The 71175-nt window shown below is 45.3% G+C and overlaps 3 protein-coding genes across 4 annotated transcripts in view; all 3 read left to right on the top strand.

The window, feature by feature from the left end:
* The window catches only part of LOC127008079 (glutamate decarboxylase-like), a 136425-nt gene extending 118243 nt beyond the window's left edge, over nt 1-18182 (top strand). Inside the window, exons 7-11 of the mRNA XM_050879633.1 lie at nt 2266-2437; nt 3149-3292; nt 4294-4443; nt 4837-5034; nt 6133-18182. Of these exons, the coding sequence (XP_050735590.1) occupies nt 2266-2437; nt 3149-3292; nt 4294-4443; nt 4837-5034; nt 6133-6306 (838 nt within the window). The 3' untranslated portion in view covers nt 6307-18182. The remainder of the gene's footprint in view (nt 1-2265; nt 2438-3148; nt 3293-4293; nt 4444-4836; nt 5035-6132) is intronic.
* Nucleotides 18183-23055: 4873 nt separating this feature from the next.
* LOC127008078 (bromodomain adjacent to zinc finger domain protein 1A-like) lies at nt 23056-44434 on the top strand. Of its 2 annotated transcripts, XM_050879631.1 has the most exons (23): nt 23056-23235; nt 23414-23693; nt 24637-24925; nt 25049-25363; nt 26005-26124; nt 26291-26532; nt 26745-26961; nt 27469-27646; nt 28091-28189; nt 28306-28498; nt 29611-29726; nt 30748-30913; nt 32366-32639; nt 33523-34182; nt 34873-35166; nt 35268-35412; nt 37268-37482; nt 37939-38103; nt 39314-39435; nt 39619-39749; nt 39938-40234; nt 42202-42347; nt 43231-44434. In XM_050879631.1, the coding sequence occupies exons 2-23, from the start codon at nt 23581-23583 to the stop codon at nt 43510-43512; spliced, it is 4779 nt and encodes a 1592-aa protein (XP_050735588.1). In that variant the 5' UTR covers nt 23056-23235; nt 23414-23580; the 3' UTR covers nt 43513-44434. The 2 variants fall into 2 exon arrangements, with proteins under 2 accessions (XP_050735588.1, XP_050735589.1); XM_050879632.1 differs by lacking the exons at nt 23056-23235; nt 23414-23693 and adding an exon at nt 23814-23832.
* Nucleotides 44435-55293: 10859 nt separating this feature from the next.
* On the top strand, nt 55294-65395 carry LOC127008076 (uncharacterized). Its single transcript, XM_050879628.1, has 5 exons — nt 55294-55449; nt 62878-63118; nt 63845-63949; nt 64229-64498; nt 64712-65395. Exons 2-5 carry the CDS (start codon nt 62882-62884, stop codon nt 64766-64768), a joined length of 669 nt encoding a protein of 222 aa, XP_050735585.1. The 5' UTR covers nt 55294-55449; nt 62878-62881; the 3' UTR covers nt 64769-65395.
* Nucleotides 65396-71175: the final 5780 nt, after the last annotated feature.

Raw genomic sequence — 71175 nt, 5'->3', positions numbered from 1 at the left:
TGGGATGGGGATGGAGGGAGGTAGAGGGAGGAATGAAGGAAAGTATGGAGGGAGGAAGAGTAGGAAGGTGACAGAGAAACAAGAGAGGGGAAGGGGTGGAGAGAAGGAAAGGGAGAAAAAGAGAAAAGAGTGAAGGGAAGCAAAGAGAGGAAAAAGGAGTGGAGGAAAGTAAGGGATGAGGAACGGACGAATACGAAGGAAGGGAAGGGAGGAGACAGGGAAACAAGAGAAGGCAAAGATAAAGGGAAGCAAGGAGGAGAAAGGGCTGGAGGGAAGCAAGGGAAGGATGTGGTGTAAAAAAATGGAGTTAGAGGAGGAAAAAATAAAGGAAGCAGAAAGGAAAAAAGGAAGGAAGGAGACAGGGAGGAAGGGAGGAAGTAAGAGGTAGAGGGAGAGGGACGAGGAGAGGGGGGAAGGGAGAGGTCAAGATTGAGGGAGAGAAGGTGGGTGAAAAGAACAAGGAGAGGCAGGGTGGGAGAAAGCGAGAGGGGACATCTTCATTGGTGTGAAAAAGAGAGAGAGAGAGAGAGAGAGAGATTTGATTTGATTTGATTTTTTATTTTTTTATTTATTGGCCACTTCGCAATACATGGAAAAACAATAAAATAAACACTACTACAAACAGGCGAGGTCCATTGAGCCGAAGCTCTATAACGGACCTGAAATAATAATTAGTATATAAGAACTGTGCTGTGGCCCAGCCGCCACTTATTACCAAGAAATAGAACTATTACTTAATAAATACAGTAAGAAAAAAAATATATCCAATCATATATATACATATACATATACATACACATACATACATACACATACATGTACATACATGTACATACATACACATACATGTACACTTATACACATACATACACATATACACAGTCATAATAGTCATACTTATAATAATCCTAAAAAATCATTATGATTGTAATTATTGATATATACAGGTATAAAGATTCACCACTGGATATTTATATCTATACATGTAGATACATATAATCATGAAAAAGCATACAAGATAATGACAATGATGATGATAATAATAATAGCAATAATAATAACAATAACAATAACAATAACAATAACAATAATAATAATAATAAGTTATAAACAGTAAAGAATAATGTTTAATAATAACTTGAGAGAGAGAGAGAGAGAAATGACAGGGACGGAGGCAAGATTTCCGGAGTGGGAGCAAAAAGAAGGAAAACAAGGAGGATGAAGGAAGGATTTACGCGGAAGAAAGGAGGACTGAGGGAAGGAAAGGAACCGTGAGGCAGAAATGACAGAAGGAAAATGGAAAGAAAAGAGGGAGAAGGTCAGGGAGGGCGGGAGAAGACTGGGAAGGGAGGAGGAGGGGGAGGAGGAAGGGGATGAGGTTAGGAAGGAAGGGAGGAGGGGGGAGGATTTTAAGGAAGGGAGGAGGAGGAAGGGGATGAGGTTAGGGAGAGAGAGAGAGAGAGAGAGAGAGAGAGAGAGAGAGAGAGAGAGAGAGAGAGAGAGAGAGAGAGAGAGAGAGAGAGGTCTGTTTTATCTTTTATTCCTTCGTAATTACTTTTGCTATTGCTCATGTCTAATATTGGCAATTATATCGAATTACTTGTAACTTCCTGTATTATCAGTTCCCAAAGCCATTGTGATTGCTTTCGCTGCTTCTACAGAAAGTCTACGGGGATAACACGCAGTTTCGCAATGTCTGTATTTGTATTTGCCTGTTTGTCTGTCCGCTTATCATTCTGACCGTCTATTTATCTGTATACATGTATGTCTGTTTGCGCTTTCTCTATATATCTTTTTATCAATCTATCTATCTTTCTATCTATCCATCTATATTTTTCTATCTCCTCAAAACTCAAAATCACAACCTCAAGCCACATGAAATGCTAAGTGGCACGTCTTTCAGTCCATCCAAGCAATCCAGGGAGAATAAGCGTCTCAACACATCCATTCTAGCATCAGTAAAACCACTTGAACACTTTCCGTCTCCGCTCACCCTAACACCCTCCGTCTATATGTATCTCTGCCCATATTTACCACCCTCCGTCTGTCTATCCGTCTTTCTGGTCTAACACAACTTTTCCTTCCTTTCCTTTTCCCATACCATCCAGAGGTCACATGATCCCGACTGAGCTGGACCGTCTACATATTAATTTTGTCTCTGCCCTGTTTGTCACTCTCCGTCTGTCTACTTTACCTCTCTCCGTTTGTCTGTCCGTCTTTCTAGTCTAACACTTTGCCTTCCTTTGCCTTTTCCCCGCGCTGCAGAGGTCACATGCTCCCGGCTGAGCTGGACCGACTGATCGACGAGCAGAAGACGAAAGGGAAGGTGCCGTTCTTCGTGTGCGCCACCTCTGGGACCACCGTCATGGGCGCCTTCGACCCCCTCCACGCCGTGGCCGACATCTGCGAGAAGCACAAGCTGTGGTTCCATGTGGATGTGAGTGCTGGGGGTTAAGTGGAAGGGGATGTAGAGGGAGTGAGTGGTGGTTAGAGTGGTGGCGGAGAGGAGTGGAAAGGGTAAAGGGTAAAGTGGTAGCGGTGGTGGTTGTGAGGGGGAGAGATTAATGAAGCGAGGGGGGATGGGGAGGTCATCATAAGTCACCACCTGTCGCTGTCATCCATATGCAACACAGAGCAATTACGTCACAGGATGAGGGATGAAGCTGCTGTCTTTGGGGGTGGTAGTAGCAGTTGTAGTAGTTCTAATTGTAGTATCAGTAGTAGTAGTAGTAGTAGTAATAGTAGTAAAAGTAGTAGTAGTAGTGTATACATCTACCTGGTTCGCACTTACTATTTTCATTTAGTCAAGCTTGTATTTTCTTTTCTTTTATCTAAGTTTATCTACGGAAGTTTTTAATTAAACTTGTATAGGAACCCTGAATTTTTTTTTTTGTGTGTGTGAGTGTATGTGTGCGTACCCGAGCGGTTTGGGTTTCAATGTCTCCAGTTATCTAGTGTTACAAACTGTATTCCAATAACAGTTGCAGAAGCTGGTTGTGATTTTAACTATATTGTTTTCTGTGCTGTTAAGGAACCATTAGTTTTTATGTTTTTATTTTGCTTTTGAGCCCATTACTTTTTTGTTTATCGTAAAGTCTCCTGTACTTTCCATATGGTCAATCAACTAACCAGCTCCCCGTGTGTGCAGGCGGCGTGGGGCGGCGGCGTGCTGCTCTCCAAGAACCAGCGACACAAGATGAACGGCGTGGAGCGTTCCAACTCGATCACGTGGAACCCTCACAAGCTGATGGGCACGCTGCTCCAGTGCTCCACCGTGCACTTCAAGGAGGACGTGAGTGTTCCGCGGCAGTGTATGGGGAGGGGAGAGGGGAGGGGATTGAGAGAGAAAGAGAAAAAGCCTTTATTCCTTCCTTACTTCCCTCACTCCATCGCTCCCACTCTCCCCTCACTCCCTCTCCCACTCATGGCTTAGTTCCTTAACTCCCTCACTTCCTCTCTCTCTCTTACTTACTCCCTTCTTCCGTCTCTTCCATCAATCACTCATACATTTCCTTCGCCCTCTCACTCACTCCTTTCTGTCCATCAACCTTCAAGCCTTTTCCTCCCTACCTTTGTTTCCTCCCTTAGCACCCTCTTACCACCTCTTGCCTTACTCCATTAATATCACGGCCTCCCTCTCCCCCTCTCCTCCCCAACGACTTCCCTCTCTCTCTCTCTCATGGAGCTTGATGGGGGAGGGGGGCGGTAAGGGGTCAGAATTCATTATATATATGTGTTGGTATGGGGTCAGGCGGTGTCCAGTCTTGCCAACACCGCTTATTAATGGAAGAGGAAATGCTCCTTTTTATCCCTTCCTTGACTGTGAAGGAAGAGGAGCCATTCAATTTTCTCCCTAACCCTTTCCACTCTCCCTTATCCCTTTTCATTCATTCCCACTTCCTCCCTCTACCTTTCTCTCTTTCTCTCCCTCTCCCTTCCCTTAAACCTTTTATTTAAGTATGCTTCTCTCCGTTCATGTTCTGAAAGTCGTTCCCATTCTTCATTCTTTCCTTTGTTCATGTTCTTTAGCCCATTCTCATTCTTCATGCTTTCCTTGGTTCATCTTCCCTAAATCGTTCCTTTCCCTATGCTCTCCTCCGTTCATGTTCCTAAAGTCGTTCCCATTCTTCATTCTTCCCTTTGTTCATGCTCCTTAATCCATTCCCATTCTTCATTCTTTCCTTGGTTCATCTTCCCTAAATCGTTCCTTTCCCTATGCTTTCCTCCGTTCGTGTTCGCTATGCCGCTCCCGTTTTCCATGCTCCCCCCCCTCACAGTCTTTCCCGCCGGCAGGGTCTCCTCATCTCGTGCAACCAGATGTGCGCCGACTACCTCTTCCAGCAGGACAAGCCCTACGACGTCAACTACGACACGGGCGACAAGGTGATCCAGTGCGGCAGACACAACGACATCTTCAAGCTGTGGCTGCTGTGGCGCTCCAAGGTATGTGTGTGTGTGTGTGTGTGTGTAGTGAAGAGAAAGTGTTGGGAATAATATAGAAGAGATTGGAGCTGAGCCTCATGGATTAGGGAACAGAGAAAATTGATCTTGAAGATATTTTAATGTTATAAGAATACGAAGTGGACTTAGGCAGGTCATGTGTCAAATAAACAACCTAACTACAAAGGAGTGATAACGCAGGAATTGTAGGAGTCAGGACAGACCGAGGAAGAGATAGACTGATAAAACTTGAACCTTTACCGGAGCAGGTTCGAGTACAATAACATCAGACAGAGAGAGAGAGAGAGAGGTGGAGGACATTCGGAAAGGCCTTTATCCTGTAGTGGGCTAATAAAGACTGATAAAGATAATGATGATGATGACCACTATTAACAGGGTGATGAAGGGTTCGAGAAGCACATCGACCACCTGTTCGAGATGACGGAGTACATGGTGCAGCGCATGAAGCAGCACTCAGACAAGTTCGAGCTGATGAACGACGAGCCGGAGTGCACCAACGTGTGCTTCTGGTACGTCCCCTACCGCCTCAGGACCACGAAGGCCGGACCCGAGCGACACAAGCTGCTGGGAGAGGTGAGTCAGAGAGAGAGAGAGAGAGAGAGAGAGAGAGAGAGATTCCGTCATCCCCATTACCATCACCATCACCACCACGACTATCACCACCACCATCATCATCACTACCACCACCACCATCATCATCACCACTACCACCGCCACCACAACTATCACCACTACCACCATCATCACCACTACCACAACCACCACTACCACAACAACAGCAACTTTTCTACGTCTACCACCAACACCCAACCCACCAACACCACTACCAACTTCTTCACTACTTCCAACACCCACGCCACCACCATCACTGCCACTCCACTTTTCTCCTACCACCACCACCACCACCGTCACACTTCCACCACCACTACTACCACTACCACTACTATCACTGCTACTGCGATTTTCAAGTACTATCAACATCTACACCACCACCACCACCACCAGCTTTTCCACCCCAAATCACAACCCACATCATTACCACCACTACCACCAGCCACACTTCCACCACCTCTAACACCACCGAGGAGACTATGTATAGGAGATAAGGCTCTTCAGTAAAGTTTCGATGCGTTGTAAATGACACCACCATGGACGCCATCAAACGACTACTGAGATCGAAAGAAAACGACAATTTTTAGGGATAACTTAAATATTTTTATGGTATCTATTCATACTCTCCCACTTATATAGTTGTAAGGTTTATCACTTACCAATGGTTTATTCATAACATAAAGAAAAGTAGTTATGTTTTATTAAGCATTGGAGTCAACATATTCCAGTGGCCCAAATACATATAAAAAAAATGGTCACAGGATTCAGTTTTCAGCACAGCGTCAGTTACTGTTTTTTAGGCCTAAGCAAATTTTACGTCATCTAAATACATCCTACCGTAGAGCTTACTACCCTACACACCACACCACACCACCAGCACAACCAGAAACTCCCCGCATGCCGAAAGGAAGGGGAGGGGACGGGGCCATATGACAGCAAAACCACAAGCAGAGTCAGCAGGAGGGGTTGTAGAAGTGAAAGAGCACCGCAGCTTTTATACACCATTCCTACCACACACCATCACCACCACCACCACTACCACCACTTTTACCTTTACAGATCCAGCCCATCCTGAAGGGTCGCATGATGACCGCCGGCACCTTCATGATCGGGTACCAGCCCCTCGACCACCACCCCAACTTCTTCAGGAACATCATCTCCTCGCAGGCCGTCAGGAGAGAGGACATTGACTTCATGCTGGAGGAGCTTGACCGCCTTGGCTACGACTTGTAAACTGGAGGACCCAACGCCTGGAGGAGAGGAGCCAGGGAAGGAGAGGAGAGGAGAGAGGGAGGGTGAGGGTGATGGTGAAGGGGAGAGAAGGGAAGAGGGGAGGAAGAAGAAGAGGAGGATTTATTTTTCCTTCTGTAGCTAGAGGAAGGTGACCAAAATTATAAAGAAGTGAAGTGTCCACCCGAATGCAACTCCAAAATTGGTGATGATAAGAGTGGGGCAAAATGTATATTGAAATGGGGTTGAAAAATGCATTGGCTGATTTTATAGAGTGAAGTTAATGGGTCATAATTTGCTCTTATTTTTTTTTTTTTTTTTTTACCTCTTCCTTGCATCGTCTTCCCCCTCCTCGCCCTCTCCTCCTCCTCGTCCTCGCCCTGCCCCGCCTCGTCCTCCTCGTTGTCCTCCGCCGCGCGAGTGACTCTCTTCAGGGTCTGTGTTCTTGTTGTTGTTGTTGTGAGGCAGTTGTGAAGGGCAGGAGGGCTCGCGTGGGGCGGTCCGGGGCTGATCCTCCTCCTCCTCCTCCTCCTCCTCCTCCTGCTGCTCCTTCTCCTCCTCCTCCTCCTCCTGCTGCTCCTTCTCCTCCTCCTCCTCCTCCTCCTTCTCCTCCTACCACCAATCCTGTTCCTCCTCCACCTCCTCTTATCGGTACTACTGCTCCTGTTCTTCCTCCTCTTCCTCCTCCCACCACTACTGCTCCTCCTACCACGACTACTACTACTACTACTACTACTACTACCACCGTTGCTGCCGTGACACCATCGCTGCCATCAGGACCAAACGCCAAATAAATACACCACCCGTAGTGTTGCATCGCTTCACCTCGCTAACCGTTGCAAGACATCAGCCTCCACGATGTCGCAGCGCCTCAGCCGTGCTGATCACCACGACACACTCAAAGTCCACGCTCTCCCAACACTCACATGAACCACTCACGGACTCTCTGAAGGGACTCAACATGTGACCACTCACAAGTACAAAACGGAGACATGTAAGCTTCCAAGAGTCTCCACAAAGTTCAAGAGTCCTGGACCTCTGGAGTTCACGAGTTCAAAAGCGCAAGAGTTCTCGATTTCTAGAGCTTCTGAGTTCTAGAACTCATGTTAGAGTTGGAGCGAAGTCTTAGATCTCAGAAGCTCTAGATATAGAGAATTTAAGAATTCAGTTGTTCGAGAGCTCAAGAGCTCAGGAGCTCTGGAGCGCAAGAATTCTAGAATTCTATAGTTCAAGAGATTTAGAGCTTACCGAATGTGGAGCTCGAGAGCTCAAGAGTTTCAGGGACTTAGGAGTTCACGAGCCCTAGAGCTCAAGAATTCAAGAGTTTGAAAGTTCAGGAGTTCTTAAGATCAATCAGTGTGCGTTCTTGAATTCATGGGTACTGCTGCTTTGAAGTTCTGAACCTTACAAGAGTTTGAGAGTTCTGGAGCTCAAAAATCACGAGCTCACACGTTCAACAGTGCCATGGTTGAAGAGTTTTGGAGTTCATTCATTTTGTAGTTTGGGAATTCGAATTCCAATGTTGAAGATTCTCAGTTTTGAGCCCCACCGTGACCCCGCCCCGAGCCCCGCTCCGCCCCGCCCCGCCATGCCCCGCCCCGCCAAGGCACGCGTAGGCCGGCTTTTCGATCGCTTGGTTTATTCGACATGTCTTGGGCGACCTGACCTGACCCGGCCTGATATGATCCGTTGTGTGGCCGCGGCGGGCCAGGCAGGGAGGAGGTCAAGCAAGTGTTTTTCGTGTGTGTCATCGCAATTTTTCGACGTCCTGAGGGCAACTCGACCTGACCTAAGCTGACCTAACCTGACCCGCCGGTACGTGGGTCGGGGGTCACGCAGAGGCTGGGTCACGCAGGCGTTGCTCCCATGCGTGTCATGTCATCGCGTGCTGTTGTGAGAGCTTGTTGGTGTGCCGCCGCTGTCCTGTGTGGGGCGACGGAGCAGCGCGTAGCGGCCAGGAGCCACGGGCGGAGGGGCAGAGGGAGGGAGGGAAGGAGGACCCCGATCTTGGTCTTGGTCTGGGAGCTATTCACAGGATGTTCGTCAAATATCCAAAGAAAAAAATTGAAGGCTAGGGTCATAAAAGCATCAGACTTTCATCATAAGCACGTAATATCTAACTAATCCATTCCATTGTCCCATTAGAGTAAATAATATAATATTAGTAATAATAATGATAGCAATAATAAAAACTAGTTAACCAAATTTCTGAAACAAAATGAAGGACTCCAACTTATAGCATCGCCCCCCATGCCACCCCCCAATAACCCCCCTTCATTGACCCCCGTGCCCTGGCCCGCCCCGCAGCCCCTCCCCCGCCCCCCGCGTTCGCACGTGAAGAGCTTTGCCGGGATTCTATCGGAGAGCAATAATGGCTTTTGTTGTGTTGTGCGGAGGAGGGAGACACGCCCCCGCTGTCCCCCCTCCCCCTCCCCTCCCTCCCTCCTCTCCCCTTTGCCACCTCGACCCTTCACCTGTCCTCCCTCCCCTTCCCTTTCATTTCTATCCTCCCCCTTCCTCTCCTTTCCTCCTCTCCTCACTCATTCGTTCATCCCTTCCTGTCTCATCAGCACCTTCCTTTCTTCCTCTTCCTCCTCTTCCTCCTCTTTCTTATCTTCCTCTTATCACTTATACTATTTTTGTCTCTTCTTTCCCACACACGAATATTACATATAAGTTTCATTCATTAAACATCCACTAATGGCATAAGTAATAATAAAATAGTAATGATAACAACAATGAAGATAATAATGATAAGAATGATAACGATACTGATAACGATGGTAAGGCATTCGCTGTCTTGTCTGTGTGTTCGTATGTCTTTGTCTTTGCAACGCCTTCTTGAAATATTATGCCTTAGAGCCGCAGAATTTTGCCTTTGTGTGTGTGTGTGTGTGTGTGTGTGTGTGTGTGTGTGTGTGTGTGTGTGTGTGTGTGTGTGTGTGTGTGTGTATGTATGTATGTATGTATGTATTATATGTATGGATGCATGTATGTAAGTATGAATGTCTGTATGAAGCAAGCGTGTATATATGAACACTTGCATGGTTCTCTACGTCAGTGTGTGCATGCCCTCGAGCCTCTTCACTTGTTATCGACGCACGCGTTTGGCTCTCCTCTGCATGACACGCCAAGCAGCCAGCCAGTCAGTCCGCCTCGCCGCCCCGCCCCGCCCCCGTTGTTGCCGGCGCCCCGTGCTGCATCCGCCTGCCACACACTGGAGAGGAACAGCCCAAAAGGTGGTAGGAGTGGTAGTAGTTGTGGTGAGGGTGATGGTGGTAGAAGTAGTAGTAGTGGTGACAATAGTAGTAGTAGTGACATGCTGAAAACCTCCTGCTATAATTTTGATGACACGGATGTTTTCAGTTTACTACTACTACTACTACTACTACTACTACTACTACTACTACTACTACTACTACTACTACTACTACTACTACTACTACTACTACTACTACTACTACCACCACCTCTAAGGCCTTCCTCCCGGGCTGTGTCAGTGGCTGCAACACACCACGGTGCTCCTCCGTCTCGTGTCACTCTCACCAGGTCTCGTCTTCCCCCTCGCCCCCTTTTGCATGTCCGTCAGTCAGCGTTATATAAAGCATTACTCGTTCGGCTTTCCTCAGGCGCCGCGCAGGCCTCCGTAGTACTTAAGTCACCCCCTCTCCCCCTCCCTCCCTTACTTCCCCTCGAGTGCCCATCCGTCTTGTAACTCTCGCTCGGTCAGTTTCAAGCATCGGCACTTCGCAACTCGTTATCTCCTGGAACACTTCTTGCCATGCACGAGGATGTTGCAGGAAGCTTGTTATCGCTCGCCAGCCTCTTAGAAATCACGCTTCTCGGCAGGTATTCGCAGCAACACTTATATTTTCCCTTACGACTAAAATAGAACTCGCCGTGCACGCATGAAGCAGCTTAAGATCTCTTCGTGTTTATCATCTTTCCCCCAAGCTCACTTCTCGGTTATTGGCCATTTTCCAGAGTGCGTAAGTTCCTCTGTGATTATTAGGAAACGACGTGGAAAAATTTCTTCGTCTTCATTAACTTTCCGTCAATCACGCTGCACGCTTATCGGCCGACTTTCAGAGTGCGTAAGTTCCTCTGAGTGACTAAATAAATAACGACGTGAAAATTACAATTCTCGCGATGCATGAAGCAGTTTGAGGACTTTTGTTTCGTGATTATTCCGCCACTCCGCCGTGCACGCTTCAAACGTTTCAGATCTTTGCGAACAATCTTGCTGGAACCCACGAGTCAATCTCTTTTTATCTTTCTCAATATACATTTTTGCCATTCACGGGTCGGCTGCCTGACGCCTTGTTCCTCCGTCACGCCAAGGCAGTCACTCTTTTTAACTTTATTCCAACTTTATGCTTCACATTTTCTCAAGTTTCCCCTTTATTACTCCTTTTTGACGAATCAAGTCCCTCTTTTTACCTTTTTACCTTTTTCATCTCTTTGCCATGCACAGGACAGTCACGTGATGATCTGTTCCTCCATCATGCAAATTCACTCAATTTTTACCTTTCTTAAAACACGTTTGAGGCGTCCTGGAGAAGGGGAGAAAGAGACAGAGCCATTTTATACTAATCCGCACTGGGAGAGGCAAAGCAGGCTACACATCCCAGGAAAAGACAAGGTATATGTTGTAAGGGAAAAGCGACCCTTGGTACACTAAACACAAGGTCACTTTTCCCTTACAACTTGTTTCTCGTTCTTCCTGGGATGTGTAGGCTGCCTTTCCCAGTTCAACCTAGAAGAAAAATGGCCTTGTCCCTCACGCCCTTTCACTGGACGTCTCAATTTTTTGCCTCGCACGGGCCACTCGCCTGATGCTTCACTCCTCCGTCACTCGTATTTGTCATTCTCGTAACTTTTTATAAGCGCGTCGCACTTAGCTCGCGAGTCACTCTTTAGCCCCCTCTTAAGACACCTTTCTCGTTCTAATGCATGATAGAAGATGTCTTACTAACCTGACTTATTAAGATGGCATTCACACCTTTTTACGGCACCTCTCTTAGCTGTTCACACCTTGCACGTGAGTAACACAGCACTTTGTAGCATCTTTGTTAATATATTCATTCCCTTTCTACACCATGCACGAGATAATGTGTAAAATTTTTGCTTCTTCTTATTCTTCTTTTTCTTCTTGTTCTTGTTGTTATTGCTCACCTTGTTCTCGTTTTTCTTGTTCCTGACCTTGTTCTAGTTCTTGTTCTTCTTGTCCTTGTTCTTGTTCTCCTTATACCTCTTGTTCTTCTTCTAGTTCTTATTTTTCTTAATCTTTCTCTTCTTGTTCTTATTCGTCTTGTTCCTGACCTTGTTCTAGTTCTTGTTCTTCTTGTCCTTGTTCTTCTTATACCTCTTGTTCTTCTTCTAGTTCTTATTTTTCTTAATCTTTCTCTTCTTGTTCTTATTCTTCTTGTTCTTGTTCTCCTTATACCTCTTGTTCTTCTAGTTCTTGTTTTTCTTGATATTTCTCTTCTTGTTCTTATTCTTCTTGCTCTTGTTCTAGTTCTGATTCTCCTTGTACTTGTTCCTCTTCTCCTTCCTTTCCTTTCTCCTCTACCTTTTCTTCTTCTTACGGCACATCACTTCTAATTCTTTACTTCGGCTTCCTTTTCTTAGTCTCTGCCGTGCACACTTCATTTCCGTGTTCGTCGCTTGCATGTTTACGGTGCACTCCGCATGTCACTCTCCGCAGCATCTCTTTAGCCGCATCTTCGTCCCTTCTTTGTCACGCAGGGGATACTTGCACAAGGTTCTCGCTTCCTCTTGATCCTCCTCGCCATGCACATAGTTCTCCCGTGTCCGTTGCTTGCATGAATAAGGTGAGGCTCATGTTAATTAAGTCCCTCTGTCTTGTATATACTCAGCACTTTCTCAGCACTCGTAGTCAGCACTTGATATCAGCACTTGTGGCGTCAGCGCTTTTAACATCAGTATTTTGCACCTTTTATAGATCGTCAGCACTTATCGTAATTAAATCTGCACCACCTCAGCACTCAGCACTCTGTTAGGATGTAAACACGTTATGGATCACATCAGCACCACCCATAGCGAACACCACAACACGGTTAGCACTGTAATACTAGCTAGGACATCAGCACTGTATATTCGAAGCACTGTATCAGCACCCACACTCAGCACCACTCACAGCATGGTCGGCACTGTAATATTAGGACGTCAGCACGTATATAGAACTATGCATCAGCACCTACAGCGCCTTAGCAAATTAGCACATAGGTAAATCAGCACCTGACACCATTAAACTCTCAGCACATTCAGCACCCAATCAGCACTCCCTCGTACAATCTAAAAATAACACCTGCGTCGCAGCACTTACACATGGTAGTCAGCATTCCGTCAGCACCATTTTCAGCATTAAGGGTGTTCTGGACGGATAGCACAGCACTTAAAGAAGCACTCAATCAGCTTTAAGTCAGCACCGTTAAAAAGTAAATCTGAATGTCCTCTGAAGCATGATAATGTTCCTTTGAGTAATTCAGCAGCACTAAAAACTCAGCACCTCAGCACTTACTAACGTTTGTAGTATCAAGTAACGTTTTCTAGCACTTGCGAACGTTTTTCAGCACGCATTCAAGTTGTCTAGCACACGTTTATCAGCACTTACGACAGTTTTCAGCACTCATTCAAGTTTTCAAGTACTCACTAACGTTTTCAGCACTCCATCAAGTTTCAAGCACTCACTACGGTTTTCCAGCACTCATTCAATTTTACAAGCACTCACTAACGTTTCCAGCACTCATTCAAGTTTTAAGCACTTAAACGTTTTTGGCACTCAGACAAGCACATACGCACGTTATTCAGCACCCATTCAAGTTTTCCATCACTCAAAAACATTTTAAAGCACTCAGTAATGTTTTTTCAGCTATTATCAACTTTTTTCTAGCACTCACAAGCGGTTTACAACACTGAAAATATTTCCTCAACAATAATTAACGTTCTTCAGCACTCAAGAACGTTTTTATAGCTCATTAACGTTTTCTAGCTCTTACGAACTTTCTCCATTACTCGGCAAAGTTTTAAGCACTCAAAAGCGTTTTCAGCACTTACAAACGTTTATCAGCACTAACGTTTTTCAAGCACTCGCTAACGTATTTCACGAACGTTTTTAGCACACATTAACTAACGTTTTTCAGCACTAATTAACGTTTTTAGCACAAATTAACATTTTCCTGCACCAATTTTAACGTTTTCCAGCACTCACAAACGTTTTCCACCACTTGCAAACGCTTTCCAACACTCGGTAATGTTTCCCAGCACTCTTAGACCTACGTCACCTTTGCAGCACTCACCTGAGTAGCGTTGATCACCTTTGACAGCACTTCAGACTACCTGTACTAATGGCCTACCTGTCTGCATGTCATTGTTCGTGTCTCGCCTCACCTTTGTGGTCACGTTACTGCATGCCTTTACGTCTCATCTGACACCAAGACGATGCTGAGTGTCATTATGGTCGTTATCATTACCGTTATCATTGGTATTGTTAGTATCATTATTATTATTGAACTGACTAACCTCTTACTACTAAAATACATACACAAATACCCCCTTCTCTCTCTCTCTCTCTCTCTCTCTCTCTCTCTCTCTCTCTCTCTCTCTCTCTCTCTCTCTCTCTCTCTCTCTCTCTCTCTCTTCCCTTTACATCTATTTCACCCTCTTTCTCCAATTCCTCCCGTTCTTTATTATAAAAACCTCCCTTGTTACTGCCATTATTCATCCCCCTCCTTCTCCCTTTCCTTATCATCCCTCTCCTTCGCCCTCCCCTTCTCCTCCCCTCCCCGTGTCCTCCCCTCCCCTCCCCTCCCCTCCCCTAACAGAGACAGGAGTGCAGGGGAGGGAGGAAGGGAGGCAGGCCTACCGTTGTTGTTGTTTACTACCATTGTTTACGAGAAGGGTCAACTTAACCTTATACTACAATCACCGCCGCCACTACGGATAGCAAAGATCTTTATCAAAACTCTATGTGCGTGTAGCTGTAGGGAGGATGTGTCTCTGTGTGTTGATGTGTAATTATGTGCAAGCTGTATGTAGGCAGACCACTGTTGGTACACATATACATATATAAATATTATTATTCTGATAATTATTATTCTAGAGAAAGATTTATTTGTTATTGTGTATAAAATAAACACAAGCAGCAAGATCCAATGTCTTCCAATGATGCTTAGTATTAGGTGTTGTGTGTGTGTGTGTGTGTGTGTGTGTGTGTGTGTGTGTGTGTGTGTGTGTGTGTGTGTGTGTGTGTGTGTGTGTGTGTGTGCGTTTGTGTGTGTGTGTGTGTGTGTGTGTGTGTGTGTGTGTGTGTGTGTGTGTGTGTGCACGCACCCATGCGTGTCCATGCGTGTATTTGACTGTACGCATTGTGTGTGTGTGTGTGTGTGTGTGTGTGTGTGTGTGTGTGTGTGTGTGTGCTTGTGCGTGTGTGCGTGCGTGCGTTTCCGTCGCGCGTCGCGTCCCGCACTGGATTTGTCGTGTGTGTATATGTGTGTGTGTACATAATTTGGGACAACTATGCACGTACACGCGAGTAGCTGATGTAGAATTGTGTCAATGTATACAAGTGTTGTGTGTACATTGCAGTTCTCGTGTGTAGATATTGCCACCGTCGTGTGTACGTATACATGTGTGTATCGTTGTCTCAATGACCGTGTACATTAAGCTAAGGTTATAGAGTATATATACATGTATAGAGAGAGAGAGATTATTATGTATATTACGGACGCACTTCTGTGCACCACTCCACTTACTTAGTCCTGCTGTGGCGAGGAGGAAACAGCGACGGACGACGGACGGACAGACAGACAAACGAACGGACAGGCAGACATATACACGAACAGACACACAGAGAGATACACAGACCTGCACAGACAAACACAGGAAGATGAACAGACACACGCATACACACACAATTAGACACATACAAGTACACCATCCCCACACACACACGCGAACAGACAGACGACAGACAGACAGACAGAAAGTTAAGAATCTCATGCTTGTGAAGCTTCCAGAGCATTTTGTTGTGGCGCGGTAGGGTGTCAGAGGGAGCTGGGTGGGCAGGGTGACGCTGGGAGTGAGCTAGGGTGTGCAGGGTGAAGGGGAAGGCGTAAGATTGTGAGGGTGGTGTATAAGGGTGAGGAAAGGAGGGTGTAAACAGGTGAGGGTGAGCAGGGTGAGGAGGAGGAGGAGGCCGTGAGGGCGGTCAGTCAGGGTGAAATAGGGTGTAAGGATTTGGAGGTAAGATTAGGGTGAGCAGGGAGATCGGAGTGAGTGAGGGTGTAATGCAGGTGTGAGGGTGAGATTAGGGTGTGAGCAGGTGGTAGTGTGTAGGTAAGTAGGAAGAGGTAGGTAGCAGTGGCCAGGGTGAGCTACAAGGGTGTCCCAGGGTGAGTTTAAGGATGTGAGGATGTCCCAGGGTGTCGCTAGGGTCTTTAGTTGAAAATGATGAAAACATAAGTGCAGATTCAGTGGTGATGATAAAAATGATAGTGATGAAAATGATTGTGACGATGATGGTGATGAGTCTGTGGCGGCGCTCAGGATGACTGTACTTGTTGCCTGAAGACGTTTAAGGCTTCATTAACCTAACCTTCTTGTATCTTTCCCCTCCTTCCTTTACCTCTCCTCTATCCTACCCCAAGCCTATGAAAAAAAATAATAACTCATATCACAGAGCCCTTGCAGGAACACCCTTCTCTCACCCCCCCCCCCTCTCCCTCCTTCTCTTCCCTCTCCCATCCCTTGCTCTCTCATTCAACTTTTTCCCTCTTCTTTACTTCACTATAACCTCCCTCTTCCCCCTCAGTCACCTTTATTAACTTGAAAAAATACCCGCAATGTCAGAGAGCCCTTGCAGTTCCTCTTTCTCCCTTCTCCATTTAACTTCCCCATCACCAGTGTTATGACTTGAGTAACTTCCTTCCTCACTCCACTATCCCTTCCCTTCCATTCTTATTCCAGTTCTTGCTTTCTTCTCCTCCTTTCTTACCTCTTCCTCCTCCTCTTTCTCCCAGCTCGTTTGTCATTCTCATGCATACTTACCTGACGCCGCCTAGAATGATTATGATGATGAGTGATTGAATATGGTGTGACTGTTGCGATGTAATGATGAGAGATAATACTTTGGGGTTTCTCCAGATATTTCTTGAGTTTATAATAGCGAGTGAAGAAGAAAATATAAGTGAAGCCAAGTATTCGAAAGCTTGGTCAGAGAGGTGAAGAACTTATAGATTTGAAGAGATGTTGATATGTTGTTATAGCTTGGAAGATGATTTAAGACAACATTATAGCTTAGGACTGAAGCTAAGAGCATAAATCTATAGCTTGAAAATAAATTAGGAAATATTTATAGCGAGGGAGAGAAATTAATACCCTGTTGCATAGTTTGACAGATCATTTATAAAAGTATATTATATTGCGTCAGAGAGGAATTATTAAAATCATGTTATTATAGTTTGGGAAAGAGATTATAATGCATGCTGAAGCCTTTGTTGAGGTGTTGTGGAGGAGGGAATGGATGGAGTATTGTGAGGAGATTTGTGTTGTGAAGATGTTGATGATTTATAGTGATGGGAAGAAAATGAAGATGCTGTGAAATGTTGGGCTATTTTGTTTTGCATAGTGTTCGAAAAGATGTGTAGAGCTGAAAAAAGGGTGTTGTTGTTTAGAGGTTTGTGTTGCGAGATAAACGTACGCTGTGCTGTGTTGTGTTGTGTTTTGCTGGTTAAGAAGAGATGAGTAGGCCTGAAAAAAGAGAAAGTGGTTGGTTACCGTTGTTTGAGATTATTTATGGCAGTGGAATGGAGATCAGTACGCTGTGTTAGGTTGTGTTATGCTGTGTTGGAGGAGAAAAAGCTGCCGGGTTCAATGAGAGAGTAGAAGGAAGAGGCGTGCCCGAAGGAGGAAAGCTTTGCCCAAGGAAGAAGAGGAAAATACTAAAAATCAAAGGTTAATAATGACGGTGAAGGGAACTCGTACGTTCATCACCAGGGAGCGAGTCAAGATGCAAGCTGGAGGAGGAAAAGAAAAATCATTAAAAGTGAAAATGACAGTCCTACCTTTTTTTCTTTTTGATTCAGAAAACCGCTTGTTGAAAAAAAAAAATCGTACGTGTGATATAAAATGATAAAAAAAGAATAGATGTTGTGTGCTGTTATGTGATTTATTTAGTAATGAAAGAGAGCAAAAGTGAAAATTGATGAGAAAAAGGAATTCAGTAGAGAGGTGATGTATTAGTGAGCTAGAAACGACAAAATGTGGTAAAATAAAATAATGGTGAATTCTGGCAATTATGTAAATGTGGGAAGACTTGAAATATTGACTCTGAACAGAACAAAATTACTTTCTTTCACGTGCATGACTGAATAAAAGATAGAGAACTAAACACCCATGGAAATTCAGTTGGAAAAAATACATCTGTATTTATGTACGTGAGTAACGAATTGCAGCAAAGTCAAGTTGGTAATGTTTCGGTACGTGACGAAAAAATTAATCACGAATAGTTTGTGTAAATAAATGTCCAAACCAACTCTACGGAGGCCATCATGTTTGTGTGTTTGTTTATATGTTCCCGTTTGTAAAATATACGATACACTGTTCAGAATGGGAGACTAACAGATTAAAAAAAAAAAGGAAAGAAGAAGAAAACGAACAATACTCGGCTTGTGAATAAAATAAAAAAATGTCATTCTTCCAAACATAAAAATGTCGAACGTTCACCTTTCGAAGAGCATCATCATGTTGTGTGTTTGTTCAGTGTTTGTTTGCCCCCACGTGGTGTGTTTCCCTGTGGCTTTCCTCCTCCAGACCGCAGACCTGTCGTGAACGCTGCAATAAATATGGTCACCTGACGGAGCCGTGTTTGCCTCTCCCTCATTGCCACTTGATTCCTGATTGCCTCTGTATGTCTGTGTGAGTGTCTGTCTCTGTCTGTGTGAATGTGACTGCGTGTATGTCTGTCTCTCTCTGTCTGTGTCTGTCTGTCTGTCTGTATGTATGTGTCTGTCTGTCTGTATGTATGTATGTGTCTGTAAGTCTGTCTGTCTGCGTGAGTGTGGATCTAATTGTCAGTCTGTCTCTCTGTCTGTCTGTCTGTCTGTGTCTGTCTGTATGTATGTATGAATGTATGTCTATGTATGTATATGTATGTTTTTTTTTCTCTCTGTCTGTCTGTCTGTGTTTGTTTGTTTGTCTGCCAAACACCTTCAAGCAGGGACGGAAAGGATTGCCTCCTTCAAATCCCTTGCATGTAGGACCTATCCAAATCACAAAAATAAAACCGTATGCATTATAGAAAGAAAAAACAACAACTTTTCAAAGGAAAATGGAAATGACGGACCAACCAAGCACATGAAAACATTGACGCAGCAAATTTGAAGAGTATTGTAAAAAAAATAATTATAAATAACTATATAGATAAATAGGTAAATAAAGTTGATGCTCTCAGGGGGGATGACTTGCACGGGTAAAGCCGAGTGTAGATGAGCGGGGCTGCGCTGCCCCGATGTTAGCTTCGTCATCGCTGCTTTCAGGCAGGATGGAGGTCAAGACATGGTATGGCTATATGTACTTAAGTCTAATTACAAATGCATTATGGTATCGCAAAAGCAGGCCAAAGTTCAAATATGCAGTTTTCTACTTGAACTCGAGTACAAAAACTTTTGAATTGAATTTAATTCAAAGTATATACCTTTTCATTTTTTTATGCATTGATTATATTTTCTAACAGTATGATCCATATTTAACATGGGGAGGCAGTGGCTGAGTGCCGGCGCCGCGCCCAGGAGAACACGGGTTCCAGCCCTGCCCGCCGCCCGGATTTTTCAGTCACCGCCGAGTGGCTTAAGACTACTCACATGCTGCCCTGAAGACCATCTATCAACCCGGCCTCTAGATTGTCTCTCTAATCAATCAATCAATGGGGGCATACGCCGGGGGGCGCGTCGCCTCGCCCACCCTACGACGCCAAGCCCGAGGGTCCCTCCGGGCGAGTGTCCATGTAGGCCCCCTTCCCATACAGTACCTCCTGGTAGGATCTATCGAATTGCTCCACCCACGAACTCCGTGGGTGTCCCCTTGGCCTCCTCCACTCAGGATTGTCTCTCCCGATGAGCAGGATCAGCTTCTGGGTAACGTGCCACGTGCCCGTGTAGCCGGAGCTGGTGTTGACGGACTATGCAGGTAATATATGTCGAATCAGTCTCACGGAGTAGTCGCCAGTTTGACACAAAGTTATTCCATCGATATCCCATGATTCTACGTAGACACTTATTACCAAAGGCATCAATCCACCTCTCCAAGTCCCATTTAGTGTCCATGTCCCACAACCATAAAGTAAGACAGGGAGCACAAGGGACTTGAAGATCCGGATCTTTGTCCTTCTGCACAGGTATAAACAACGCCATATGCTCGTGCTGAGCGAATCCATAACACCGTGGGCCAAACCAATCCGCCGTAAGACTTCCTGGCGAGACTCCCCGTTGTTAGGAAATATGCTACCAAGGTTTATAAAATTTTCCAAGAACTCAGTGTCCTCACCACACGCATGAACAGACTGTACTGTTTCACCTAGCAAGCCTCCAAACACCTGTACCTTGGTCTTGGCCCAGGAGACCTGAGGTCCCAGGGGTTTCGCCTCCTCGTGCAGTGTCTTGAGAGCCATCACAAAAACCTCCAGCGACTCCGCCGGGATTACTGCATCATCGGCAAAAACAAGGTCAGTGACCCTGGTATTGCCAATGGATGCTCCACAATGACTCTGGTCCACAACTCTTGCAGTGCGGCGACTATGCCTGATGAACGAGCCTCCCATAACCCACTTAGCCAGTGGGGTACCTCTTTGGCCGACTCGGTAAGGAGTGGCTCTCCCGTCACGCTGATCGCGGGTTCAATCCCACGCAGCCGTCGAATACCCTGATCTTGAATAATTTCTCGTGTGTTTCGATACACGCAGAGGACGTGTTGGAAAATAGAGGAAATATGAAAATAAGCTCCCGGGGCATGACACTGTCCAGTACCCAGTCCATACAAGTGTTGAAAAGCGATGGGACAAGGACACAACCCTGCCTCACTCCCGCATTCACGGGAAAGAATTTGGACAATTCCCCCCCACACTTCACAGCACCCTTAGCCCCAGAATGCTCGCCAGTCAGCAAACCAAAAGTCCTTGCAGAAATCCCACGCGGAGTCGCAGGAGATCCCAGAGTACCTCGTGATACACTGAATCAAACGCCTTCTTGAGATCGACATAGGCTGCAAGCATCTCCTGTCGAAACTCACGTCGGCGCTCCACCAGTACGCGAAGCGCTTGAAGAGCCTAGAATACGGTCAGTTGTTGACTTACCAGGAGTGAACCCAGACTGTTTAGGTCTCTGCAGCTTCAGTAGCTGGCTGCGAATTCGCATCAGCAATAGGTTGGCAAGCACCTTGCCTGACACACTGAGCAGTGTAATACCACGGTAGTTGTTGCAGTCTTGGCGGTCCCCTTTCCCTTTCCAGATAGGGACGACCAGCTCCCTTCTTCCAGTCATGAGAAATGGTACCAGATTGCCATACGCGGCATTCAAGACCACATGCAACCCGCGGATCATGGCCTCACCTCAAGCTTTGAGCAGCTCCGCACTGATATTACAGGTGCCAGGTGCCTTTCCACCCCTCAACTTTGCCACAGCCTCTCTGACCTCTGCCAGAGAGGGTGGGCTTTCGTCGATGGGTGGATCAACATCCGCCACCTGCTACCCAGCAATTGGAAGCCGCCAACTTGGAGGGTCCGCCGTTTGCAGCTGCTCAAAGTACTCAGCCCAACGAGCCCTCTGCACATCCGTATCCGACACGAGGCAGCCATCAACTGTTCGGATAGCACTCACCTGAGAGGGAGACTTTGAGCGGAGCTTCTTCAGAGCTCGGTAGGCTCATTCGCTCATTCGCATTAAATGGCTCTCGACTTCCTTAAGTATTTACCAGCCTCTCATATTTAAACCTCTCTAAAGTGAGGCTTAAATATGAGCTCCGGAGAGCAGCATGAGCCAAAGTAAGATGGCGCCACTATAAAGCCTACTGGCGCTAAAGGTCGAAACTTAAAAAGAGAGAAAAAAAAATACCGTACATCTGGTTTATTCTAATGATATACTACCATAAAGATACAATAATTGTCACACAAGCCACACATTTGTTAATCACGTGCCCTCCCTCACCTCTGCCTTACAGGTACCCAGCCTCCACATGACCACGTTGTGTGTGGGTGTATGTGTGTGTGTGTCTGTGTGCTCCAAAAGTCCAAAATATGTTTCACTGCTAAATTTTCTGGTAGGCCACAATTTGTAGGAGTCCAAGTATACAAAACAAATCCTTGACCCCGAATCGAAGTATACGACTGTGAGTACATAAAATTTTGTACTGAAATGTAAGCATAAGCAGGAGTACTTGTACCCGGACTCAACCCTGCGTGTAGTGGCTGTGTTTCAGTATACCCGGGAACACAGTGCTGGGGGCGACATGAGAGCGACCACGGCTTCCCTTCCCAGGGTGTGTTGCTCTCGAGAATCTTGCACTGTGCACCAACTGGCCCAGGCCGGGACACGAACTGAGTCCCGCGGATATGTAGCTCGGCCCGGCTACTCACTACATCCTGGAGAGAAAGTAATATTGACACAGCTACTACACCCATCGCGCGGGGACTGACATGGGCCAAGAAGTGCATGGGCGCCGCGCGAGCATGTGCCCGGCAGACGATGACATAAAGGTGGGTATTCGGACTCCCTTCCGCCTCTCACGCCAACTATTTTCAAAAGCCAAAAAGGAGATCATTCGAGTTCTCATGAAGATTTTTTAGGTTCATGGTACAGAGGAAGAGTTCTACCACCAGGGTCATTAAATAACCCCTGAAAATGCCTCAAACTCCTACGAAAAACGTGTCAAACATGTGTAGTTGGGCGCCGAAATGTTTTAAGAATATGGCCCAAAGATCCAACGAGGCGGCTGAGAAACACTCGTTCCGCTGGACAAGAGGCGAGCAGGAGGGATGAAGGCTGGCGCACATCATAACAAAGCCACTGTGTGAGTCTCTCTCTCTCTCTCTCTCTCACACACACACACACACACACACACATAGCGCCAGTGTTTCCTGTAAGATGATGTTATCGCCACCAAGTCTCCGCTGACTCATCGCACGTAACACTCGGGGCGCAGACAAGGTAAGCTTCGGCACGATCTATGGCTGGGCTGATGAAAGTACTCACCGTCACTGAGCTTATGGTTACTGATGACCTTAGACACTATAATAATACTGTGTAATTATTTTTCTGATTATTTAGTCTCCCGTTCTGAAGCTTTCCCTTGTTTTGATACTCGCACAGCCCCGGGCCATCATAGTACTGGCAGCTGGTTACACTCCAGTAGTCATTCAGGTTTACAACAATCAGAAAAATGTAGGAAAACATAAATATGCCCATATAGCTTTTATTACTTTTCTACATGAATGAAAATAGGGAGAGCTTTGGTAGGTGACATTTGGAATAATACTTTTAAATAACTTGATTGATTGACATTAAAAAGTGTGTTGTATTTTACGGTTCCATAAGTTTACATTAGACAGATAAGCTCAAGGACGTATTATTAGAAAGTACAAAGTTTGAGACCATATGTTTAGGCTCGTGTCCCCAGGTGGCGGGCAACACACAGGCCGTGACGTCACCGCGGGCTCGGCCAATCGCGCGCCGCGGCCACGCTCGCCCCGCCTGCCGCCGCGGCCGAATCCCTCGCGTGTTGCGTGACAGCTCGTGTCATTTTGCAGTGTGGTTGCTTTGCGTTTATCCCTTTGATACTGAATTTTCGGGAATTAATATCTTGAAAGGCTGAACTATGAAATGATGAGGAAGCTTATCATCAGTGGTGCACAGTGAGAAGGTAAAATTAAGAGAAAAGACGGTGTCCTTTAAGTGCCGGCAAAGTTTGGCGCGGAGCCTTGGCCTGCGACTTGCCCGAGTGTTGCTTTGTCCCGCCGCGGCCTGCTGTGTCTTGGCCGGGGATTTGGGGCATCCTGGGTGGCCGTGCTGGCCGCAGCGTAACTTAAACTTTGCCTCAGGTCCTGCAGGTCACGGGGAAGAGCTCGGGGCGGCCCTGGGCACCGTGGAGGCGGGAAATCCGAACACCACCAGCTGATAGTGTTGGCGAGTGTTGTGGCGGCGGCGGCCAGGGGGACGTGTGGCCTCCAGTGACTAATTAGGGGAGCAGGGTGGACCGCAGGACACCATGCCGCTGTTGCACAAGCGGCCCTTCGTCAAGAAGGAGCCGCCCAACAACCTGCAGCCCACGGACAAAGTGTTCTACTGCGAGATGACGGGCGAGGTGTTCACGCAATACGAGTAAGTGCACGAGTTTGGACCGGATACAGGCAGGCAGCCCAGCACGCCAGCCCGGGCTGGGGGCTAGGGCTGCACGGCCTAGGGGGCTGGGGGCTGGGCTGGCCAGGCTGGGCTGCTCAGGAAGGCACACACACCAAAAGTGAAGTGCTGGCCCAGTATCTAGGCTAAGGGCTTTTTCTCATTTAAACCTATTTTCCCTATGCACTATAGTGCCTATATTACTCATACACAGTGTTCTCAATGAGTACAGGTGCACAGCTAGCTCACTGTAGGTGTTGGTAGGCCGGATGTTCACAGGTCATCTTGAAGGTTACCATCAGATTGGGAGCAATTAAGCAATGTAAAGTTACTGTGGAACTCTGAAAAGATAATGTGCATCTTTATGTTGTAATTAACAAAAACACACAATAACTATAACAGAAAGGTGTTAATCATCAAAACTTTGTAAACTAACAACCCCCGAACGTAGTCGCAAAGTTGGGTTCGTTATGGGTAAATCTCATCTTATTAATCTTTTGCCATTTCCTGTATATATGTTATATAGATGTTTATCCATCTCACCCATAATTCTTTGGGGACTTGTTTGTACTTTACTGACTTGTTTGCAGTTACATAATACTAATAATAAAAAAAGAAAATGCTACTGAGTAATGTGGGTCAACTGCATCCATCTCAGTTTTCTTGGCATTTAATGTAGTGGTCCCTTACAAGTGTTGCTGCATAGAGCTGGAGGGCATAGGTTGGTACGTGGGGTGTTGTGGGACAACACTGAGGGCTAGCCAGCATCATGAGCTTGGCAGTCATGTTGTGGGTGCCAATACATTCAAGAAGAGGTTGGATAAATTCATGGATAGTGAGGTTAGGTTTACAGGAGCTGCCTTGTATAGGCCAACCAGCCTCTTGCAGACTCCTTATATTCTCATGTTCTTATATACCATTGCAGGGAGTTCTGGGAGCGCCTTGTGCTGTGCAACTCCATGGTGTGGTGCTGCGAGATGACCGGCCGGCCAAACCTGACCTACATGGAGGCTGTGGAGAGTGAGGGCAAGGCGCGTCGCTGCCTCTCCAACATAACTCAGCAGCTGCGACGGCCCGCGATATATCTGGCCAGCCTGACACGGCGCGGCCGATTCGTGGACATGAACGAAGATGTTTTTCTTTATGTCCGTGACCGCTACTTTGTGGGCGAGGAAGTGGAGGCCATCGTGAAGAACCACTGGTATGACTGCAAGGTGGGTGAGATGTCTGCTGTGTCCTGTGTCTCCTTAGTGGGCTAACCCCTGCTGTGAAGGCTGCATTGTTGTAGCTCAATAATGATAAATGTGTGTATTGTTATATATCATCACCTCACACAGGTAACAAGGGTAATTATGCCAACACCTGAGGAAGTGGAGCAATACCTCAAGGACCAGGAAGATACTGATGAAGAGATGGAGGAAGAAGACAACAAGAAGAGAGAGGAGCCAGAAGGGGACGATGATGTGATGGTGATCAAGGAAGTAAAGGCAGAGAAGACAGATGACAATGAAGTGGAGGTGCTAGAAGTAAATACAAAGGAAAAAACTGAGAATAAAGACAAGAAGAAGGTGGAGGAGGAAAATTACCCTCCATTTGCCACCTTCAAGTATGAAGTGATTGAGTTGGAGCCGTGGGACTACAAGGAGAGGAAGGTACTTGTGTGTGTGTGATTAGTTTCCATAGTACAAAAATCAAGTAATCAAAATAGAAATGATGGAGCAGCCCATTTGTGTTAGTGTTCATGTGTCTGGTTGGTGCATGTCTTTTTCAAGTCAAGAAAATCTTTTGAGTGGTGCAATCACAGCCATGATATCAGCTTTTATACTAAAGCTGTGAAACTTGGGTAACTATCATCTGCTTAATCAAATGTCATTACATCTCAGTTATCTTCATAGCTCATGATTTTTCTGGTACAAACTTGGTTAGCTGTGTTGCTTAACAGGAAAAAGATCTTTCCTCTAAATCCTCAGCCAGACAGACAGTTTAGGTATGGCTCCTCTCATGCAGAGTTTTTGTCCATTTTGAAAAGATCAGTGTAGGTGCACTTTGAGAATTTGTGAGCATGTTTTCCTGTAAAATGTTGCCACTCTGGTAACAAGTCTTGCTTGAAGCTTACAAACTTTGTTGTCATGAGCTACTGGACTGGCATGCAGCCTCTAAACCCTCTCCTCTGCTCACCTTTAGCAAGAGTGTATAGGAACATATGTAAGAAGTACAAGAAATTCAGAAGACAGTAGCTCAACTAAGTTTTAATGGATTGAAAGCACCGGTCTTATGTCCTGTTACCCAACAGACACACATTGTGAGCTGGGAACAGATTCGCCGCAACAAAGGTGTCTTCACGAGGGAAAAGTGCAAGTTGTTCCTGAAGCAAAATCTCCAACTGTCCTCCTCAGGGTTCTGGGCTGTCAAGGTGAGCTGATTATATGATTATCCACTTCAACTCACCTGTCCAGGAGAACATTAATGATAGCACTGTCAACCTCCATTTTCTTGTTTTGAATTTCCCAGTTCCTTTATGGCATAGTTTGAGTTGATAAGAAAAAAAAACAGCCTCATTTTGTCTCTGGTTCCCACAGGAGAGGACGGCATCCCAATACAACCTGTCAGACATGAAGTTCTCTGACATTTTTCCGGGCCCCCCACCCAAGTTCAGGGAGACGCGGGCCAAGAAGATGCCTGTGAGCCTGAACCCAGACCGGGCAGCTGAGCGGAAGAGGGACAAGAAGGAGGTCAGGGAGAAGGGTGAGGGAGGGGGTGAGAACAAAAGGAGAGGACGACCGCCTCTTACTGAAGAGCAGAAGGAAGCCAAGAAGAAAATGTGAGTTTAAAGTTCCACTGATTTTGGTTTTGACTTCAATCAAACACACAAAAGAAAAAAAATAATAATGATAATTAATTTGTTAAGACAAGATTCTCGTGGATTAAATTTTGTCACATCATTCTTTGAGCATCGTTAAGTTTCATTGAATTTGATGGTAACTCTGGAATGTGTAATGGATGAATTAATTGATTTATTGCTTTATTTTGCAGGCTTAAGGAGGCAAAGGAAGAAATGACTGCTGAAATGAGAGAAAAGTTAAAACTGAAGATGGAGAAGGAAAAGGAGGAGAGGCAAAAGGAAAAGGAGGAGAGACAGAAGGAAAGGGAGAAGGAGAGGGAGATCAAAAAGGAGGAGAAGAGGATCAAACTCCAGTACATTAAAGAATGGCACAGAGTGAGAGACGACCTTGACTGTGATGACCATAAGGTGAGCGTGGTGACTGGGAAGCATGGTGGTGGATGTGAGGGGGATGGAAAATGATGATTATGATAATGCTTGTGACCAGTGTTGGGTGCTGGTAGTGGTGATAGTTTTGAGTGGTTGCTGTAACAATAATCTTAGGATTTTATCAGACGATTCAACATTTGCACTGTTTTGATAAGATGTCAGTTCATATAAATGGTGAGCATGTTCCTGGGTTAAAGTCCTTCTGACATTGAGTACTTCAGCTGCCATTAAGTGCCCAGATATCACCCATGTGCTGCCTATATATACTGACTTTGACTGACTTTTTGAATTTAGCAGTAAATGAATATTAGTAGTCAAACAAGTGAAAAGGGCACCAAAAATAAAAGTATCTCTGACTGATTAGTATAAGTTATTTATTGTGGTTTGTAGATTTTCTTCAAGACTTCCCTGACCATTCTGTTTCTTGCCCATGTCGTGCATTACATCACCACTGTATCACATGTATCAAGTCTCTCTCTCCCTCAGGACCTGCCTCAACCCACCCCGGTGATCTGTGGCATCCCAGACCAAGAGTTCAGTCAGTTCATGACGGTGCTGGAATTTGTCAACATTTTCTGGGAGGTGCTGGAGCTGAAGGATGTTTATCCTCAGGGCATCACCTTTGAAATGCTGGAATCTGCCCTTGTGGAGAAGGAAGTGGCTGGTGAGTGGCTCTAATGGTGATGGTGATGCTAGTACTGGGAGTGGCTGGTGGTGGTGATGGTTGTTGTGTGAGCTTGGTCAGTGTTGTTGGGTGTGATGGAAGTGGCTGTTAGTGGTGGTTGGAGGGTGGAAATGGTTAGTGAGTGCCTGTACATGATTGCATGCCAGTGTGTGTGTATGTACCTAGTTCTGGTATACAGGATTTTAACTAAACAGCTTCAGGCTGCTCCTAGTATCCCTAAATCTCTCCTAATGACTTCTTGGTACATTCAGGGTGACACCCCACTCAACTAACTGCTCTGTTGTAATGTGGCAACACAGTCATATATCATGACAAAATACAATATACAATAATCTTGGACAGCGACATTCACAGCGATGTGTACATGTATTGCATGTGAGTGTACTGTGTATCCAAGCTAAAGTTCCTCCCCCCCCCTGACAGGCGTGTACAGCGACCTTCTGCAGCTGTTGCTCCAGGCGCTGTTTACACTGCAAGAAGGAGAGGATGACGAGGTGAAGGAAGACGCCACACAGGATGTGGGTGAGTCATATCTGTCTTTATCATTCTCTTCTCTCGTGTCTGTATTACTTTATGCATTGCTTGATTTCATAGCACAACATTTTATCAGACACCTGATGCTCTCACCCCCTCCCCAGGCCTTGACACTGAGGCGGGCGACCTCAGCGTGGAGGAGGCGGTGCGAGTAGCCAACCGCACCACCACCTGGACACAGCTCCACCACGGCCAGCCATTGCAGAAGCTCCAGCTGGATGCACTCACCCTCACGGAGGTGTTGAGGTTGCACCTCCTGGCCTCCGGGGCAACCACAGGGGCCAATGCACGATGGAGGTGTGTGTTTTTTCTCTGTTTTACTATTTGTAGTATTCAGGTGCTTGCTACTTTTACCTAGTTTACTTTTAAATGCAAGGATGTATGTCCCTTTATGAATAATAGTCAGAAGTCCAGGATCCAAGCAGTAGAGATTAATTATTTGTGTCAGTAGGATAAATGGGTAGAACAATGAAAAAGTTATGGAAGCTTTGACATACCTAGTAAAGGGAAACCAACAAGTTGTGATATACTGTAGTAATAGTAGTTCGGCAAAGCATCCTCCGGTGAACTCCCAAGAGTCCTGTGCTTAACTATTTAGAGAAAATGGAAAAGAATGGGCTGGCAAGGGAAGTACCTTTGAGTGAAGTTGATGTTGTATGTGTAAGAGGACGACCCTTTTAAAATGAGAGGACAGCTGGTAGGATCTTTTATTTTTTTACGTGTATGCCTATAGTGCCTGTAGGCTCTCTTAAGGGGCCTGGATGGCAGTCGGCCCCAGCCCGTCATGGCGCAGGCAAGTGTTTATAGTGGCGCCATCTTCTCTTGACTCATGCTGACCCCCAGAACTCCTTCTTGATTCACTTGGACGGTTTCCTCTAGAGTCTGGGTTGATTGGGTGGTCTTCTGGGCAGCACATGGGTAGTTTTAAGCCACTCGGCAGTGACTGAAAAATCCGAGGTGGTAGTGTGGGGATTCAAACCTGCGTTGTCCATCAAACAGTGAATGTGGGCCCAGCACGCTACCACTCAGCCACCACCTACCCGATTGAGAGATAGAAGGGGTAGATGAATGAGAGCAGTGAAGTATGTTAGAATGAGTACATGGATAGGAGTGGTCTCTTCTGTTTGGGCCTCTTCCACAGACAGTTCTAAGGGATAGGCATCAGAAGAGATAGATAAATAGATGTTCCTATATTTTCTTTTCTCTTTCTATATAATCTTTTATCATCATGAATTACCCCATTTTTTATACCTTTTGCTGGATATTGTTTTTGCATCTGAAAAGTAGAAATTTTGAGTGCTAGTTTACCATAGCTACTTGTTGACTGATACAGACATGTCATCGTGTATTTGTGTTAATCCATTTGTTAATCCTGTATTCGTGTTAATCCGCTTGTTTCCTCGTGGCAGACACTTCAACCGTGGCGGCTACAAGCACCGTGACGACCCTGGCCTGCATTTCAAACTTGAAGAGCCGGCACTGCTCAAGAAATTGGCGCACACCACGGTGTTTGACCTTCCCATTGGTACGTGTTGAAAGCTTTCCGTCTGAATCTGTTTTGGCCTCTTATATGTGCAGCTCTTTTTATTTATATATATATATATATATATATATATATATATATATATATATATATATATATATATATATATATATATATATATATATATATATATATATATATATATATATATATGTGCAATTGTCTCATTACACTTCCCATCCTTACCAGCCAGTCCATTACAAACCACACTCACTTAATATTTACCATGAATAGCACACACCACTTCCTCATTTTGCCACACAGACCTTTTTCTATCCTAGCGACTTACATGGAATACATATGTGTGACTTGTTCTCTTCAGAGTTGCAGGTGGCTTTTTATTTACTTTTATTTCTCCCAACAAGACCTTATTTCTTATTTCATCACACCCTGAATGAAAACTATACCATTTATTTCCAATTATCTCTACATCTTTCATCCCCACCAGCTTACTGTTTTATTATTTTTCGAATTTTTATCATGCACCTCAACATTTTATAAACATATGATTATAACTCAGATCTTGTGTTTAGTGCCATACGACCGCTGTAGTTGTGGCGCCATGATCACACACCCCGATAAACCAATCAACCCCACCAGCCAGTCCATGCACCTTGTCACTACAAACCCCACTCATCACACCCACAAACAGCACCTCTATATTGGCACTAGAAAGCCCATTTTACCCCAAGCCTAACCACATACACATGCATATCCATAGCAGCCACCATATCTTCTATCCCTTGGCTGTATTACTAAACATTTCGGAGCCCAAGTTCACCTATTTGGCATGGCTTTCGTAGCACTTTGGGGCATTTCCAGGGGGTTTTATGACCCTGGTGGTAGTCTGACCCTTCTTCTGTATCATGAACCTAAAAAAAAAACACTTGAGAACCCGATTGATCTCCTTCTTGGGCTTTGGAAATAGTTGATGTAAGCTATGGAAGCACCTAAAAATACCGACCCCTCTGTCACCCTTCACCCCCCTTTCTCACCCCCACAGGAGACAAGCTGAAGGTCCTGAACACGCTGATAGGCCAGATCCTCACCTACGCCTCTTTGCGGGACACCATCGACGACAGCATTGAGGAGCTGAAGAAAGTCAAGAACCTTCTCCGAGTGCACCAACAGACAGCGGGAAGGCATGAAAAGGAGATCCAGGCAGCAAAGTATATGGATTGATTTCCTGTTTTACTTTATTTTATTCTCCCTCCTTGCTTCTGTTCTCTCCTGTTGCTTTATAACATTTCTGTCTGTATAAATTATCACTTTCACCTTCATATAACCTTCCTGAATTAATGAGCTTGTTGGAATAATACAGGCAGCAGAGTTTATTGATTTCCTCTTTTACCTTGTTCTATTCTCCCTCCTTTGTCTTTCTCTTCTGTTGCTTTATAACATCTGTCTCTTTGTACAAATTTTCACTTTCACCTCCATATTGCCTTCCTCCTTAAGTATATTTATTTCCTCGTTTAATTTGTTTTATTCTCCCTCCTTCCTTGCCTCCTTTCTCACGTGTTGCTTTATAACATCTCAGTCTTTGTATAAATTTTCACTTTGACCTACATTAACCTGTTGGAATGATATTTTTATTTATTATTATTTTTTTTACAACAAAGGAGACGGCTCAAGGGCAACAAAAAGAGTGTAGAAAAAAAAGCCTGCTACTCACCGCTCCCAAAGTTTATTGATTTCCTCTTTTACTGTTTTATTCTCCCTCCTTTGTCTTCTTTCACTTGTATTGCTATATAACATCTTAGTCTTTGTATAAATAATCACCTTCAACTCCATATTGCCTTCCTAAATTAATAAACTTGATGGAATGATTTAAGTAGCAGAGTTTATAGATTTCCTTTTTTACTGTGTTCTATTCTCCCTCCCTTGTCTTTCTCTTCTGTTGCATTATATCATCTCAGTCTTTGTGTGAATTTTCACTTTCACCTCCAAGTAGCCTTTCAAAATTAAAAAGCTTATCAGAATGGTTGTATGGGCTTTCGTAACTTGACAACTCACCACAGTGCCTCTTCAAGACCATCACACCACCTCTTCAAGACTTGGCCATTGATAATCATGACAGTATCCTTCCCTCCTCCTTGCCTCCTTTTCTTCTATATTCATTCTTGTTCATTGTTTATTTCATTTACCTCTATCCCTCCTTCATGTTGTTTTCTCCTTGTTTTGTCTCCTTCCCACCTTCCTACTCCTTTCTATCCTTCCTCTCTTCCATCAAGTTTGCCTAGTCTATCATTTTTGCCTTCCTATTTCTTTTTACTTCTTTATATCTTTCTTTTCTATAATTCCTCCACAAGAAAATTCAGCCATCCGGAAATTAAATGGAGTAGGGGTGTCCGCTTTTCCTTCCTTGCCTCTTTCTGTATCTTCATAATTACTAAGTTCATGCCCAGTTAAATATTGCATCATTGCAGACTAGTTCTTGATAAGGGACAAGAAATACAATATGGCCCTTGTACCTATATATCATCCTCTCTTTTCTCCTTCCTGTGTTGCACCTTCCAAGGCTCTTGTAAGCCTTTCTTCATTGTTTTCTTCCTGCTTAGCTCTGCAGTGTCCTTTTCTTCATTGTCTCAGTCTTCCATCTCACCCTTTGCTCCTCATTCCAGGCTGCAGGAGAAGCGTGACCAGAGGCAGAAGGAGCAAGAAAAACTATTGAAGGCTGCTGAGAAGAAGGCCAAGCAGGGTGAGGAGGGAAGTCAGGAGGAAGTGAAGAAGGAAGACGAGGAGGAGGATGGCGAGGAAGCGGAGGAAGAAGAGGAAGAGGAGGAGGAGACGGAGGAGGGAGAGGCAGAAAAGGCAGCTCGCTTGGAGAAGGAAGCCAAGAGTAACGAGGCTCGTCGGCAGGAATTCCGGCGTCGCGAGGCAGAACTTGTACAGAAGGTGGGCAGGGGAGGAGAGGAGAGGAGGGGAAGGGCAGGAAGGGGAAGGGTGTGCTGGACAGGGGAGGGGAGGAGAGGGTGGGAGGATGTGATGGCTGGGCTGGGCAGAGGAGGGGAGGGAGGGAAGGACTTTGCTGGATAGGGGAGGAGGGCAAGAGAGGGCTGGCCAGGAGAAGAGAGGAGGAGGAGGGAGGGAAGGCCAGGGCAGGATGAGCTGATAAGACTTTATTCGGTGTTTATTGTTTGTTTACTCAGAACATGCTTTTCTATTACTGTTGCTTGTAAATACTGAAGCAATTGAAACTTTGCCATTTTCCTCTTTCATCCTCCAGTTTTTTCCCTATACACTGCCAACACAAATGCAGACTATGGCATCAGTTTCCTTTTACTTTGTATACCATTAGAGGATTTTATGAAGTTTGGGATTATATTTTTCATAATCAAAGGGTTAAACATCTCAAGTACTCATCCACTACATCAGGGTGTAATGGGATGTCTTTATTTACTATTTTCTGGCAGACTTTATGAAATCACCTATTTATGTTGAGAATAAATAAAGATATGACTATTGTGAATTAGCTAGAGATGATTTTAACCCATCGATTGCAAAAACTGTCATCTAAACTTTTTAAAATCCACCAGTGGTATTTAGATTAATATGAAACTGATGCTGTGGCTTGAGTTTTCATTGATGGTGCCCAGATCTGGATTTTACACCTAAAAAATTATTATAACCGTGAGCTAGTCAAATGTGGCTGCCACGAAGGTCAACTAGAGTAATCCTGTAATAAAGTGTGAATGTCAAATCACCTAAATTATTAAACTCCAGTCCTTTGTCTTGCATGACTTTGTACACCTTCAGTAACAATGAGTGTGTCTTGCAGGTGCTGGAGGCTGGGCGTGGGGTCAGCACTGTCCCGCTGGGTCAGGACCGAGCGTTTCGTCGATACTGGGTGTTCAACAGTCTGCCCGGGCTGTTTGTGGAGGACTATGAGCCCAATCCTGGATCATGCCGCACTACCCCCACCCCCCAACACTCTAACTCCTTAGCCAGGATAATGGAAGGGCATGAGGAGGCCATCAGGGCACAGGCCTGCCACAACCTGTATCCTCCTCGCCCTGAGGATGCTGCCCCGCCTTCCAGCAACAAGGAGAATGATGGTCCTGCTCCTCCCCGACTCCCACCCCCAACCTACCCTGCCAGCCGGCCGCTGCTCCTGGCTAATGGGGCTCAGGCCAGTCCCAAGGCAGAAGCCAAGGCTGAGGAGAAGGAGTCAGAGATGGAGGTGGGGGTGCAGCCAGTGTTTGGCCTCTGTTCAGCCAACCCGGAGACCTGCCCTGTCCACTCTTCTTCCACAACCCGCCACCGCTGGTACTTCTTCCACAAGCCTGAGCAGCTGGCTCCTCTTCTGGCCGGCCTCAACCCCAGGGGCAATAGGGAATGTCGCCTGCGATCTTCACTCAACACCCTCAACACCAGCCTGCAGACCTCCCTCAAGGCCTGCCCAGTCAGCCGCCTCAACCCCAGCCTCAGTGCCCTGCAGGTGAGCATGCAATTCTCCTACTTGTATCTTTCTGAAGTTCATTTATCTCAGGTCTGAAGGCCTTGGGTTTCATCCCTTGGGTTACTTACCTTTAGTGGTGCCAGAACACCATCCTGACTGACACCTAATGGCAATCTACTGATTGGTGGACAGAGGTGCAGATATAAGGAGACTGTCCATCTGTCTCCACTCTCCCCAGAAATCAAACCTGGGGTCTCAATTGTGAGCTGAGATTCTAAACACTTCACTGTGTACTTGCATGCTTGCACACCACCCTTCTACCTTGTGTGTGCCTCCATGTGCACATTATTACTTTTTTATGATTTTAATAATTTTTATTATGCACATTTGCCTTTCTATTAACACATATAGTCTGATTTTAAGTGTTTGCTGCCCCATGATCACACCAGTAGTTGCTGCACCATGACTCCACATCCCAGTATATCAAGCAAGCAAGCAAAACTTATCATTCAGTGTAATGCAAAGATAACAATACCTCTTCACCTCACACCAGTAATTAGATAAACATATCCCATAAACTATGTCAGTGCTATCACTTAAGGACATGTAATATATAGGGTCTCATTCCCACACCACATGTAGATTTTTTATTTCATTGAGTTTCTTTGTGTGTAAAACAATTCAATGACTCCTGCTGCTCCATAATCACCTGTCTGTGCCTCACTCCAGGAGATGGAAGGCGACAGTGGGGTACGTAAGTCCCAGCGCCATGGTGCTGCCGCTGCTGCTGCCAAGAAGGACACCAACCTGAGCTTCCCCCTGGGCACCCCAGTACAGGAGGTACTCAAGGTGACCCTGACGGACATGATCCTGGAGACGGAGGAGAAGGTTCACCTGGGAATGCTTGGCAACATGACGCACCCCTTGGGGAGGGATGAGTGGAGGGACGCACTGGTGTCTGGCACCCTGCCCACCCCACACACCATTGATTATGGGGGGAAGAAGCACATTGATCAGCTCAAGGTATGGATATGTGTTTGAGGATTTTGGGTGAGTGTATGTAATGAATTTTTTGTGTATATTTATACACATTTATGCACACTTAAACATTTGATTGTTTTTAGGCTGAGTTAGGTCAAGAACCTGGAGAACCTTTGAAGGCTGAGGAGGAGGAGGACAACGGGGTATTGGAGGAAGTGAAGCAACTCCGTCATGCCATCCTCCACCTGTCCAGGGCTGTTGACTCCAAGTACTTGCAGCCTCCCCTGGGTGAGTGCCATTGTATGTTATTTTCCTCTTGATTATGTAATTCAGTTCTGGTCACCGTGCTATAGAATGGATATCAAGATGTTATAAGCTGTACAGAGGAGGATGACAAAAATTATTCAAGGGAAGAGAAACTTGCCGTATGATAATAGACAAGCATTTAAATCGACACTCTCTAGAAAGGCAAAGGTTTCAAGGAGACTTGATAGAAGTTTATAAATGGATGAAGGGGTTTGATAAAGGGGATGTTAAGAGGATTTTGGTTGTAAAAGAGCCAGATAGGACATGTAACAATGGTTTTAAGTTAGGTATATTCAGATTCAACAAAGACAGGCAAGAATTGGTTTACCAATAGAGTGGTGGATGAGTGGAACAGGCTTGGCAGTCATGTTGTGGTACCAGTACCATAGATACATTCAAGAAGAGGTTGGATCAAGTCATGGATAGTGAGGTAAGGTGGGGTTAGCCTTACAGGAGCTGCCTTGTATAGGCCAGCTGGTCTCTTGAAGACTCCTTACATTCTTGTTATTATTTGCCACTGGCCCCATCTGTCTTCACTTGCCAGCCATATGTTAGTGCAGCCTGTGCCAATGAAATATTCATCTGCACTGAAAGTGATGGGAATGATCCTCATGTCTTTTGAGCATTGCTCACCAGACAAACATTCATGCCAGCAGGCCACAGCATTAGTATAGTGACCAGTGAGGTCTTTGTTAAGCTGGTCTGCAGGTCATTCCAGGTACACCAATACCTCTAATAAGTGGCAGGGCAGCTTATGATTACTCTTACTGGGAATATAAAGTTGAGAAGATGAACTTTGGATCACCTTAAGCTGGAAGTTAATGTTTCTTTTGCGTGGGTGTGGCTGTGGGTGTGTAACCATGGTAAACAGTCCGAGGTGAGCCTGAATTTCCTTTTAATTTACAACTATTTATCTGTCTTAGGATTGGGGGAAACTTTAAAGCTGAAATTGATTAAGTTCATTACCACACATACTGTTATTCTCATCTTTGGCACATCTGCAGGCAGGGCAGATGGGCTAGCCGAGAGACAGATACCTGTGAAAATAGATGAAAGTAATGAGAATGTGAACTTGGCATGGCTGGTAAGGGTGAGGAGGGAGTGACTTGGATTGGTGGCAGTGGGCAGGTGTAACACGGTGCAGTAGTGACTTAGTTAACATGAGAAGGCTAGAGTAGACACAGACAAACTGAACCTGTGTGTAATATAGGTTAAATTACAGACACTTTTTGCAACTTATTACATAGCAAAAAATTAATAGCTCTTCCTCTCCCTCCAAAAGTGGGCATATTTTTAGCTATGTCAAACCACAGAACCACTCAAGCACAGCTCAAACCATAGCGTAAGCCACACTAGCCCAAGTTTGATGTCATGGAAACTCTTGTACTATGTGGCAGCTGAATAAGTCGTTAATTTACTCTAAAAGGAAAATATGGTGATTATATTCATCAGAGAAACTGTAATAACACAATATAAAGTCCAGAGATCAAACCTGGGCCTCCAAAATGAAGTTTGAGCAGTATACAACTGAACTGCTTATGAGCTCCTCCAGCACCTTGCTGGAGGCCACTCCTGCAACACAACTCATCGGTGTTTCTGGTGGTATGCTGCCCCCTCTCCATTCTCAAGGTCTTGGTTTGATCCCCAGCACTCACTGGTGTATGTTTAGAGTAGTATATTTAGATGCCTTCTGATTTTATCAGGTTGCTGACTGACTGTAGGGAACAAATTGTGATTCCTAATATGGTTAAATTTCTGAATGTTGTTCTAACAATGAACCTCAGGAGAAATTACATATAAATATAGTGAACAGTAAGTAAATGACAATCAATTTCAGGTGAGACTGAGAAGGTGAGGAAAGCTCGGGAGAGGGCAGAAGAAGCCTACTTAAAGCGCCACCGGAAGGATGATGAGTCTGGCTCAGACAAAGGAGAGGAAGAGGAAGAAGAGGAGGAGGAGGAAGAGATAGAAGAGAAGAAGAATCTATCATGCTTCTTAACACCCTTGGAGCGCTGGGAAGCCTCCTTGATGGCCTCCACCAACCTGCCTCAGGTGAGTGTGTTCTGTGGAGAAGGGGAGAAAGGGACTAGGAAGGAGTTCCTTTGGATACATAAAGTCTCATAACTAAATTCCATGCATAGACAGACACAGCTCTGACCTTCTTCCAAGGGAGAGGATTTAAGAGAGTTCAGGTTCCTATGACCAACCCTCAGCCTCCTGCATAATGGGAGCATGTGAAATCATTTGGGGGAAAAGCCCTGAAGAAACTCTAAGCCATAGGAAAGGAAGAAACTGTAACTATTACATATAAATTCTGGAGTGTGCAGGTGTTATATTGAAGTATGATTACTGGTTCTTGATCCTAATGCAAATTAAGATTGGAAAATGAATGAAGTGGTGACAATAAAGTTATTTTTTGTGTCATTCTAACTTTTTGCCACATTTGATTCTACTAAGCAAGGCGTGATTGGAGACCTTTTGAATCATTGTGTGCATCTCTCCTCTCAGCTGTGTCTCCACTTTGCCACACTGGACAACTCTATTAGCTGGGCACACTCAGCAGCCAACATTCGGTGCCGAGTGTGTCGCCGCAAGAATGACCCCGAGAGCATCCTGCTGTGTGATGGCTGCAACAAGGGTACTCATCTCCAGTGCCTCAAGCCAAAGCTTAAGGTAAGAACCAGACGCTCGAAAAGCTCAGAAAACTTGGGAGAGGGAAAGGAAGGGAATGATGCAGCATCCAATTTTTATGTTCTGAATAGCTCAGCTACTCTAAAAGTCTAATAGAGGGAGTATGTATGTTGTAAGTGGAAGCATGGTAGATGATTCTAAAAGGAAGTAGAATACAATTCTGAATTCTGAAGACAGTTCTGAGTGAAGAAAGTGAAAAGGATTAATAAATTTGAGAAAATTAGTTTACTACTGCTCTCAAGAGAAGAGTTTTGGCATGCAGAGAAACAAAAGTCATTGGTATATAGGAACTCTTTCAGTTTGAGAGGAAGAAGTAGTGTGAAGATTTAGTTAAATTAACAAAATAATGGAAGGTATAGATTGATCCCATGTAAGCATAGAGGTATGGAAGGAAAAATGCAAGCGAGAGCTGTACTCGGAAGGTAACGGTTGGGTCCCTGGAGCAGCAAATCAAAGAGAGACCAACTTTGAGAATTTTGTTTTTGTGTCAGCACTTGTGTATAGCATTGAAACATGAGAGTAGAGAGGTGCAGGCAGGGCAGATAGGCTAGCCGAGAGACAGATACCCGTGAGAATAGATGAAAGTTATGAGAATGTGAACTTGTCGTGGCTAGTGAGGGTGAGGAGGGAGTGACTTGGAGTGGTGGTAGTGGTCAGGTGTAACACGGTGCAGTGGTGATTTAGTCAACTTGAGAAGGCTAGAGTAGACACAGAGGAACTGAACCTGTATGTAATATAGGTTAAATTTCAGAAGTACATCAACCGACCACCAGTGACACCAGTGGCGCAGCACGAAGCATGTCACATATTAATTGTCAACAGTTATCTAACCTAACCTATCCTGACCTGACCTGGCCTAACTTAACTAAATCTAACCTTAGCTGACCTGTGCCCCATTACCAAAGTGCAATCAAGAGAAATAAATCCCTCAATATATCACCCCAAACCACATTTTAAGAAATGATTCTTACGAACAAGTGATTTGGGACAGCAAAGCAACATGATAGTGTGTTGTATGTGCACAGAGTACTTTATATTGCACCAAGGTACCCTCTGCAGTGAGAAGGGCATACCTGTGATTTGGTGTGATGTGATGAAATATACAGTGAGGTAGATTTCCTTGGAGAGTCTTTCCATATCTCACCTTTCCTTCCTTGTCAACCTCCCCCTGAGCCAGCACCTCTTCCAACAGGAGGTGCCTGCTGGGGACTGGTACTGTGACCGCTGCCGACCCAAGGAGCGTCCCAAGAGTCCTCGCAAGAAGAGGCAAATCTACTGTGAAGAGTCAGATGAGGAGGAGGAGCAGCAGTATAGGTGAGCTGTTACTGTTGTTAGCAGAAAAAATATTTTTAATGTTACTATAGTAGTGTCATGTTGCATATGCTTCATTTTAGGTATATAGCTATGTAGTATTACCAAACATAGATCATGAAATATGGATGATAATTATGAGAGTGTAAGGATTTTTTACATGAATGAGGGTCTTTATTTTCTCAGTGATGTGTGTTACGGCTGCTGTCAAGACGGCACTCTGATCCTCTGTGATACCTGCCCGCTGGCCTTCCACCCTGAGTGTGTGGCGCTGCGCAAGGTGCCTCGCGGTGCATGGTCCTGCCCGGAGTGCACAGGTGAGACAGGAGAGAATGCTAATCATCCCGTTACTGATATTAATGCATCTTCTTAGCTTGCCCCCACAACAAAGTTCAGTAAACTTTCCATGTTCTTCCAGTGTCAAAGAGCAGTTAAAAAGTGTATTAGCTCTACATGTGTCAGCTGGTCTTTTTATCCTGTGTTAGCACTTATCCTGTCATTACAGGGAAGGAAAATTCTGATGACAAAAAGAAGAATAGCAAAGATACCAGTAGAAGCAACAAGGATGGTGGCAGCAAGAGCAAGGGCACCCCTAAGGCTGCCACTCCCAAGGCTGCTGCACCTAAAAAGACCCCCAAGAACACCACACCCAAGGGTACAACTCCCAAGAGTACTCCCAAGAGCTCCTCGACAAGGGGTCAGAAGAACAGTCCATCACCCCCAGTCGAGACCAGGAAGAGGAGGAGCGAGGGTGACACGCCTCAGTCAGCAGCTAAAAGGAGCAAGACAGACAACAGTTCGGGTAAGTCAATCACATGCCCAAGGCTTTGATATCCTCTCACCTGTGAATCAGCAAGATCCTGCTATTTATAAGGAAGGCTGTGGTGGCAAGAGGATGTGTTCCACATGGTTCAGTGCTTTTATGTTAATTTTTTGGTCATCCACTGTTTACTTTGAGTAGCAAAAAGGATATAATGGGTGCTCAGGCATATGTCTCATATTAATGTTGCATGTCTGAATGAGTGATGCATGGTACTATTATAATCAGAGATGGGGCTAAATGCCCTTGTCCAAATTCAAATGAAAGTTTAGTAATTTTCAATAAAGAATATTTATATACAATTCAATTGCTTCATGAAATTTTATAATGGTAAACTTTTGCCTCATGGAAAGAGCAACACTTGTGGCAACATAGACTGTTGACTGTGAAATGGATAGGATCATTTCCATGCTATCTGGATCAAAGGCATTTATATGCAGTGCTAGACATCTTCTGTTGTAGTAAAATAGCTTCTGACACAAATCACTGGCCTTCAGATCAACAGCAGACAGCAAGGTTTGTTACAGTTTCATAGAAATTCACACATCAAGACAGTTACTGATAGGTGTATACAAGATGGTGTCGAGACTAATATTTGATGTGGCTAGACATCAGATATGGGATTAAAAAAATATAGAACTGGATTTGAGCTGTATCTGAAACAAATATAGCCACCAGACAACACAAGAGTAAAATCAAATACATGCTTTATGTTCATGCCCAATACATATGACACAGATACTAGTTTTTGTCTTCTTTATTTGCAAATACAAATAATATCTTTGATCATGACTAGAAAAAGAGGAAAAAGGGCACCTTAACTAGATTTTTTGTTTGTCATACTGCATATTTTGATATATAAGACAAATGGCATACAAGATGACCCCCAAAAGTATCATTCAAAATGTGGGCTTTGAAATATTTTCTCTGCATAAGATAACCCAAAGTCTAGACTCAGCTCAATAACCAAAGTCTTTTATCACTTCCCACAGACCAGGGAATTGATACAATTGACCCCTTTCTAAAGAACACAGCCTTTGGTTGTTTTTATCTTCAACAACCTTCTGTGGGTGTCACATCCAATAATTGTGAGTTGTGTTGTTGTCACCTCTCCTTCATCTCACATTGATATCCACCTCACTAAAATCTCATATTACTTTACTAATTTTACCAGTGCTTTATATGTAACATGTCTGGAAGTGATGAAAGGTACCAAATACTTTACACTACCTGGGTAATGTAGGGAGAGCAGACACCTTTTTACATTGACTGGATATGAGCCTTGTGGGAGCAATGAACGTAACAACTGCTAGATAATTTATCAGCAATAAATGTGTAATTTACTAGTACCAGAAATTAAAGAAGTAAAATAATGTAGTAATGCAAATATGAAAGGAAATAGGTGAGTAATTATTACACAACCTTCAACCAGCTGACGAAGTGTATATTCAACAGTGTTACCCCTTAGAAATTTTGTTAAGGAAAAGATCTGTTGGGTAATGAAGACTGAGGAATTAGGTAATGAGAACAACTTAAGGCCTGTCAACCCTGGTCTGTGTTCAGCAAACAACACAAGCAGTTGCCCTCATGCTGAGATTGCTGCTGTTTGTGGCTTGCCCTCAGGACACTCACCTTACCTCTGCCCTCCAAGCCATATCCATTGGGATATTCTTATGAAAATTTGCCATCATATTGAAAATTAGTTGTACATCATGACAGTGATTTCAACAATTTTTGAAATAATCAAAACACTGAAAGGTCAAGGTGAGTGTTTGGGAATGTTGTCCATCACTCACACAGGCTATAGAGGCTAAAATTTTATATCTTCTCATATCTTCCCAACTAACTACCACTACCACCACCTCAACAACAACAACAACTTCATCCTACTACAATCTGCTGTCATCTCTATTGCCAACAACCTGTGACCTCCCGTTGTCCCATTGCAGACTCCCCACCTCGTAGGCAGAGTGGGCGAAGGTCCCTTGTGGATGAGTCCTGTGCCCTGAACACAGCAGCGCTCACCTCCCTGCTGGAAGAGCTGCAGCGACACCCAGACTCCTGCCACTTCAACAAGCCCGTTTCAAAGAAATTGGTAAGTAGAAAGAGTGTGTTGAGAAAAGCCTAGCTGCAGTAGAATTTAGTTTCTATGATTTACAGTATATTTGACTGTTGGAATAGTTTCATTTCACTTCTGTTTTTTAAATTCCCTTCCTGGTGGCTATAATGCAATCACCAGGAAATGGTTATTTGAGCCATGCTACTCCTTAAGACCTCTTTAGCAATCACTCTAACAACTGCAGAAATATCTTTATTCCTTTTTATGATACAGGAAAGCAGGGAATCAAATGTTTCTCCTTTCAAAGCATTTCTACTTGAAGGGCGATGTGGCTGCATACAGTCAAGGAACAAAAAAATTCAACCTGTGCTTGCTTCATCATACCATAATAAATTTTCAGAGTTAACAAACTAGACACCATCACTTGGTGACATTACCATAAGACATTTAAGAAATGAGGAACTTGAGGAGTTGAAAATATAGCTGGGTTGGGTAAAAATATTATATTGAAGGCTATCTGAAGACTTTATTTTCCAATTGAATCTGTCTTCAAAACATATAGATGGTAAATCTTATCATCCAAGCACCATTTCCTTTATTTTATTCTTTTCTTTTCTTTTATATTGTTACATCTACTTTATTATTTCTTCACAGTAATTCAGTATAGGCCACGAGGCACACTTTTCAGGCTTCTCTCAGTCAGTGTTGTGTGTAAAAAGGGAAGCTTCATCTTATTGTTGTCCTACCCATAGGCTCTGAACTTGATAGTTTTGAGGCCCCCCTGTCTCATTTTTTTTATTCATAAATTCCAAACCTCATAGATGCGAGATTTCATTAATATATATACCTTAAAATTATAAATCTGTCATAATTAATGAAGTTCCCATTTTCACATGTGTCCATTTTTGTCGCTGGCCAGGCTCCCGACTACTACGAGGTGGTGAGGAAACCCATGGACTTTGGGCGCGTGCGGGACAAGCTCAGCTCCCTCAAGTACACCTCTGATGGGGAGTTCCTTGCCGACATCATGCTGATCTTCCAGAATTGCCAGCAATATAACCTGGAAGACACACCAGAGTACCGAGCAGGCTCCTTGCTGTCTGACTTGTTCATCAGCAGGGTGTCCCAGCTGGGCCTGTCCCTGCCCCACACCTCGCCCTCCAGCACCCTCACCATGGCAGGCAGGAGGCGGCGGCGCTAGGGTCATAGGTGACCTAAACCAAGGCTAGAGTTGTCTTAGGGGCAGACTGGCACCCACAGGTGCACTGTATGCCTGCTTATTTCTGCCCTTCCCTAGCTAGGAGCTGGTAGATACTCTCAGGGTCACATTGCCTGCCTGTCTCCATGGAGGAACAGGAGCTGCCAACTCACCCATGATTGTGGTTCAAGTCTTCAGTATTTTTACTTCAGCCTTCTCATGAAGCTTGAAAGCAATGAGTGGGATATTTAAACCTGATTCTTAGTTACAATTTTATTTATAACATTTTTAGTAGTTAGTTTTATATAAAACGAAGCTGAAAGCGCCTAGGAACAAATTCTACGTTTTTACACATGACTTTTGATGTTGCTGCCCCAGCTGGCAGCTGTATCTGTAGTAGACAGCACCATAGGCTGTCTAGTACTCTGTAAACACTGGTGCGTGCACATACCTGTATCACCACCAGTACTGCTGCCATGCAGCCACTGTACCGTACCTACTGTGAGTCACATCACTGCCACCACAACATTACAACCACTATATGCATTACAGACAAGTTGCTATGGTGATGTGGGGACACCAAATCCTGTACAAGTTAGTTCCATAGAGAAACAGTGCCTGCTGTAGGAACAGTTTCTCTCAAACCTACTAAAGGGTGAGAACTGGTTTTGTAGTATATACCATAATTTCAACATGAGGGATCCATGTGCCTCTGGTTCAAGGGGCGTGTGTTCCCGAAACACATTTTAACAGTTAGCCGTACATTCTAGCACAACACTCAGTCACAACACTCAGCACTCTACCAAGCCACCACACAACATTTAGTTTCCAATACAACCTCTACCACAGTAGTTTAGAACTACAATTATATTATTTACAGTGACTTAAAAGAAAAATATTTTGAAAATAAAAGTATTGAACACTTTCGGGCCTATACTTTCCCAACAATATTAGCAACTTTTGTAAGTTCTATAATGATAATGTGGAAGGTTCAAAAAGGAGAAACTGAAATGGGAAATGTCATAGGAATATGGGAGACAAGAAAGATGAGAAGAACAGGATGAGTGAGAGGCAGCACTCATGACTCAGGAAAATTGACCTTGCTGCCATTTTCAAAGACAATATGCTTGATTTTCGAGATTATATATATATATATATATATATATATATATATATATATATATATATATATATATATATATATATATAATATATGTATATATATATATATATATATATATATATATATATATATATTTATATATATATATATATATATATATATATATATATATATATATATATATATATATATATATATATATATATATATATATATATATATATATATATATATATATATATATGATTAGAAATCTCTGACGACTTTTTCATCACTAGCATTCTTATAACCTCGCAACATTTTTCTTCAGAGAGGTTTTCGTAAGGGGTCAGGATAGGTAAAGTTGGGAGCATGCGTTATAAATGCGCGTGGCGGCGGTGCTTATCTCCGTGGTGGGTGAGAACCCAGGAGCAGTGTAACATCCGGGTTGTCACAGTTTACCTTCCCCAGGTTTCCCCAGGTACCCATTTATCAACCATTCCAAAGGGAGAGATGAACAGCTGGGTGAGCTGCATGCCGACTGCCCGGGCTGGAATTCGAATCCAGGCCCGCAGATTCGTAGTTAGGGACGCTATAACCATGGCCCTGGCTATAACCACCACACCGCGGAGGCGTATCAGGTCAGCGGCGGTCAGGATAGATATATTGAATATGGATATTGAGGTAAATAGCACACAGGCGTGGAAGGGTTACAAGGGGGGAGGGATGCATGGGCTTGTCCTTGCAGCAACCAGTCCTTAACGGTACCTCGGCGGCGGCCGCACACACACACACACACACACACACACGAAGGGTTCATCTGTGTAGCGAGGCTGCATTCTGGTCACCGTTGCCGTTCGCTGCTCGGCCTTGAATCCCCCGGCCCGCTCCTGCACCCTCGACTCCATCTGACGTCAGGAGCACGACCGTGCACGTCATCACGCTGAGGCCTCGAAAACCTGCTGCTCGATGGTAATCACTGGGCTCGTTTGTGTTGATGCCTTGTGGTGGTCAGTGGTAGCGGTTATAGCAGTAAATAATAGCAATAGCAATAATAATAATAATAATAATAATAATAATAATAATAATAATAGTAGTAGTAATAGCAGTTGAAGTAGTAGTAGTAGTAGCATGTATGGGCAATAAAAATGGTAGTAAAAAATATTAGGACCTATTATAGGGAGCTTTGTAAACAGAGGAGCCTATAGGCAGTGGCTGTCCAGCAGAAATGCTTGTTTGTACTACAGCTTTTATATAATATAGGTATGTATGTATATATATTTACTACCTCCTACTAGAGTGGGGGACGGCGGCCAGTAGGAAGGCCTAGGAAAAAGTGGAGTGTGTGTGTGATGGAGGATATGAGTATATTGGGGATAGAGGAAGGTGTGGCACAAGATCGGGAGATGTGGTGAAGAGTCATCGCCCGTCCAACCCTTTCTTAGCTGAAATATGGACGTTAAACGACAATGATGATGATGATATATATATATATATATATATATATATATATATATATATATATATATATATATATATATATATATATTTGTGTGTGTGTGTGTGTGTGTGTGTGTATATATTAACCTCACGGCAGACCTCAAACGACGGAGTCCCGTGACACCGTGTCTGGCGGGCATAATAATTCCTCTTTCCTTCTCCGCGCCTCGACACATTCCCTTTCCATTCGTTGGGGAAAAACTCTTTGATATCACTTGGATATTTTTATGGTGCTTTTTGCCATTTTCGCGGTGATAAAACGAACTACTCTATTAAACCTCGCATTAACCGGTACTTTGTCACAAGTGAAGTAAGCTGAAGGTCCTCGTGCGTACGTGCAACAAGTACCTTGATCAGCTCGGCAGGTCACCGAAGGGCCGGACGAACATGTAACTAAACCCGACGGGCGCATCATAAGCCAGCAACCATTTTGTGGCGCGGCTCTTCCAGGTTTCCTCGTCCTTCTTTTTCTTCCTACTCATGCTGCTCTAGTTTTTCCTTTTCCTCCTCTTCCTCCGCCTTTATGTTTGCATGCACGAATATTTACTGAACACGTTCGCCACCAGAAAAAAATATTACCTTACTGGAGAGAGAGAGAGAGAGAGAGAGAGAGAGAGAGAGAGAGAGAGAGAGAGAGAGTCACCTGTCCGTGCATGCGTGTTCACATGTCAGCTGCATTGCCAAAGCCACTTCATTCCCTTTTACTGAGTTGTGTGTGTGTGTGTGTGTTGGTACTCTTACGTAACTTACCCTCCGTTACTCACGCAAGGTTTAGTGTGTTATCCAGCGGTGTGGTTGGTCGGCTGGTCTGTTCAATGGTATCCGTGTTCGGCGGTTCTGTTTATAACTTACCTCGGTATTCTCAGATGCTTCCGCCTGGACCGCCTCTCACATCAACTACCAAAGGCCGAAAAGGAGATCAATCGGGTTCTCATGAGTGCTTTTTAAGTTTCATGGAGCAGAAGGAGGGTCAAACTACCGCCAGGGTGAATTGGAGGGTATTACTCAAATTTTGCCTTTTGATTTTTCTTTTGGGGTGTTTAGCCAGCGATGCTCCAAAATATGAACCCTTTCTTTTTATTTTGCCATGGGGGAAGAAAAGTAGAACGTGTCAATATGAACTTGTGGGTTGTGATTACATGGGTTGTGTAGCGAGTAGTTCTCTTAAAATATTACACCTTTGTCTTTTTTTTTCCTTCAGCTGTGGGGAAAAAAAGTAGAATGTGTCAATATAAACTTGTGGGTTGTGATTACATGGGTTGTGTTGCAAGTAATTCTCTAAAATATTACACCTTTGTCTTTTTTTTTCTTCAGCTGTGGGAAAAAAAAGTAGAACGTGTCAATATAAACATGTGGGTTGTGATTACATGGGTTAAGAGTCAGCAACAAGACGCAAACAGTACATTGGCTTGAGGCAGTCAGGTGTGGCGGACTCGTTCAGGTAACCGCAGTAGTGAGACATGTCGCGCTGCTCGGTGGCGCGAGGCAGTCACTTGTGGTGGGCTCAGTAGGTGTCAGACACGTTCTCTTCAGTGAAAGTAGTCAGCAAGGTGTGGGTTGTTTAGTTAGCCTCGGTAATGCATGTTCTCAGTGAAGGTAGCCAGTCATGTGTTGGTTGAATAGATAGTGAAGGTAGTCAGTCGGGTGTTAATTGAATAGGTAGTAGAGGTAGCCAGTCGGGTGTTGGTTGAATAGGTAGTGGAGGTAGCCAGTCGGGTGTTGGTTGAATAGGTAGTGGAGGTAGCCAGTCGGGTGTTGGTTGAATAGGTAGTTAGCCTTAGTAATATATCTCCTCAGGGTCATAAAGCTACCCCTCGAAATGCCCAGAACTCCTACGAAAGCCTGGTCATATATGTGTGATTTGAAGGTACTTAGGTGTGGGTGAGTTGTATAGTCAGCCCCAGTAATATGTTCTCATTAAAAGGCAGTCAGTCAGGTGTGTGTTAAATAGGTAATCTCAGTAATATATCTCCTTAGTGAAGAGCAGGTGCGGGTGTCAGTCAGATGTGGGTTGAATAGTTCCTCCTCAGCAATGCATGTTTTTGGTGAAGGTAGTCAGTCAGGTGCAAGTTAATATGTAGTTAGTAATGTATCTCAGTGAAGGCAGTCAGTCAGGTGTAAGTTTAGTACAGGTAACCCCAGTATACGCCTCCGTGGTCTAGTGGTCAGCGTGCCTGGCTTCTACTCCGCGGGCCCGGCTTCGAATCCCAGCCCGGGCAGTCGGCGTGCAGCTCACCCAGCTGTTCATCCACCCTTTCGAGCTGGTCGATAAATGGATACCTGGGAAAACCTGGGGAAGGTAAACTGTGGTAACCCGGATGTCACACTGGCCCTGTGTCCCGGGGTAATGGGCTCCCTCCCACCACAGGCTCAAGGGCCAATGTTACGGAGACGAGCACCGAGGCCACGCGCTGCTATAGCGTATGCCCCCAACTTTACCTTTACATATTAACCTCAGTAATAGATACCTGCAGCACAGTGGAGGCGATCAGTCAGGTGTGGGGTGAATAGTTCCTCCTCAGTAATGCCTGTTTTCAGTGAAGGCAGTCAGTAAGTGTAAGTTAAATAGGTAGTCTCAGTAATATATCTTATCAGTGAAGGCAGTCAGGTGTGGGTTCAGTAGAGGTAACCCCAGCAATAGACACGTACATCACAGTAAAGGCAGTCAGGTACACAGCACATATAGTGAGTGTCATGCCTAACTGGGCGACACATCGGCCTTGTAGCACCGCCACACGGACTAACGGTGCCGCGGAGGACGCGAGGCTGCGGTCCCCGTGGCCGTGTCAGCGCCTAACACGGCCCTGCATGACTCGGGGTTGCCTAACTTGTCTGGCCGTCCCCCGGCTCGTCATGTGTCACGGACGCCGGAACACAGGAACGCACACCCAAGCTGATTGATATCCCCTTTTTTTGTACATGCCTCTGTTTTTTCGTATGTGTGTTTATGTATGCATGCTACATAAATAATTACGTATACATTAGTGTACACATGACTGAACAAAGGAACTATAGTCCCACACAAATATTTATTCCGTCTGGATGTGCCCGAGCCTCCCTGCACCCGTGCCACATCACCCCAATACATCTCTCTCTCTCTCTCTCTCTCTCTCTCTCTCTCTCTCTCTCTCTCTCTCTCTCTCTCTCTCTCTCTCTTTTATGTCAACTATTTACCATTTGAAATTGTGTACTAAATATTATGTATAGGTACCAAAGGCATAGGTTTGGCTGTGCAATGGCCAGGGGACTCCCCGAGCGGGACCCGTCAATTCGAACTTCATAGCTGAGTCTACGGTGGCAGCTCAATTATTACGTGCTAGAATGCCAGCCGTGGGTACAGTTGTTCGAAATTTCCTGCTTACTGTATGAGGCGTTGGCTGTCCTTCGTTAATCTCAAGTTTGGATGCTGGTTGGAAGGTCAATGTGGCAATGAACCGTCCCATCATTTAAGGTATATCCCCGGTGGATAACAAAAAGGAGTGAAGGTTATATATTACATAAAAGTTGCCTGCTGTCTTGGACATTAAAGTGATACTGGTAATTCACGAAGCTTTGGTGGCTCGTTGGTGTTCCTGAATCCTGCATTTGATCTGTGCTTTGAGCCTTCGTCGCTGCGTTTTTTTTTTTTTTTTTTTTTTTTTGTGAGTGTGTGAAAGTCTGTCTCTCCCGTGTGGCAGGATCATTGTCTTGACGCACGTTTAGGTTATCTAGCTCGGCCTGGTAACGTCAGCTGTGAAACCCAACACAAAGCTTTGGCCCACCTCAAACATTTCGGGGCTTACACTCCCACTCTTGATAAGGTTTTCGTAAAGGTTGTGGGCATATCCATGGGTAGTTTTATGAGCCTATTGATAGTTTGACAAGGCTTCTGCACCATGAATGTGAAAAACACTCGTGAGAACCTGACTAATTTCCTTTGTGGCCTTGGAAATATTTGTTGTGAGAGCCGAAAGCGTCTGAGAAAACGAACCCTTGAGTTGAGCGGGTTCGAATCCTGATGTGTACACCTGCATGCATCAGGCGGAACTTTACCAGCTCTCCTCTCAGGGCCGCTTTCACAGTCACTTTGTTTTGATCGTTACCAATGGCGGCGATCGACACTATAGTTTTCCACGTGAAACTGGATTATGGGGTAGTGGCAGCTGCAGAGGGAGCGAGAGGTGCTGAGAGTGTGTGGCAAGGTGCGGGGCTAGGCTAACCCCGCAGCCGCCACTACCCCATCGGCCAATTTTACGTGGAAATACTATAGCAGCGATCGCCACCATTGGTAACGATGAAAACAAACAAAATAACTATGAAAGCGGCCCTCAGTCTCTTATGTCGTGGCTCACCAGCACCACGTCGCGAAGGGAAGTTGTGGTGTTATTAGCAGGCACGACACGAGGCTGCTCCTGCTGTGATGGCCATAGGTAAGGAGGTCACTTGCTGGGAACTAGGGTGAGGCCGGTAGGGGAAAGGGGGGAGAGGAGGGGTCGGAGATGAAAGGGAAGGTGTGTGTGTGTGTGTGTGTGTGTGTGTGTGTGTGTGTTGCAGGAAATAATTATGGTGTCGTAGGGATATTTTAGTGTCAAAATGTTCTGTGGCGCCGTCAAGACTATTGTGTATTACGTATGACTCCATCCTTATTTCCTTCCTTCCTTCCTTCGTGCCTTCGTTTCTGGTTCCTTTCCTTCGTTCTTTTATACCTCATTCGATTATTTTCCCGTCTTTGGTTCATTCGTTCGTTTCTTTCTTGCATCCTTCCTTCCTTCCTTCTCTTGCTTCCTTTATCATTTTCCGTGTCTAGGTCATTCATTTGTTACTTTCCTTCCTTCCTTCCTTCGTCCCTTCACTCCTACCATCGCTCTTTTATTCCTCTATTTTGGTCATTTATACCTTCTTTCGTTCATTCGTTCTTTTTTTCCTTGCTTCCTTCCTTCCCTCATTCATTCTTACTTTCGTTCTATTAGACCTTTCAATAGATACTCCCGTCTATTCTTAATTCCTTCGTTTCTTCCTTGCTTCCTTCCTTCATTCTTACCTTCGTTCTATTAGACCTTTCAATAGATACTCCTGTCTTCTTTATTCTTTCGTATCCTCCTTGCTTCCTTCCTTCCTTCATTCTTACCTTCGTTCTATTAGACCTTTCAATAGATACTCCTGTCTTTTCTTTATTCTTTCGTATCCTCCTTGCTTCCTTCCCTCATTCATACCGACCTTCGTTCTTTTACACTTGTTTTTCGATCAGTATTCCCGTCTTTCGTTCATTCGTTCTTCCTTCCTTTGTGTTTCCCCTACCGCGTGAGGTTGGCTGGTGGGGGGTGGGGGGTCGGGATGGCATTGGAAGGAGGGGGAGTGGTGTAGGTTGGGTAGGATCATATGAAGAGAAAGTCGGCAGTGACGCCACCACCGTGCCTGTGTCTGTGAGGGCGGCGAAGGGGCGATCGTTGCGGAAACACTACACCGCCGACCCGACAACCTCTTTAGCCGCGTGTTGCTTATTGGTGTAGAAAGGAAAGTGTATAAAAGGGAGGATAGGCAGATGGATGGGCGTTGTTTCGGGGTAAAAAAAAATAAAGTCGAGCATTGTGAAGTCATTTTTTATTTTATTTATTGAATGAAAAGTGTAGGCCTAATAAATGGGGGTCGGTAAATAGTTAGTCATTGTTTCGGGGTAAATCAAATATGGTCGCTGTAGAGTTGTCGTTTTTTATCTTTTATTTTATTTTTTATTTTTTTTACATCAGAGGACACGGCTCAAGGGAAATAAAATGAGTACAAAAAAAAAAAAAAGCCCGCTACTCGCCGGTCCTATAAAAGATAAAAGTAAAGAGTAGCCAAAAGAGAAGTCAATTCCGGGTGGAGAGGTTCAGCCTCCAGTGCACTTTAACATGGGTGAACAAGCTTGTGTGCTGCAGATATCTAGCAAGGCCGCGATAGACAGGTGCAGCCATATCATTAGGGTTTATTAAATAGTAACATGGGGAAGGTGAACTGTGGTAGCCCGGATGTTACACTGGGCCTGTGTCGGGTCAATGGGTTCTCTCCCACCACAGGATCAAAGGGCCAACGGGACGGAGATGAGCACCGCCGCCACGCGCAGCTATAGCGTATGCTCCCAACTTTACCTTATTGATAACAGCCTGGCAAAATAGTAGCGTGGAAAAATACACCCCTTGTGACATAAACACGCCTGTCCGCTTGTCAAAACCCCGTCGTGTGTGCTAGAAATGTTGTAATTACCACCACACCGTCCCCTAAATGCGCACCCGCTAGGAGTCGCTATTCCTAAGATTATCCGAGTACTCTCCCAACACAATGCCATAAGCCAGCAGGGTCGGGGTTGGTACCGGTTGTCTTTCAAATATTATCCACAGTTTCAACCATGGCCCCCTGTATAGCTGGCGGCGAGGGAGTGGCTGGTTGCGGCGGCGATCAGGGTCACTCGGAGCAAGGTGTGCAGTGAATATCCGGAGTACTGTACCAGGCCACCACTGATTACTGAACCTTTGCTCTTACAAAACACCGACTTTGAGAACGAAAGGTGATTTGTTTGTGCTCGTGGAGGAACTGACGAGTGTAAAGTGGGATGGTGTAAGAGTCGTGAGGTGAAGAGGCTCAAGGACGAACAAAACGTGCTGAAGAGTGGTCGTGCATTTTACTGGAGGCAAGGTCGTGAGTGGCAAACAAGAACACGGAGCAGACGGACACAGGCTGACGATGATGATGATAGAAAAAGTGTCCGCGACGTGTTGCTGCAATAAAGAGAGCAGAAAAATACGTCATTAAAATGGATGATTAAGTTTAGCATCCAAGGTGTTTTGATTCTTCCTTCTTGAATCCACGTTTATTTTGGAACCAGAAAGACACACACACATACACACACACACACACACACACACACAGAGAGAACAATGAGAGCAACGTTTCTGGAACATTACTGGGCGCCTAGTCACGGATCACTGAACTATAACAGAATTTCATAAGGAAGTCTGTCATCCCGTTTTCCTTTGTCACGGGGCTGAAGGTGAGCTCGTAAGGCAGGTGAGGCGGCAAGGTGCGAGGATAGACCAAATATCACATGGAACTGAAGGTGTGGAGGTGGGGACGGGTGCAAAGGGGTGGGGGTCAAGACTGGATTGTCGTTGAGGGCAGCTTCTCCTCTCTCGTCTTTTTCTCCTCCTCCTCCACCGCCCCCTCCTCCTCCTTGCGGGACAGGGCACCGGACCAAGGTAAGCCAGTGGTCCGTCTTGACAGCGGGTTTAGGAGAAGATAGCGGGAGGGAGCGGGAAGAGGGAAGAAAGGTGCTGAATAAACGGTTACCAAAAAGATTAAAGGCCCATGCGACGGAGATGAGCACCGCAGCCACGCGCAGCTATAGCGTATGCACTCACCTTTTGCCTTAGAGAGAGACTGTCTGATTGACCGACTTTGTAGAAGAGCAAGACAAAGATTGGAGTATAGACAGGTTGATTGCGGGATAAAATGATAAATGAATGGGCAGACAGACAAAGAAAGGTTGATACAAAGGACCTAAATAGTTCGATATAAAGATAAATAGAGAACACGGATAAATTACTATATAAACAACTGACTGCAAGATAGATTAATGGATGGATAGGTAGACACAGACGAATGAATTGATAAATGCCTTAATGGAGACCTTAATAGATAGATTCAGATACATATATTCGGGTAGATAGATACAAAGACTAGTTAAACGGTAGCAAGAACGTAACCTTCAGAAAATTCATTGTTATTCTTAAAAGCATTCTCGTGTTTGTTTATGCTGCAAAACATTCTCGTCGTCACTTCAAGCGTTCTTCTGTGTATTTGTTTGCCTGCTCCATAACTACATTTTGTCCTTTAATAGCTATTCTCTCTTTCCTTTCCCATAACTACCTAACGAACCGTACTTCATTACGTCATGCTTCATAATGAGCTGGACAATATTATATGTGTTATTTATCCTTCATCAAGGTCACATCTTTTAATCATGTCATTTATAATCGTGGACTGCGCAGTATTCATCGGTTTTCATTCTGAGCAGCACACAATATACACTTTAGTTGAAAAGTGCGTGCGTGTGATGCCTTGCTCTCATTTTGCAACCACCAGGCGTTGCGAGAAGACGAATATGAAACCTTTAACCTCGGGAAGGGAACTTTGCTTACAGCTTGCAGGGCGAAGGACGGGGGGAGGGAGAGAGGGAAGAAGGAAGGAAGGTAAAACGGGGGAAGAGAAGGAGGGAGGAAGGAAGGAAGGAAAGAACAGACTAACGAAAGAAGGAAGGCCACCCCGACGACGACTCATAACTTTTTTTCACTATTTTTAAGTTTCCTTTCCACAGACAAAGCAAGGATGAAGGACTCCGTTGAAACTAATTATTACCTTTGTTCCTCTTTTGCATGGAAGAGAAAGTCATAACTTTCCTGACTGATGTACTGAGGACAGGTAACTTGTATTACCTGTCATACAGTATTTTTTTTTTTTTTTTACAACAAAGGAGGCAGCTCAAGGGCACACAAAAAAAGAAAACGATAATAAAAAAAAAGCCCGCTACTCGCTGCTCCTAAAAAAGAAACAAAAGAGGTGGCCGAAAGCAAGATCAAATACAGGAGGAGAGATGTCCTGAGTATGGGAGAAGTATTGCAATTTATTCTACATTTACATTTTTTTCATATTGCTGTCCATATCGCCTGTCGGCTTTCTTGAGTTCCGGCTGTCGACCTCAACCTGTGCATAGTTAGACCACAACGGACTTGTGTTTCCCGCTCGACCCTGGCCCTCCTTATACCACATTTTTGTTATGCCACGTTTTCTCATGTTCCTATCAAAATAAACGATGGTGATTAGATTTAAAGTAAGCTTTAGCCACGCACCAACGGACAGCTATGGACGGCAAGGGAACGCTGGACTCGGCAACACCATGGCCACACAGTACTGCTGCACTTTTTTCATATATCAGACAAGGATTTTGTCACTTTAATTATTCAGCATCTCTTCCAGACATGAAAATAAATATCGCATTCACTGCTTTAAATTTTGTGCCGTAGGCATATAAACGAGCCTTATGAAGGACGTGCCACGCGTGAGGCTGTTGCTGATCGCCATGACCGAAGCAGTGGCCGACCAGACGCTGAGAAACTGTGACGCGACGGAGAGGTGACGCTTATTGTGTTAGTCCCTGATCTTATTGCGCAATGATCAGAGAGAGAGAGAGAGAGAAAGGGGGAGGGGAGTTGTTCATGGCCAACTTGAGGTGGCGAGGGGCCGCGTGTTGTCAGCCGCAGTCGAGGGCCGGCAACTGACAGGGGAGGACGGGACCACCACCACCACCACCGACACACGCCGACAAGGTACACGAGAGAGAAAGAGAGAGAGATTGCTACAGTCATCAGAAATATACGCATTACAAGATTATTTTAAAAGAAAGGGCTAAAACATTCATGAGTGAGAACTTTTAATGCTTTTTTCCCTCGTCAGCGAATCTCTAGCAGCTGATTTACGTTTTGTTTTAGTGTTGGGTGTCCGGGCGGTGTATTAGCATCAGTGTTTTGCTCATGTTCTTACTCCTTCGTGGGTGCTTGTGTTACTGAAATGTGTTGGCCTGTCCGCGAAAGGAAAAATTGCTTGTCGTGGTCGTGATGGGTACGTGGTTGCTGATGACGAGACAGTTACTATGAGGAAAGGGTGACAGGAGAAGGAAAGTGGGAGAAATGAGGGTGAGGATAATAAGAGGCAGATAAATGAGGGGAAAAAAAGAGATTGTTCCTTCAGAATCGATCTTACAATGCATGCAACAGTGTGTCTGTATGTAGGTGGCCCCCTTTTTTAATAAGAGTGATTAATTAATTGCTCTGTGATGATGTTTTTTATGTACTGTGCATTGAGGACCCAAACATAATCGCGGTTAAAGCTCTCAGAAAACATTAACAGGACATATATGTGTTTTGTATTGATTATTTTACCATATTGAAATTTAGGATACGTTTATATATTGTAAGTTTCCTTCATTCTTTTATTGTACTGAAGGGAGAACAAACTGTGACTGTTATTGCAAAATTTAGTGGCTTTCTCTCGCACGCACGTCAGACAACCAATGAGAGAGAAAAAGAGAGAAACTACAAATGCTCGTGCAAATAAATCATTGCGTAAGTGCCGAGGTGTGGTAACAGACTCACGCCTCAGTGGTTGGACGTGTGTGTGTGTGTGTGTGTGTGTGTGTGTGTGTGTGTGTATTGTGTGGGTTAGGGCGTGACTAACTGCTGTTGGGAGACGTGGGGGGAGGGGAAAGGGATGGACGTGTGAGTCTTGGTTTGGTAAGGTATTATTACGTTCAAGTGCCCCCTCTCCTCCTTCTCCTCCTCCTCCTCCTTCATGAAAGTTCCCCTTCTTGGTCTCCACATCAGTTTCCCTTTTGCTTTTTTCTCCTTTCCCTCTCACTTCTTCGTTTTCTACCTCCAAACCTGCTGTCGCTCCTCCTCCTCCTCCCCCCTTTTCATTAAAGCTTCCCCTCTCGTCCCCCACTCCCTCATCCTCCTCCTTTCACTTCGCCATTCTCTACCTAATAAAACTCCTCCTCCTCCCCCCCTCCTCCTCCTCCTCCTCTATTGGTATTTCAACACTGGAAGGAATTAGTGATTGTATGGCGTGTAAGAAAGAGGGAGAGCCAGCCAGTCCCCCTCCCCCCTCCCCGCACCCCTCACTAAAACTTCCATTATGTAGCTATGCATTAGTGCCACAGAGTTGACATAACACCGCCACTCACATAATCACCCCTGCCTCCTCCTGCCCCCCCTACCGCCCCCTACCCACCCCACTCCCCCTCCTTGGCAGCCTATATACAGCATGTGCCCCCGAGTTCCCCCTGTGCCCCCCCTCCCCCTTTGTAACTGCACTGGCCAGGCTTAACAAATCCTCAAGTCATCTGTTTTTACCCCGTTTTCCTTGCTTCTTCGTCCTGTTTCTTCAGTTTTTTTTTATCTCATTTCTTTTTCTTCTTCGTTCCGTTTCCTTCTTTGTCTCATTTCTTTATCTCGGATCCGTCTTGTCTCCTCTTTATTCTCTATTTTTTTCCTTTCGTCTTCTCCTTCATCTCTTTCCGTCTAATTTCCTCTTTTTATATCATTGCTTAATCTATTTTCCATCTCAGCTTCTCCTTTATCTAATTGACCCTATTTCTCTCCCTCTCCTTCTCTCTCTCCCTCTCATGTCACCTTTCCTTTGTTCTAACTCATTACCACACATGTTACAGACTTGGTCATCAGTTTCCTCTTTTTTTCCCTCATTTCTCCGTCTCTCCGTATTACTAAACATTTCGTCGCCCAATTTCACATATTTAACAAGACTTTCGTAGGAGTTTGGGGCATTTCCAGGATTAGTTTTATGGCCCTGGTGGTAGTTTGATCCTTCTTCTGTACCGTGAACCTAAAAACACACACATTAGAATCAGATTGACCCCCTCTTTGACCTTTAGAAATAGCTGATATGAAAAGCGAAAATGTCTTACAATACCGAGAGTGTCTCCTTCTGTCTCTCCCATTCCTTGCATCTCCTATCCCAGTGTTTTCCTCTCTTGCGTTTTTCACTTCCTCTCCCTTCTCTTCACCCTCATTTCTCCCACTTTCCTTCTCCTGTCACCCTTTCCTCCTAGTTACTGTCTCGTCATCACTTACGGCTTCACTATCAAACCCCTTTACTTTCTCTTAATCCTTACTTCTCTTTTCCTTCCTTCCCATCTCCTTCTTTACCTCATTTATCTTGCTTACCTCTATTTCTCTTCCCCATATCATCCGTATTCCGTAACTTGTCTAAATCACTCACCTTATCTGACTGCTTCCTAATATTTCTTTTCTCTCCACCATATCATCCGTATTCCATAACTTGTCTAAATCACTCACCTTATCTGACTGCTTCCTAATATTTCTTTTCTCTCCACCATATCATCCGTATTCCATAACTTGTCTAAATCACTCACCTTATCTGACTGCTTCCTAATATTTCTTTTCTCTCCCCCATATCATCCGTATTCCATAACTTGTCTAAATCACTCACCTTATCTAACTACTTCCTAATATTTCTTTTCTCTCCCCCATATCATCCGTATTCCATAACTTGTCTAAATCCCTCACCTTATCTAACTGCTTCCTAATATTTCTTATCTTTATTTCTCTCATTACTCCGTCCCTCCTCCTCCTTTTACCTACCTTCTTTTTTTCCACTTTCCTTTTACCCTTTCACTTTTAATTCCCTCCTTCAGACATACGCCATCTGCCTCCTCCTCCTCCTCCTCCATCTTCTCTTCCTCTCTCCTCTCACTTCTCCAGTCTACCTCCTCATCGACGTCCACTTCATCTCCTTTCACCGTATTTTTCTTTTCCTTCTCCTCTCGTTCGTCTCCTCTCTTTCCACGTTCTGTTCTTCACTCTTCATTTCCTCCTGCTGCTCTTCTCTCCTCTTTCCCTCTTCTATCCTTCACTTTTATTCTTTTCTCCTTTTTCTCCTCGTCTTCCAGTTCTCCTTTTCATTTCCTCTCGCTTTTTTCCTCCTTTCTCTTCATTCACTTTCCCTCTCTTCTCCCATAACTTACTTTCCATTTCCTCTCCTCTTCCTCTTCTCTTTTCCTTATCCACTTTTCCCTTTCTCCACTTTTCACTTCCATTCCATCCTCTCTTTCCTTTCCCTTTTATTTCCTCTCCCAGTCATTTTCCTTCATCTTATTTCACTACCTAACCCTCCCGTCTTCCTTTCCTCTCTATCTTTTCTCTCAGTGTTCTTTTCTTTTTCATTTTACACTTCCTCTCCTTCCCCTCTCCCCTCTCCCTGTCCCTCTGATTTTCTTTTCTCCATTTATCGGTATCTCATTCTGTCTCTCCCTTTCCCTGTATCTCCTCTCCAAGGGTTTTTCTCTCCTCCATTGTCACTTCCTCTCTTTCCCCTCTTCTCTTCTCTGTTTTCCTCCCTCTTCTTCATTTTTCATTATCTCTCCTTTTCTCCCATTCCCATTCATCTCTTTCCCCGGTTGTTTCTCTCCACTTTTCCCTTCCTTTCCATCCCCACTTCTCCTCCTGCAGTTTTTCTCCCCCTCCATTTTCACGCTCCTTTTCTCCCATTCCCCCTTTATCCTTCATTTTTCCTAACTTCTTTCTTCCTCCTTCCATCCCCATCCTTCGAGTAGAGGACGAGGACGCGGGCTGGTTACTATTCCTTTGTTACAACCTCCAGCGTAACAAAGAGAAACTAAGAAAAAGTGTGTGTGTGTGTGTGTGTGTGTGTGTGTGTGTGTCGGGAAGGTTACTCCATGAACAGCTGGTAAGAAGAGAGAGGAGGAGGAGGAGGAGGAATAGAAGGTGGAGAAAGAAGAGGCGGAGGACGAAAAAGAAGTAAAAAGAAGAGGAGGAGGAATAGACGAAGGAAGAAGCAGCGGATGGAGAAGAAGAAAGAGAAGGAGAAATAGAAGGAGGGGGAGGAGGAAGAAGAAAAATAAAAGAGGAAGAGGAGGTTTGATCCAGTTTACAATATAGAGGTCAGATTTCCCCCTACCCCCCTTTTTCCCTCCCCCTGCCCCCCTTCCCCCTACCCCTACCCCCCTTCCTCCACCCCTCTCCTCCCCCTCACGTGACCTTTTAAAGACCACGGGTGGGTACAAGATCTCCCCTCCCCTCCCTTCCTCCTCCCCCAAAAAAGTAGTCTCCCCTTGCTCTCTCCCACCCTCAGTATAGGTCAGGGGTCAAGGGTCACCAGTAAGGCAGGGTGTAAGGGGAAGAAGGGGGGGAGGGGGAGGGGAGGGAGGAGGAAGGGGAGGAGAGGGAAGAGAAAGAAAATTATGGAAGTGAGAGTGGTAATGGTAATGGTGATGAAGGTCTCTCTCTCTCTCTCTCTCTCTCTCTCTCTCTCTCTCTCTCTCTCTCTCTCTCTCTCTCTCTCTCTCTCTCTCTCTCTCTCTCTCTCTCTCTCTCTCTCTCTCATGACTAGTGATTGAGGAAGGAGAGATTTTTAACCTTGCCGTGTTGTCACTCACTTTCCTCCTCTTCCTCCTCCTCCTCCTCCTCCTCCTCCTCCTCCTCCTCCTCACTTTCACTCTCGACTTCACGAATTCTACTACTCGTGTGTGTGTGTGTGTGTGTGTGTGTGTGTGTGTTTTGGTCAGTAGTAATGTTGGTAGTAGTAATAGTAGTAGTAGTGGTAGTAGTACTAGTAGAAGCATACATGACAGCATCAATACACACACACACACACACACACACACACACACACACACACACACACACATGCACGGCGGAGAGGGGAGAGGAAGGGCAATAAGTATGAGTTACGACCGCGTACCTTGACACACTCTCTCCTCAACACTCGCTCTCTACCTGTGCTGTTCACCTGTCTGTTTGTCTGCCCGCCGGACGATAGGGGGAGGAAAGTAGGGTGGGGGGGGGGGAGGGAGGAAGGCGCCATGTCGCTGTGTATAGAGGAGAGAAGAGAAGGGAGGGAGGGGAAAGTAAAAGAGGAATGAGAGAGGAAAGAGGGGAAGGGATGGAAAGGAATTTAAGTGAGGAGGCACCAGGTAACAGAAAGGGGAAAGTGGTAAAGTGAGGGAAGAAACTGAAATGAGGAAAGGTAAACAGAGGATTAGGCGACACTTAAACGACTGGAATAAAAAAAAAAAGCATACGAGGTTATTTTTTTTCTTGTTTTTCGGCCCAGCCCGTTCTGGCGCAGGCGAGTGTTTATAGTGGCGCCATCTTGCATTGGCTCATGCTGCCCTCCCGGAGCTCATCTTTAATCCTAGAATCTAGAGTCCGGGATGATAGGTGGTCTTCTAGACAGCATGTGGGTAGTTTTAAGCCACTCGGCGGCGGCTAAAAAATCCCAGCTTGGTGGCACCGGGCGGGGATTGAACTCGCGTCGTCCTGAACGCGGCGCCGTCACTCTGTCGACTCAGCCACCGCCTCCCCAAGGGAGGTATGTTAAGGGAAGGATTGGGGGGGGGGGGGCTGGGAAGAAAAGGAGGGACTGAATTGAGTCTGTGCATATTGGGGGGGGGGGGGGGGTCGGCGGTAAAGGTGTAGGAGGGAAGGGGTGAGAAATAAAGGATTTGGGTAACCGTTTTTTGAGGCTGGGTGGGGTGAAGGGGTGAGAGGGAAGACTGTGGGAGATATGGTACCTCTGAAGGTCTGGGATGGGAGAAAAGGAGGGTGAGGTGTGGTTGGAGAGATGTGGGGAAGGGGTGGGGGTGGGAGAAGGGAGAAGACAAGGTGAGGTGTAACTTTCAAGGCTAACGTGGTGGTGCCTTGAAACACACACACACACACACACACACACACACACACACACACACACACACACACACACACACAGGTAGAGGGACACAAGACAGTTACTCAGCCCTTTTTTATGCCAGGTAAGCAAGGTGAGCTGACAGGTAACGGTTTGATCTATAATGCTGTTGCTTCTCTCTCTCTCTCTCTCTCTCTCTCTCTCTCTCTCTCTCTCTCTCTCTCTCTCTCTCTCTCTCTCTCTCTCTCTCTCTCTCTCTCTCTCTCTCTCTCTCTCTCTCGTAACAATTGTTTTTTTGTGTGTATCATTTCGTTTCTGGCTCCTGCACCCAACCATGAAGTGCCACCACACCCCGGAACAAAGAGATAGATTGATAGATAGATAGATAGATAGATAGATAGATAGATAGATAGATAGATAGATAGATAAATAGATAGATCGTAAGAGAAAGAGAATGTTTACACCTGTTCATACCTGTGTCTTCATTATTCATTAGTGCAAGAGTCACCTTATGGAGTGAAAAAATGATGAAATAATATAACCCAGAAACGTTTTGGGTGCTATTTACAAGCCTTAAGGAATGCTGAGTTTGTTCCTTGAATGGGAAGTGAATGGGAAGGTTATGTTGAGGCTGACCATCCGTTATATTGCGATCACAACTACTACCACTTCTACTACTACTACTACTACTACTACCGTCACTACTGCTGCTTCTTTTTTACTCAGCTACTTAACACTTTCACTTCATTCATTGTCTAGTTGAGCCCCACGAGGACGATTGGGTTCCCGCCGCCCTGAGTCAGAGAGAGATTGTGTTTTGGGTTCAGTGGGTCAGAACGAGAATAAGTGGTTTCAACACAACTCTTTGCACGGCAGTAGCTCACCCACATTGCACGGCCGCCCAGACTCATGCAACACTGGATCACGTTTTTTGCATACTTGAAGGGCTGATTGTATGACGGACTAGTTTGAGTGACGTAATGGGTGACTGACTGACTGATGGACTGACGCTATATTGGACTTTACTATGTTGCCGCCTTGTTCTCCTCCGCCATGATGAGGCAGACAGACACACAAACAGCCTCCTTACCTCGATTGGCTGCCTTACCTGCCTTCAGCAACACAAGTCATGATCTTATTGCTTGCGTCTGTTAGATTTATTGTCTCAAAACTGCGAGTGTTACGTCCAGGCTTTGTGAATAAGTGAACACCTGGCATATAGAGATGGATGGATAGATAGATAATTAGATAGACGGATAAACAGAGAGAGAGAGAGAGAGAGAGAGAGAGAGAGAGAGAGAGATGTGGCCACTCGATGTTATGATTTGATTTCATTATAATTAGATGTTTTTATTTGGTGAAGTGTACATCTCCATACCCTTCACCGAGGATAACACGCATAAAGGTATACACAAAAACTAATCTCTAAAGTGTTCCTCTTCAAGCTTGGGACACGCGAGAGTGACTCCCTTCTGCCAGGACCCTTGTATCAATAGCTTGTTTTGTTGTTGCAGGACGATGCGGGGCGTCAGTGTGAGGTGCGCGGCACTGCTGCTGGTGACGGCTCTGGCGGGGGAGGCGTGGGGCTTCCACTCCTCCCTGCGCCGCTACACCCGCCAGGCCATCCACTGCCAGGCGGAGGACACGGCCTGCCAGATGTGCTCCAACTCCTGCAACAGCGTGGAGGAGTCGCGGCTGCCCGAGTGCTGTGAGGCCTACAAAACCTGCTGCGACCAGTACTTCCAGGCGTGCAAGGTGGGCTGACCTGGGCTGACCTTACATCAGGGTTCCTCCACGCCATTCCTTCAACAACCCAACACCAAAGACTGAACAGGATGGGCCGGGCTTGCTACACAGACATCACCACCACCATCACCACCACCACTACCACCACACAACACCAGGGAATAAGGATTTGAATAACCTTAACCACACCACCACCACCACCACCACCACCACTATTAGCAGTAAGTAAGCTAAGGAGCTGGCAGCACCACAAGACCTCCTCCTCCCTCATACTCTTGCCACACATTTTGTCTGTCTACCCATTCGTCTGTCTACCCACTTACCTGTTAATCCACCTGCCTGTCAAGGCATCTCTCTGTCTGTCCATTTCTCAGTCTATCCACTCTCAGTCTATCCACTCTCAGTCTTTCCACTCTCAGTCTATCCACTCTCAGTCTATCCATCTCTGTGTACCCACCTGTCTGACTATCCAACTGTGTCCACACATCTCTGTCTACCTATTTCTCTGTCTACCCATCTGCCTGTCAATCCACCTGTCTATCTCCCGACCTGCCTTGTCTTTCCACTTGCCTCTCCACCTATATGTCTCCCCATCTATCTACCTGTCTATCCGTGCTAAGGAGAAACGATCTATAGGTGAACAAGCCCCACCTGCCTTACACGCCCTCACTCACACCTGCCCGGCGCCCAAAAGCTCTGAATGTCAGGTGTTGAGTGTGTCCTCTCCCGCCCCAGAAATGCTCGAGCGTGGTCGTCAAGGACCGCTACTTTCCGGAGTACTGCTGCGCCTCCTTCACCGACTGCTGCGACCTCGTCACCACCTTCACCGCGCCCATCAAGGTGAGCACACAAGCACGCACGCACATACGAAAAGTTGTTTTTCTTATTATCTATGGTATTTATGTTTCGTTGGTAAGTGGGATATCTTTACTCGGCCTGCTTATCTTTTTTTCTTTTCTTCTTTCAACATACGAGTTAATATAAGATTTCCCATGCAGTGATTTGCTATACAATCACCCTCCTTCTCCTCCTCCTCATCCACCACCTCCTCCTTCTCCTCCTCCTCCTCTTCCCCTTCTTCCTCCCTCCCTCAACACCTCTGCGCCTCTCCCCCCTCAGCCCCCGGAGCCCGTCAGGAGCAAGGAGTCTAAGCCCGACCTCAAGGTCCCCACCGTGGCCGCCCCCAAGCCCACCGTGTTCCCGGGCATCCAGGCTCCTGCTGCCCCCCTCGCGCCCGCCCTCGCCCCCCAGGCCCCGTCACTAGGCCTCCCCAGCCACGACCCAGCGTTCTCAGCCCCCAGCCCCCGGTCCCAGGCCTCGAGGGTGTCGGTGGGCAAGCAAAGGGTCCAGCAGAACAGCGCACAGCCCCGCCCCAAGCCCCGGCCCCAGGTACGTCTGTGTATGGGGGTGGGGGGTACCATAGTGTGTGGGTGTAGCTTAGTGTTGTGTTGGGTGGGTGTAGCATAGCGCTGTGGCGTGTGTGTAGCTGTTGTTTAGGTGTAGTATACGTAGAGTATTTATACATAGTTGTGGTTTAGTTTTAGTGTGTCGAGGTGAGTGTTAACATGTGTCTTCTTGCCCCCCTCTTTTCCTCCCCGCCAGTCCAACGGCAACCGGCGCCACGGCAGAGTCACCTCACGTGGCAGAGTCATAGAGTGATCTGCTGTCCGCCTGTCCCCTCACCTCGCCGCGGGGCAGTGACGCAGTGACCTCCTGTCGCTGCGTCACCTGTGTGGGCAGTGATGCAGTGACCAACCCCCGCCTCCTGTGTCACCCTTAGCCCTGCCCTGCCCTGCCCTCCCTGCCTCATCTCTGCCCTCTACTCCTCACGAGGCACTGCCTCCCTCTGGCACCACAGCCGTCGTCCTGCCCTCCCTCCATCTCTTCCTCCTCCATGTGGTCACCCTGCTACTCGTATTCCTCCCCCTCCTTCTCTTCGCCTCGTGTCTTCACTCCACGTTCCAGGGACACCCGCGAGGCCTTCCTTCTGCAGCCTAACACTTCCTGGCCATGTCTGTTGGCTGTCTGTCCTGTCTGTGACACATCACCCACTGGAACCTTCACCACGACCATTACACCACTACTCCACCACTTTACCACCTCCACCACCACCACCACTATATTCACAACCACCACCACTCACCCCCACCCCCACCACCCTCTCCATCACCACCACCACCACCATCACCACCCATCCCATCCCACTCCATGGTCATTTTTTGGTTCACCTGAATGTCATTGCAATAAATTCTGTTCCTTATTTTCTCTGGACAGGGAAACCTCTTATGCTGGACTTTTATTTCATGCTTCACCTCTCCCGAGTTTCCAATCCTTTCCTGTCTTTATTTAAGTAATAAAACAATGTGTCATGAATGGCGATGCTGAGAGGCGGTGTCGGCGGTGGCTCCCGCGGCGCCGCCCCTCACAGCGCGTCATGCCGTGCCGCCAGCCTCTGTGTTGTCTCCTTACACCTCCACGCCACCTGTCTGCCTCTCAGCCCTCGGTCTTTGCTGGTCCTGTCTGTCCTGACGCCTGCTTCCCACAAGTCCTCTGAGTGGGTGGCCACAACGGATGAATCGCTACTCACTCCTCATGCCCTTAACCCTCGTTCTTGTGTGATTCCGTCACCAGCGGTCGCGTCGAGCATGTGCTGCGATGAACTTGGTGTTGCTCGCGGCTGCCACAGAACAAAGACTTCCTATGGCCCCAGAAGCGTGCTGATGGGGCTTCTAATGCTCGTAAACTGATGACTCTTCCTGCTTGGGACAACTGTACTGTCTGTGTCCGTTTACATCCATCTTTCAGTGGTTCTTTAAAATGATTTGTCTGTTAATGTCCATCATTCAACGCCTGTTACTTAACCTCCACCTTTCCCTGAAGAACTATTTATCTTTCTTCGTACAAACTCTGTCCGTCATTACCAACCTTTTCCTCTTTTTTTTTCTGACTGTCCATCAACATCTTCTTTTCTGTATGTCAATGTCAACTTGCTCGTGTGCTGCTTCCCTCAACCTGGTGCTTCTTTCCTTCAATCAACTGTCCCTTCGCATGCACGCGTCCTTCTTGCTGTTGTTGTTTACAGATCGTCCGCCTCAACACAATGAATGCCTGATTATGTTTCTTCTCACCATCACTACAAGCTCACTCATGGCTGCTCCGCCACCAACCTTTGCAACGGACTCTTGGTTATCTTTTTATTGAAGTCTTCATAAGACCTTTACTTTTGTTCAAAGATTTCTGAAAACACTTGGTATACTGTGTATATTTCATTTTCAGGCCACCCTTTTTCACCCGTGTACTGCTCTTACCTCGCATCCCTTCTGACAAGCCTCTCATGTTCCTGCCGCCTGCCGTCGGCCGTGGTGCTGCTCACTGTTTCCTTCCGCCTAATTTTCAGCGCTGAGTAATGTCTTCGTTTGAACTGTCCAATCCACTCCCATTCTCGCGCCACATGCCAGAATCTTCTTTCTATCAAGACTGAATTTCTCGGTCGTGCTGGACAACATTTCAGTTTGCGATAGAGCTAGTAAAAAATGTTCTCATTCCTTCAAAAACTTGCTCGCTCTGTCCATCTCTCCACAACCTTCCACGCCTTATTTTTTTATTTTTTACTTCTACTGTAACATTGATATGACTACTACCTCTTCAAATATTTCTGCTGTGTGCATCCATTCGCCAAGTCTGAAGTGGAAGTTTCCTGTCTGTCCGAGGTTCTGTACAGTCTGTTGTCTACGCTGCTCTGTGATTCATGTGCCTCACCCCGATTGGCTACTCTTCCAGCAATCACCGTAAAAGACTCTTGGTAATCCTTTCTTAGAAGTCTTTATAAGACCTTTACTTTTATTCAAAGCATCTTGAAAACACTTTGTATACTATGTATATTTCATTTTCAGACTGCCTTTTTTCACCTATTACCTCATATCCTTTCTGACGAACCTCTGATGCCCCCCTCCCCAAGGACTCGCTGCAACTAAAAAAAAATATGTAAGCCTTTTTGTTGTTAGTGTTGCGCAGACATGACACAAAGATAAGTCGTCTCAGTAAGGTGCCTGGGATCGAACCCGAGACAGCACCCATGTTTACTGACACTCGTGTTTACTGGGGTACCACGGCTCCCTGGCACTGATTTCTTGCGTTTCTGGCCATTCCTTCTGAGTGTTCTTGTCTTTGGTAACGTTATTTAGCAAAGTTCTCAAAGTTATGCTCCTCTGGCCGGCATGAGCCACTTTCTTGCTTATGTCTTTCTTGTCTTCGCTGAGCCTCTTAACTTCCGGCCCTTTCACTCGTCCCTCTTGAGTGTTCTTGTTCCCGGCAGCCTGAGGCGGCCAAGCTTTTGAGCTCTAGACCCCACCGACTGGCATGATCAACTCCCGTACTTGCATCTGCTCCTTTTCGGCCTTTTTCTTCATTCTTCTTTAACGTTCTTGTTTCTGGAAGCGTTATTTAGCGAAGTTTTCAAAGTTATTCTCTTCTGGCTGGCATGGCCGGCCAATTCGAGTCCTTTACTTTCACCTTCCTCTATCACAGTTACTTGGTCTCCTGTTTGTGCAGTCATCCATTCTTGTCTGCTCGTGTTCTTTGGCCAAGTTTTCAAGCCTGATACTCTTCCGACTGGCATCATCAACTCCAGTCCTTGTGTCTGTTCCTTTTCTTCACTGAGTCACTTTCAACTGCGCTTTCAGTCAGTCTACTTCAGTGATCTTGTTTCTGAAAGTGTCATTTAGCAAAGTTTTGAAAGTTGATTCCTCTGGCTGGCATGACCGACCAAACGACTCATTCCTTACTTATGCTTTTCTTTTTCAGTCACTTCGTCTCCCGTTTTTGCAGTCATTCCTCTTGAGTATTGTTTTTGGGCAAGTTTTTAGACTATTCGGACTGGCATGATCGACTCCCTCACTTATGTCAGCTCCTTTTCTTGTCTTTTCTTTTAATCTCTTTTTTTTCTCATAATCTGTGCTTCCAGTTGTTCCTGTCTTTTCTTTTAAACTCTTTTTTTCTCATAATCTGTGCTTCCAGTTGTTCCTTTTCAGTGTTCTTATCTTTTGTAACGTTCTTTGGATAACTTCTCAAAATCCTGCTCTTCTGACTGGCATGATCGACTCCCTTATTAACTAGTACGTTGGTTCCTTCCTTCACTGAGTCGCTTGATTTTCAGCACTTCCAGCCATTCTTTGTGAGGTTCTTGTCCCTGGTAGCGTTACTTGCCAAATGTCTTCACTTCGATCTTCAGACTGACATAATGAACTCGTTTATGTTTGTGACTTTTCTTCACTGGGCCATGTTTTCTTGCGTCCCCTGTCATTCCTTCCCTGTTATTCCTTCCTTTTGAGTGTTCTAGTCTCCGGTATCTGCTAAGTTTTCAAAGCCATTCTCCTTTGTCTGGCAAGAGCGACTCCCTTACCTAAGTCTGCTTCATCTCTTCGCCGAGTCACCGTTGAATGCCGGTGCCTCCAGTCGTTCCTCTTGAGTGTTCCTGTCTCTGGTCATGATACTTTTTTTTTAATCGAGCTTTCGAGGCTTTGACCGACCTGACTGGCGCGAGCGACTCCATTATGTTTATTTACTCTTTTCCTCACTTGATTACTTGCTGTTCAGTTTTTAAAGTGCGCGGGAACTTGAAGTTAGCGAGGATATGGTCGTAGTGGCGGCGGCAAACACCGGGAAGCCCATCAGCGGCTGCCTCTTGTTTGGCGGGCCACTGCGTCCGTCCTTGCTGCTCTCAGGCCCTTCCTTCCTCCTGTCTGTACCCTGTGCCGAGTATTACCTGTGCTATGGTAATCTCTCTCTCTCTCTCTCTCTCTCTCTCTCTCTCTCTCTCTCTCTCTCTCTCTCTCTCTCTCTCTCTCTCTCTCTCTCTCTCTCTCTCTCTCTCTCTCTCTCTCTCTCTCTCTCTCTCTCTCTCTCTCTCTCTCTCTCTCTCTAACATGCAAGTATTGTTATCCACCTTGTGTGTGTTTTGTCTGTCTGCCTGTGACAGTAGCCAACGCTCCTCTGCACAGCTTTGTCTTCCCTGCCTCCGGACGAGGAACGGTTTGCCTTCATCTTTCACTTTCTTGTGACGACAATTTCTTGGCCACGCTGACCCCCGCCGCCACTTGTCTTCCCGCCAGTTCCTTGGCACCAGGTGGCACTTTGTTGTCTGTGTCATGTAAGTTAGAATATATAAATGAAGCCTATCAATTGTGATGGATCACTACATTTTTGATGAGTGCGGCAGCAGTGAGTGTTGTGTGACAGGAGGTGTGTCGTGCTGTGGACACACGGCTACATAGTGTTTGTGTATGTTATGCTGCTGGTGTGTCAGCACACAACACCGTGCTGCTGCCAAGGAACATCGTTGCCTCCTCCATGACAAGCCATACTCCTGTTTTCAAACATGGAGTGCATCCACCTCCCTCCCTCCCTCCCTCCCCTCCCTGTGCTGCTGTGCTGAGGCCGGGCTCTAGAGAAGTATCTGTCCAGTGGATGTCGGAGAGTTTATAATGGTCACCCCTGAAAATACTCCTGTCTATCCATCTGTGTCTGTACTATACTTGTTTCTTTGTCTATCTGTCCCCTTGTACGTATGAATTTCTCTCTCTCTCTCTCTCTCTCTCTCTCTCTCTCTCTCTCTCTCTCTCTCTCTCTCTCTCTCTCTCTCTCTCTCTCTCTCTCTCTCTCTCTCTCTCTCTCTCTCTCTCTCTCTCTCTCTCTCTCTCTCTGCCTTCCTTTTTTGTTTAGATATTTTTCCATTCCTGTTATTTTGATTTTCCCTGAACCTTTTTTCCCATTCATTCTCCTGCTTTTCTGTTTTCTTCATCTTCCTTTCTTTTCTCTCATTCTTCTGCTTTTTTTCACTTTCATCTCATCTCCATTTAGTTCTTCTCTCCTCTTTCTGTTCCTTCGTTACTTTTTACCATTTTCATCTGTTTTCCTTTCCTCTTCTTTTCTCTTGTCTTTTTCTTGCCCTCTTCTTCCCCATCTTCTCATCTCCCTTTTTTTTCTATTTTCTCCTTTCCTCTTGATCCGTGTTTTCTTTTACCCTGTTTTCTTTTCCTTTCCTCCTCTTTTCATATCTTTTTCCTGCCCTCTTCTTCTCTCTTTTCTCATTTTCTTATATTTTTTTCTCCTTCTTTCTCTTGATCCTTCTTTACTTTTTTTTATTCTTTTACCTTCGTCTTTTTTTTCTTTTCCTCTTCTTTGATCTTTTACCCGCCCTCTTCTTCCACCTTTTCCCCCATTTTTTTTTCTTTCCTCTTCCTTTCCTCTTCTCTTGATCCTTCTTCACTGTGTTTTTTTATTACCCTTCTTTTTTTCTTTTCATTTTCCTATTCTTTTCTTTTTCCCTCTCTTCTCATTTTCCTTTATTATATTTTTTCCTCTTCCTTTCCTCTCTTCTTTATCTTTCTTCACTGTGTTTTCTATTACCCTTTTTTCTTCCTTTTCCATTCTTCGTCTTTTCCTCTTCTCTCTTCTCATCTCCCCTTTATTATTTTTTCTTTCATCTTTTACTTTCCTCTCCTCTTGATCCTTTTTCTCAGCTTTTGTCTCTTATTCTTCTTTCATCCTTCTTGTATTTTCTCCTCTTTTATCTTTTTTTCCTGCCCTCTTCTTCCCTCTCTCCATATCTCCCTTTTTTCCTCTTCTTCCTCTCCTCTATTCTTGATTCCTCCTCACTCTAGTCTTTATTTTTCTTTTCATCATTTTTATTTCCTCTTTTATTTTTCTGCCATTTTTCTGCCCTCTCTTATCATCTCCCTTTATTATCTTTATTTTCTCCTCTTCTTCTCCTCTCTTGATCTTTTTATTTTTTTCATTCCTCTTCTTTTATCTTTCTCCTCCCCTCTTCTTACATCTCCTCTCTCCCCTTGATTCTTCTTTACAGTTTTATTCTTTTGTTTACCCTTTTATCACTTTTTTTCCCTATCTTCTTCTGTTTTCATATCTTTTTTTTCCAGCTCTCTTCTTCCCTCTTTTATCATCTTCCATTATTGCTTTCCTCTTCGCTTTCTTTCCTCTTGCTTCTTCGTCTTCAGTTTTATTCTTTTGTTCTTTTTTCATCCTTTTTCCTTTTCTTCTCTTTTCTT

Source organism: Eriocheir sinensis, chromosome 37 (genome assembly GCF_024679095.1).
Source record: "Eriocheir sinensis breed Jianghai 21 chromosome 37, ASM2467909v1, whole genome shotgun sequence".
Taxonomy (NCBI): domain Eukaryota; kingdom Metazoa; phylum Arthropoda; class Malacostraca; order Decapoda; family Varunidae; genus Eriocheir; species Eriocheir sinensis.
Note: the sequence above shows the minus strand (reverse complement) of the source record. Positions and strands in the feature narration are given on the sequence as shown.

Bases quoted from the DNA above. Each gene is read 5' to 3' on its own strand.
- LOC127008078 (XM_050879631.1), top strand. From the start codon at position 23,581: ATGCCGCTGTTGCACAAGCGGCCCTTCGTCAAGAAGGAGCCGCCCAAC. The intron at 26,962-27,468 runs GTGAGCGTGGTG...TCTCTCCCTCAG, and splicing joins TTGACTGTGATGACCATAAG to GACCTGCCTCAACCCACCCC. The intron at 30,914-32,365 runs GTATATGGATTG...TCCTCATTCCAG, and splicing joins AAGGAGATCCAGGCAGCAAA to GCTGCAGGAGAAGCGTGACC.
- LOC127008076 (XM_050879628.1), top strand. From the start codon at position 62,882: ATGCGGGGCGTCAGTGTGAGGTGCGCGGCACTGCTGCTGGTGACGGCT. The intron at 63,119-63,844 runs GTGGGCTGACCT...CTCCCGCCCCAG, and splicing joins AGTACTTCCAGGCGTGCAAG to AAATGCTCGAGCGTGGTCGT. The intron at 63,950-64,228 runs GTGAGCACACAA...CTCCCCCCTCAG, and splicing joins CCTTCACCGCGCCCATCAAG to CCCCCGGAGCCCGTCAGGAG.